At 42.1% G+C, this 55,572-nt stretch overlaps 4 protein-coding genes and 1 long non-coding RNA gene across 7 annotated transcripts; 2 read left to right on the top strand and 3 right to left on the bottom strand.

Moving 5' to 3' along the window:
* Positions 1 to 1,392: 1,392 nt before the first annotated feature.
* rgs7bpb (regulator of G protein signaling 7 binding protein b) lies at positions 1,393 to 4,758 on the bottom strand. Its single transcript, XM_076284526.1, has 6 exons — positions 4,609 to 4,758; positions 3,622 to 3,788; positions 3,322 to 3,452; positions 2,729 to 2,873; positions 2,514 to 2,584; positions 1,393 to 2,017 (listed from the first exon to the last, which is right to left on the bottom strand). The coding sequence occupies exons 1-6, from the start codon at positions 4,756 to 4,758 to the stop codon at positions 1,926 to 1,928; spliced, it is 756 nt and encodes a 251-aa protein (XP_076140641.1). The 3' UTR covers positions 1,393 to 1,925.
* An 833-nt stretch (positions 4,759 to 5,591) lies between these two features.
* rnf180b (ring finger protein 180b) lies at positions 5,592 to 11,917 on the bottom strand. 2 transcript variants are annotated; one of them, XM_076284523.1, is made up of 7 exons: positions 11,864 to 11,917; positions 11,184 to 11,302; positions 10,599 to 10,688; positions 9,475 to 10,446; positions 7,001 to 7,211; positions 6,439 to 6,564; positions 5,592 to 6,214 (listed from the first exon to the last, which is right to left on the bottom strand). In XM_076284523.1, the coding sequence occupies exons 1-7, from the start codon at positions 11,883 to 11,885 to the stop codon at positions 6,021 to 6,023; spliced, it is 1,734 nt and encodes a 577-aa protein (XP_076140638.1). In that variant the 5' UTR covers positions 11,886 to 11,917; the 3' UTR covers positions 5,592 to 6,020. The 2 variants fall into 2 exon arrangements, with proteins under 2 accessions (XP_076140638.1, XP_076140639.1); XM_076284524.1 differs by lacking the exon at positions 11,864 to 11,917 and adding an exon at positions 11,603 to 11,848.
* A 902-nt stretch (positions 11,918 to 12,819) lies between these two features.
* htr1ab (5-hydroxytryptamine (serotonin) receptor 1A b) lies at positions 12,820 to 14,254 on the top strand. Its single transcript, XM_076283292.1, has one exon. The coding sequence runs from the start codon at positions 12,894 to 12,896 to the stop codon at positions 14,115 to 14,117; it is 1,224 nt and encodes a 407-aa protein (XP_076139407.1). The 5' UTR covers positions 12,820 to 12,893; the 3' UTR covers positions 14,118 to 14,254.
* Positions 14,255 to 21,654: 7,400 nt separating this feature from the next.
* On the bottom strand, positions 21,655 to 24,414 carry LOC143122509 (uncharacterized). 2 transcript variants are annotated; one of them, XM_076283291.1, is made up of 2 exons: positions 24,353 to 24,414; positions 21,655 to 23,843 (listed from the first exon to the last, which is right to left on the bottom strand). In XM_076283291.1, the coding sequence occupies exon 2, from the start codon at positions 23,729 to 23,731 to the stop codon at positions 22,742 to 22,744; it is 990 nt and encodes a 329-aa protein (XP_076139406.1). In that variant the 5' UTR covers positions 23,732 to 23,843; positions 24,353 to 24,414; the 3' UTR covers positions 21,655 to 22,741. The 2 variants fall into 2 exon arrangements, with proteins under 2 accessions (XP_076139406.1, XP_076139405.1); XM_076283290.1 differs by having other exon boundaries at positions 21,655 to 23,966; positions 24,353 to 24,407.
* A 10,180-nt stretch (positions 24,415 to 34,594) lies between these two features.
* Positions 34,595 to 40,807, top strand: LOC143123256 (uncharacterized). The gene is made up of 2 exons (XR_012986812.1): positions 34,595 to 34,642; positions 34,726 to 40,807. It is a non-coding gene; the product is annotated as an uncharacterized LOC143123256 (long non-coding RNA).
* Positions 40,808 to 55,572: the final 14,765 nt, after the last annotated feature.

The raw sequence follows: 55,572 nt of genomic DNA, 5'->3' as shown, positions 1-55,572 counted from the left end.
AACGGGACTGAAGGGATTTTGTGACTTGCACACAATGCTTTGCTGATGCTAACACTTTGACCCTTTTCCCAAAAGTCCCCTCCTTGAGTTTTGTTTTACCAGAAATATTAAAGCTGCAGGATGCCCGAAGTAGCCAGCAAGAGCCAAGGAGGAGAGATAATAAGTAAGCTACTCTAGACCATGCAACATAATTTCAGATATTGTTAAATAAAAAAAGTTTATTTATTTTAAAAAATGGCTTATACATTATGCCAACACCACAGATAGACAACTGAGCACATCTGACGCTACAAGCAACATCCATGCTGTACACGTTCAGCCTGTACTGTATACAGTAAGAAGTCCTTAGACTGACCAAGAGGAGACATACTGTAATATAAGAGGAAAATAACGAAGACATAGCATTCTTTTACTTACATAAAATTATTTTTATATATGTATATTTGAATATATACACAGATTTCTGTACTGTGCTCACAATGGATTGGTGATGGCTTTCATACAGAGCATTACAAAGCCCTTGAATGAAAAAAGATAAATTATATGAATACAGATTCCCTTTCTTATGGAAGACTAAAGAAGAAAATGCATTGCACAGTGACCAAAATAATCAGTTAAAAAACAAAGTTTCTCTGCTGCTATTAGTCTGGTGCTTGACCCTTTGAATTTACCTGACTAATAACACGGCAAGGACATGGTCTATAACACACTGCACATCCATCATGTACACAATGATGGTAAACAAATCAAAATATATCATGAAATTCATTGGTTATGGTCATTCCATTCAATGTCTTTGTACAGACAGTATGTGTCAAACTCTGATATGTGGTCAGCCTTCAATAAACGACTACAATGCAGGTTTGAGTTGGCAGTAACTATATGAGGGGAGAGACAGGGGGGTGGATGAGTATTGTTAGTCATCTTAGTTTACATTGTAGACTAATGGCAGGTTGGACGAGGAAGGGAGATGGATGGACAGAAGAGAATGTTCTATCAGTGACCACCAGTTTGGACAGATTAGACAGAGGTTAGATAGAGAGACAGACTAGGAATCGAGACAAGAGGACAGTGAGGGTAAGGGACAACTCAAAGAGGTATCACAGGTAAATTAGGACCACCTCAAAAGACAATTAGGTTAACCTCAGAAATAGAGGTTGGTGACACAATGATTTTAGACGGATTAGCTCGGCTACACACTCAAGATTGGTTAGGGACGTTTCAGAAATTACTAGACAGAGATTAGATATAGATTAGTGATGGAGTTGGGACTGGTTAGACAGACTAGGACTACCTTTACAGATAGGAGTAAAAAGAGATAATTGGTGGAGATAAAGGGTGAAACACAGGTTTGACAAGGCTCTGGTGGGAGATGCAGATCTGATGCACACAGTAAATCTGCGATGGTCTTTTGGAGAGAACCCTTAATCTCTTAAATCTTGTCAAACTGGTTTTTCTCCTGAGACTGATAAAACGTAGGCTATTTAGACTTTTCAGCTTTCTCAAATCTGATACAATGACAAAAGAGCCGTCATCTACATGGCAGTTTCTGCTCAATGTTATTCCCTAATTTCAGAAAATGGTCTGAGCACCTCATAAAAAAGGCCTGTTATTTGGGGGACAGGGCATTTTTGATATATTTTTATATTGGTGAAGACAAACCAATTCTTCTTTGTCTGAACTGCTTTTGGCTCTGAGTCACAGAGAGATTGCAAATGGGCTAGAAACTAACTAGAGATGTTCTAAAGGAAGGTTAGAACCGTGTTAGAGACTCATCAGGTAGGCAGGGTAGACATAAATACCAGAGACAAATGAAATAGTTGTTTGTCATAGGATAGAGATGGAGACAGATCAGTGATGGGTTACATCTAGATTATAGAAGTGTTGTGTGTGGGGGGCTGTTGAGGGTGGGGTGGAGCTGGCGCTCATCCGGACACAAGACAGCAGAGCCCAGAGAAGCGCCTCTTCCTCTGCCTCACGAGTGGGAACGGGGTGAGATTCAGCAGACTACTGTCATCTGTGGGAGAAAGAGAGGGGGAGAGGGAAAGGCAGAGGGAGAGAGAGAGAGAGAGGGAGGGAGAGAGACAGAAAGAGTGAGAGAGACAGAGATGGTGACAGAGAAGGTGAGAGAAAGCGGGAGAGAAACAGACAGAGAGGGTGACAGAGAGGGTGAGAAAGAGTGAGAGAGAAACAGAGAGGGTGAGAGAGGGGGGGGGTGGAGTTCAGCGCTGGTCAAATCACTTTAATGCTGCACTGGAGTGCCCAACCCCGGTCCTGCTATCGGTAGTCTACCACCCCGCAGGTGTCCACTATTGGTTGCAACCTTGACCTTGCACTGACTCTGATCACTGATATCACTGTAGGCCTTGGGCAGTGCCATCAGCTATGCTAGATTAAGGTCATGGCTGGCTAAACTATATAGGAGGGACGATAAGGGGCACACACACACATGCATGCCTGCGCGCACGCACGCACGCACACACACACACACACACACACACACATTAACACACCTTGATTTTTCAATGGCAAAGGCATGGTGTCCCTGAGTTTGCTGAGAAGATTCCTCATCTCTCTTATGTCCCTGTGAAGGCAATGGAAAAAAGGGAGGGCTGATGAGCTCTCCTATATGCTTTTAACACCAACACACAAGGCAGGGTGCAGGTAACTTGCCGCATGAATCAATGAGTATCACTGTATGTGACAAACAGATGGCAAACAGGTGTACCTTTCAATGTTCTCGATGTCTGTGCACACCATCCATGCGTCATGTGGGAAATCGACCGGGGAAGAAGAGCGGTCTTCCAGGATGGGAACGTCGGAGCTCTCATCCATCTTGCAGTCCACATTTGGTTCTGGACAAGGCTCATTCCCTGGAACACAAGTACTCCTTATTAGCTTGGTTGCTATGACTGGTACCCTAAAGATTAGATGTGGGGAAAATGTCTTGTTTTTGATTGGTTTTATTGATTAATTCAGATTCCCTACAGTGTAAAAAATGAAAACCGTTTAAAAGTAACAATAATAATAGCAATAAAGGTGTAATGGTTAGATTATATTAGGCTTCAAATAATTAATATAGCACATATTACAGCAATTAGCTTTTCTAGTGTCATATTTATGTCAGACTTTTGAACCTCAGTTCCCAGTAGACTATGGAAGCTTAATATCATCTAAATACCCAATGCGCAAGAGTTGATGCAGTGTCACTGTTTTGCAGAAGGCAGACCAAGATATTCTTAGCGAATCAGTCTTGTGGAAGCGTGTTTGTGGAGCACCGGTGTGGAGCTCTAGAGCCCCCTGGTGGTCGTGTGGCGGCACCTTTGCGGTGGATCTGCAGGACCCCCAGAAGACACATGGATTTGAGCATCTCCGTGATGTACATCTCCAGGCAGCACTGCAGCTGGATGAAGAGCCGGCAGATCTCCGGCTGTATCTCCCCATCCTCTGGGCTGTGATGGTGGACATAGGACACAAATACTGTAGGCTATCAAATAACACACATATGCTATTTTCGTCTGGGGTAAAATGAGAACTTTGTGAGGATATGATCAAACGTGCAAACACACACACACACACATACACTTCCACAGACACACACACACACTAACAGACGCTCACCCTGAAATGACAGTGAGGTTTTGGTATGCCGTGCGGGCCACGTTGCATCCTTTGACGCGAGTCTTTTGCATCTGGGAGCGCAGAGACGGACAGTCTGCCGAGATCTCACCGATTGAGATGACCTGCTCACGATACAGCGCCACGAGAGTGTTGAACTCCTGCACAGTCTGGAAAATAAGGGACAAGTCTCATTCATGCGCGCTTCTCTAATCAACCTCTGCTCTGAATGAAGATGCGCATGACAGGGGGAGAGTGCGAGATGAAAAGAGAGGTGACCTGTTTTTCATGGCTCACGCTCTCACTGCACGGAGATGAAGTGGTTGAGGTAGATGCTGAGGTAAAGGGTTTGTTAATAAATAGCCTGTGGGGAAAATACAACTTGCCGTACGATTCACTTCATCCTTTGTTACTGACGGTGCAACGACAAAGACAAACTATTGAACCATGCTTTACTGTTTACTGACTATTCCAGGCAAAACGGAGCTTATTATTTGCCAGTGCTTTCCAATACCACCAATAATTGATAATCACAGTCTTTTCAAACAGGCTGTGAGAAATAAAATAACCTCAGTGACATCGTTTGCCCGTGTATATAAGATAATAGTTTTCAGCCAAAAAGATCAAAAATGTAAAAAACAAAAACACTGGGAATGAGCAGAAATGGCCCTAGTTGCGCTAGAATCTAGGACCATTTATGCGCCAGTGAGATTGAAAGACAACGGGATCTCTCACGCATTATGGAGGAAAGGATCCGATATGAAGGGCAAACACTCATTCTCACATTATAGTATCAATTCAAAATCCAAACAACCCCATAAGCCTTTGTTTGTTTGGCTAGCTTACCGCCCCATGCACACAGACAGATGGAGAGAAAATGGCCATTGTTTGAGATGTCAGTCAGACAGGTGTATTTTTAGTGGCACCTACAGTGTAACAGTTTCAGACGAACCATGTCACTATGCAGTGGTAGGACGCTCCATCACTTACCATCCTGCAGTCGTCCACGGCTCGCTGTGCTTTGCGAGTGCTCTCGGTACTCTCTCGCCTCTCCGGGTCTCTCGGAGAAGCCTTCCCGATCTGAAAAATGTTTGCGGCGGTTCTGGGGCGGCTTTTTCGCCCGTTCGGTGCAGAACACATGCATACGCATCCACGATGAAAACCCACCCAGACAGGGGAGAAAAAAAATCACGCACTGTATTCGTTCTGCGCCAAAGCTGTTATTTCTTTCCCATCAAAGGCAGACGGAACCATGCGCTTTGCTCTTGGACGGGTCGGCTGACGCTCAGTTTGGAGGAGACGGCGAGGTGGGCTGGCGGCTCGGTCTCTGCATCTCCTCCTCAATGGAGGCGAGTCACCTTCACCTCTGAAGAAGGCCAAGTGCTGCTCAGCAGTCCGCCGAGGCGCAATCAGTGGCCGCCAGATGCTGCTAAACGCTCTTCACATTAATGATCCTTCTTGTGCAGACCTAACAAAGAATTAAAGCATTTGCATGTTTGTATAAACAAACACTTAACGAAAAAGTAACATATTTTAAAGGCAAACGGTTCATTTTTGTCATCTGTACGAATTAATTAGCGCACACTGATCGAACCAAAGTCCTCGGAGACCAGAGCGCAGCAACCTTGACAGGCACAGTAGAGATTTCATTTATACTGCAGAGCGAGCAACAGCACCCTCACTGGATAACAAAACGTACACAAACATTGTCATGATAATTTTCAGGGAAACAGCAGCGAGTCAGCGACTATAAACAGTGCTTCCATGGACACTAGTTTTTTGGATTGCATAAAGCAATGAGATAGATTAGATCTGTGTCTTACAGCAGCAGTTGAAGTGAAACATTTTCATTAAACCCACAATTACCCCAACACACTTTCATGGGCTATACTGTAAATAGACATCATCAGAGGCTCATAACAAGTTATATGTTTTTTTTATATATAAATTTAATAAGACATTTTACAGACAAAACCAAACATACCCATAACATACAATGTCAGGTCCATTTACTTGGCATTAAGACAATATAAAGGGATTGGGAAGTAAGGCAACATCAATTACACCTAAACACCTAAACAAACTGACTGATTTCAGTTGCACATGATTGCACTTCCTGGCCCGCTCTTGTTTTAACAGTCACCACCTTTTTCTCATATTACACTCAAAAACAAACACCTGACACACACGTTCAAACAAAAATAATGCACTACAATAAATCATTCATTTAAAAAAAAATCCAATCCACAATTAAAGAAAGAAAAAAAGGGATGTCCATGATGATCAAGTCCATGGTTTACATCCTACTTCACTTCTGTGTGCAGTTGACTGAGGTTGGTCAGTCGTTTAAAGGTCCATCGAAATGAAAAGGACAGTCCTGATGCCTACTGCAGATCATCCCATTAGAAGAAGAAGCAGTAGCCCACAAAACAGAGGATGAGGAAGGCCAGGATCCAGTGGATCGAGTAGACGTAGATGATGACCAGGTCAATGTCAAACGGCCAGGCTCTCATGTCTACCAGGTCCAGGGCGTCCAAGCCAAAGGGACGATGAGGGAACTGCCACCGGCCAGCCCGGGCACCTTCTCTCTGGAACCCTGAGAAGGTTGGAGGACTTGGTCAATAAGAAAGCCTGATTGTGTGATTAAGATGCAGAAAAATAAACACACGCTTACCATAAACTAAACTAAAACAACTAATACTTTGTTTCGTTGTTTTGTTTTCTTATTGCTCTTCTAAGCAATTTGCAGTTAAATGACCTTCACCAACCATGAATATTCTTTTGGAATGACTACAATACATCTGATTAAATTGTACAAACCCCAGAAGATGCGAAAGCGTTTGGGACAGTGAGGGAGCGGCCATTTGGCGTAGTTTGCTTTCTGGAAAGTCTGTTTCCTGGAGAGGTACTCCTTAGGGAAGAATGTCTTAGCAGTCTGGTTGAGCTCTGAAAACACAAATAAATAAAATATGAAGAGGAGGCTGTTTCAAATCTATTAGGAAGCAAGGCAGTGCCCCTAAGCACTGAGAGCCAATCATTTGCCATAGCCTGCATGTTAAAAGAATAATGGCAACCCGTGCTTAAGTGTTCTTTTAAAATGCATTTCTAAAATTGTAGGACATTTATTGAAATCTGAATTCAAGCAAGTCAGACATCAAAGTATGTAGGTGCTGATGATTCCATTGACTCCTCACAAGTGTATATAGGCTAAACATGTTAGTCTATTTAGCAGGGCACATAATTAATTTCAATTGAGAGTACAAACAAATCATGCACAGTACAGCACTATAACAAGAACCCAACCGACTATCAACAATCAGCTTATCCTGGTATGTTTTTTAAGTATCACACATGACCTATTGCGCTCGTGAGAGTTGCGGACCTTTCTGGAAGAGCACGTGGGAGATGACCGTGCGGCAGAGAGGGCAGGGTGTGCTGCCTGGCCGGTTCTTGGCCAATGTGCGCAGGCAGGGCTCACAGAAGACGTGGCCACAGGGCTGGCACATGTACGGGCTGAAGTAGACGTCCAGACACACGGCGCAGGTGTGGCCTTCGCGCTCCTCCTCATCCTCGCTGCCCGGAGGTGAGAGTCCCTGCACCGTCACAAAGAAAAGATAAGTGATGCATTCGCCAAAGCACCTGCTTACCAATACTACCACTGAGTCCCCAGAATATATTTTACCAGAGTGGTAAACTTGTAAACAAGGTTGTAAACAAATATACAAACAAGAGGCACATACACACTAAAGAAACAATCAACAAACTGTCAAAACAGGAAACTGTCAAAACATTAGCTCCTTCTGGAGTTAATGCACTAGGTCAAGACATGTATATAAATCCTGTTAAGGCATATAAAAGTGTCATCTGTGCATATCTGTATCTTTGAATGCCATTTTAGAGATCAACACTACTATTCTCTTATGTTGTTCGCTTTTCTTAACCAACCCAACAATGTCATGATTCAGCCAATAAATGCTCCGACCTTCATGACACATACAACTTTGGTAGCCCAACTTGTCATTCTTATCAGCCACTCTACTTCTGGCAGGGATGCAGGCATCCATTTATGAGCTCGTACTTGTGCCCTAAAGGCTTTTGAAAGTTAATTTAAAAAATGCAAAGCTGTGCCGTCGGAGGCAAAATGAGAAGTGAATCACAGCAGAACGTTGTAACAATGTAAAATACTTTGTGCGTAAAATACTAGCGTGCTCCGCAGTGTTTGTCCCACTGTGGATTGTGGGTACAAGAGCTCCTCCAATCAGCTCCAGCACACCCAGGCTAAGTGTTGGCTGAGGCAACTCACCCCCCTTGAGAGCACAGACAGGGCTGGCTGTCCAAAAATCTGCCAACAGTAATCACTAGAGGTACTTTCTGCTAATGGCTTCACATTTCCCAGCACACAAACACCCGAGTGTTTTGATTCTCTCTGCCCTCTGAGGTGAAGCTCAAAGGCTGTTTTTTAACAAAAGCAGAACTTTTTTCCATGAAATAGATGGGAAATATAAAGGGCTAAATTAACAACCTACATTTCCTGAATGAATGAACTAGAAACTTTTTATTAGGCATATTCCCAAATTTCTCAGTGGTATTTTGTGTTTAGTAGTCTATACGCTCCAAGTTTCTACACTGTTAAAAAAACCAAATATACTTTTATGATCTTTTATGACCACACTTTGATGATACACCTGCAATTTACTGAACATTAAAAGCAATTGACCACAAGCACCTGTTCTGTGTATATAGGTAGACAGAACTACTAACAGAACATTTAATTTGTGACATATTCGCTATAGAATATTAGCAAGTAAATGGAGTAAATAATACTAATAACATATGACACATTTTACAGCTGCTCTTTAAGAGAGCAAAAGGGCTTATCGCCTGGTAGTCATTTCCTGGGACTGAAGCCGCTGTGAGTAGCAGCCGAGTGGACCCACCTTAGTCAGATTCCTGGGCAGAGGCTTCCCCCAGCAGCACTCATCGTTGGGGCCCTCCATCTGAGATCCTGCCCTGCAAGCCATGACCCCCATGTCGCTCCGTCGCAACCTCTACTCTCTCTCTCTTTCTCTCTCTCTATCTCTCTTTCTCTATTTCTCTCCCTCTCTATCTCTGTGTGAGCTCAAACACACTGATCAATAATCAACAACCTCCACTGTGCCAAAGTGGGTCCTGGTCCAAATTGACGGTAGTGAGTCAGCCACGCTGGCGTCTCTGCTCCTGAGAAGCACTGCAGGTGCTGGGGAGGTGAGAGAGTGTGCCAGTATGTAGGCCAAGGGGAGTTCTTGTTGGGGGCAACGTTCACATGTCTAGTAACTCTCAGGTTTATCTGTCTGGTTTGGAAAGCTATCCAAAATCAGACATCCCAGTCTCTGTGAGACTAAAGTGTTTTCTTTGTTGACTGATAAAACCGATTGACGTGCCTATCTCTGCTCTGTATTGGAACATTGGGGTCAATTCATTGTGTGCACTTAGTACATTGTCAGGTCAGCAGATAGGCCAAGTATAGGCCAAGTATATACATGCTTTCAACCCCTCACAGACATGGAAACGATGCTGAATATTTCAACTGACTGTCTTGTACACTGCAGGACGACCATATAACTACCATAAACAACCATCATCTGTTGTTGTTTCCTAAAACTAATCTTAGAATTCACATGTAGTCCGACATGGGACTCCAATCCGAATTGCAGCACTTCTTAAACAGAACTGTGGTGCCTAAACCACTAGTCCCTACCTTTCCTTTTTTTTCTTTATCTCTGTGAAAACCACTCACAACAAGGCCTTCAGACAGAGTAGCCAGATCAAGCACTGTTTGTCTCACTTATCGTAAGCCGTTTTGATTCCTGGTCTTACCGGTTGGTTCTCCTCCAGCTGACTGCGGAGCCAGCGTTCTCTCCTCCTCTGCTTGCGCCGCTGGCTCTTCAGCCGGTTCTTCTCCCTCTTGCTGAGCTGACACTCGGCGGTGCCTGTGGGCCTGGGTGGCTGTGGGTGGGTCGCATCCTCTCCAGGGGCCACTGCCCACTCGTCCTCGTCCCCTTCCCCCTCGTCGTCCGTCCTGTCGGAGGGGACTCTGCTTCTCGGTATGGGCGTCTGGTGCGGTGCCTCGTGGAACAGCACCTCTGGCAGTGTGGCGTCTCCTTCAAGCTGATCCCAATGCTGCTGATGCTGATGCTGCTGCAGTTGCTGACCTGAGTTGAGAGGGGTGGGGAGCTCTGAGGGCCCGTGGTGTTCAGCTTGCCCCGTGGCCATCTCTGCGGCCTCTAATGTAGGGGACAGAGGATGGCTTAATCCTACCAGTTGAGCAGGAGTCTCTTGTCGGGAGGTCAGCCTCACCTCCCCCACCGTCTCCACCTCGGCCAGGTCCAGGAGGCGCTTCAGAGAGGACTCCCCAAAACAGGACAGGCCAGATATTCCACAGAAGCCAGACAGTGGCTGGGACGAGGCGCTGGGCAGGGCAGCTTGGCCGGCCGTCCACTCGGCCTCAGCTCCGAGGCGGTGGGGGGGCGTGATGGGGGTGGAGGTCCCAATCAGCCTGAGGATGGCTGGGCAGGATGACTGCGGCTCGCGGAGGCAGCCCTCTGCACTCCCCCTCACTAACCACTCGCCCTCTGGGTCCCTCAGCTCCTCTGTCCTGCCTGCCCTCTCTTGCGCTCTTAAGGGTCGGAGGGGGTAGACGGGACACTTGCTTTCGTGGTCAACGCGGCTCTTGCTGACGTGCACGACGTCCTCGTGGCCGCACGGGCACCTGGAGCAGTTGACAAAGTTAAAGCCCCCGAGACGAGCGCCACAGAAGGGGCAGTTCAGCTTACCGACCGTCCAACGGGCCTGCACCGGAGACAGAGGGTATTAATGACCACCAGTGGTTCAGCGTTAGAGAGAAACAGTCTCAAAATCTCTCAAAGACTTTCTGAAAGACATTGTACAGTGTTAATACTTGAAAATTTAATAAATGGAATCAAATGAGAAAAATTACACACCTGATGAACAGCTGACTGGATCCAGTCTGGCAGGGTGTCCACATTCACGTGCCAAACGCTGCACGTGGACAACTCAGCTGAATCCCCTATCTAAAAAGGATATGCAAGGCAGTCAGTTCTTATCTATCCAGAGTTCAAAATCAGTTCACTGTTATCTCTGTCAAACACGTCTTACTTCTGACAACCCACAGGCTGACCTGAATCTGACCCTTTTCCTGCTACTCTATAACTCTAATGGCATCATTGACACCATATTCCACATTGTAGCTGGTTGGGTGGTACAACTGAATTATTGTAGATGGTTGGGTGGTAGAACAGAATTATGTAAACCAGTTATAAATAAAGAAATTCAACCATCATAAATATGTTCCAAAATCGACATCAGATGGGAAAATGCACATTAGTTTACGGTTTATTTGGTGATAAGGGGCATTACAGTCATCACTCCCAGTCAATTTCCACGACATGAATGTCAACTAAATCAAATGAATCTGCTCTGCTATTGTGGAAGATGTCAATGTGAAGTCCACAATATAAACTCAGTGACTCTTTTGCCTCTTGAATCCATGCAAGCCCTCTACTCACCGACAGTAACGAGGGTGACTCCATAAGACATTTTCGGCATTTCCTGCAGCGAAGAACGGTCAGAGCAGACGAGTACTCTGGAGAATCCCACGACCCGTCCATGAGAGGCACGTCCAACGCTGTAAGTACACATGATGACGCGTTGGTATTCTTACTAGTAACAGCAGGCCAACATGTATCCTTACGTAAAGTCAGTTGGCCAACCAGATTTACTTACTTTGTGATTTGCAAACAAAACTGGTTTTAGTACATTACCCACTGTAATGATCTGACACTTCAGGTAACTTTGCCTTTATTTGTACAAGAAATTCCCCACTGGGAACTAAAATTCAACCAATACTTTTTTTTAACCAACAGTTTATCAAAACGAATAATTTCTAGCTTATTTCTATTACGAGTAAGTTATGTAAGTTACCTACTTTATTAGTCAGCTGGTTACCTTCAAGTGTAGGCTAGTTGGTGTTAGACAGTAAAGGGTCTGGGTTTGGGTCTGGTCTGGTCTGAGCTACATAACATTTCACAGCTGTAGCATGCTAGCTAGCAAATTGTCTTCTAACAGTTACCTGGCGACTCCGGTTTGTTGGAAATATGATTGTTAAGACGCATAATAGCAACATTGAAATGTTAAAATATGTAACTGTTTCGAGAATCTCACAAAAGTCTCAGGAAAGATTAAAAACCTGATTTGAAGGCTCTGCTCATCCTGTTTGTTTGGGTTCTCTTGAACACGCGACTGAGTGAGTGGACTTATGACGTCAACATACTACGGAAAGCGAGAAGGACGAGACGAAGTCAAACACAAGTTGGGGCAGAATTAGGCTAGCACATCTCAACCATTTATTTCATAAAACACAGTTTGTTGTGTAAATCAGAAGCAGTCTCGTGATATAGTTGGACTGAAACAAAACAGTTTAATTTAAGATTGGCTGGTGTTGGAAGAAGGATTAGAGGCTAGCTTGAAATTGCAAAGCAAATTATTAGGCTACGTGAAAACTGTGGTGCTGTTTATAATACTGATTTGGATACTGTTACTTTACAATCATTCACGTAGGCCTATTTGCTACTCGCGAAAGCAAACAGGACGCGACTGTTTGGGTAGCCTATACACACCCTACACCAGATGGCAGCAATACACCTTTTTAAACAGGGCGGGCGGGGGTAGCGCACATGATGAGATGAAAGGTGTGTAGCCTACGCTGCTACATCACCAACCAGACAATCCTCAATACATGTAGCCTACAATCTCACATACACACCCTAACACACATGTAGCTTAACTATAAAGTTTGTAGCCAATCAAATATCAGATTATTAAAGCTACTGATGTCCATTGATGAAGTCATTACTTTGCCTATCAGATGGATTGACTAAATGTTTCAGTCAAAAAATAGGCTAATCTCAGACACATATCACTCCGGTTTAAATTGTAAGCGGAGAGCGGAGACATATGTCGTTCAATCTTTAACATAAAATCGCACGGATTTATATGCTGGGGATGAGCAGAGCAGAGTCCGTTCCGCCCTTCCAGGTAACTGACGTTTCACCACAGCTGGTATAAATGCACCCTCCTCATCATCAGCCCTCAGAGACTGTCATGCCTCCATGAATATCTATACATTCACCCATTCCTCCTGCCCCAAGACTGCGCTCCGGCAGACAGATGGAGTTGCCAAGTGTCCGTTATGCCAAACACTAAGGCTTTCCCCCGACATGGATGACAGAAACAATACATCTATGCTGTTTCCGTACAACGGAACGGATGGACACGACGAGAACTCAACGGCTAGTGTCGAACTGACACTCAGCTACCAGATTACCACATCATTCCTCCTTGGCGCGCTCATCCTTTGCGCCATCTTTGGGAACGCGTGTGTGGTGGCGGCTATTGCGCTTGAAAGATCTCTCCAAAACGTCGCGAACTATCTCATCGGCTCCTTGGCCATCACAGATCTGATGGTGTCTGTACTGGTTCTTCCTATGGCGGCACTTTATCAAGTGTTAGACAAGTGGAAGCTGGGGCAGGTAACTTGCGACATTTTTGTTTCTTTAGATGTTCTGTGTTGCACCTCATCAATATTGCACCTGTGCGCAATAGCTCTGGATAGATATTGGGCAATAACTGATCCTATAGACTATATGAAGAAAAGAACATTAAGGCGCGCTGCGATTTTAATCAGTGTTACATGGCTGATAGGATTCTGCATATCAATCCCACCCATGCTTATCATGAAGTCTCAGACAGAAGCTGAGGAGCAGGTGTGCGTGATCAATGAAGATCCCTGGTATACCATCTACTCCACTTCTTGCGCTTTCTATATCCCGCTTATTTTAATGCTAGTCTTGTACGGAAGGATATTCAAAGCGGCCAGGTTTCGTATTCGAAGAACGGTCCGGAAAACTGAGAAGAAGAAAGTAAAATGTTTGACTGTGTCACCGGCACTTTTTCACAAGAAGCCCAAGGGAGAGCTGGGCAAAAACTGGAAGAGCACTGTGGAGCCCAAGCCGACCTCGTGCGTAAATGGCGCAGTGAAGCACGCCGAAGACGGCGAGTCTTTGGAGATCATTGAGGTGCACAGTAGTTCCAAAAACAACCTTCCTCTCCCCGACACACCCCAGTCGGTCCCGCTGTTTGAGAACAGGCACGAAAAGAATACCGAGGCAAAGAGGAAAATAGCACTGGCACGGGAACGCAAAACTGTGAAGACGCTCGGTATTATCATGGGTACGTTTATCTTCTGTTGGTTGCCCTTTTTCATTAAAGCGCTGGTGGTACCCTTCTGCCCAGGATGTAATATGCCCGCCTGGCTCCGCGACGTGATCAACTGGCTCGGGTATTCAAACTCTCTGCTAAACCCTATCATATACGCTTATTTCAACAAAGACTTTCAAAGTGCTTTTAGGAAAATAATAAAATGTCATTATTGCAGACCATGAAATATTTTTTTATCCAATAGATAAAAAAAATCATAATGCTCAGTTGATCAGCATTTGTTTACAGCATATGTTGACAATGTTTCCAGGTTTTAATGCAGTGATTAAAAGCATAGCGTGATAATATGTGTCTTAATATAATTACAGATACACATATACAATTGTATTATTATTATTATTATTATTATTATTATTATTATTATTATTATTATTATTATGCTATGGCAATATATACTGTACATGATGAGATCACAAAATGTATTTCTCATCCTCTTCATACATCAAACTTCATGGTGTTCAAATAAAGGATAAAGCAACTCTGCTTCACTTTGTGACTTTACTTGGTCCTCTCTGACATGATTTGTAACATAAGATATAGTACCTCCATGTCAATATGGAAAAGAAATCCATTGTTCTATATAAAAAATATGTAATGTTTTAGAATCCATTGTAGTATTAAGAAGCCCCATCACAATTGATATTAAACACAGACTTCATAGCCTTAGTTTTGAAGCGATTGTAAGACAACGTATCACACACAGTAAACACACACACACACACACACACACACACACACACACACACACACACACACACACCATAGATACTGTTTTTATTATTATTATTATTTCTTCTGCAAGACCGCTCTGCAAAAACTGTTTAAAAAATGTTTCACAGCTTGCATTTTAAGATTTTTTAAAAAGCAGATTGAAACCAGGACATTTCACCTCATGTACAATTCTCTGAGTGTCTTCTAGAGTGACTGCAGCTCCAAAGTGGCCTTTCAACTATGACTGGGTGTGACATGGTCGACTGATAATGTACAGCACATCACAACCCATCCACATCTCATTCTCCAGGGACTTTCCCATGTACAGTAACAAGAATAGTGTCAGAAAAATTGCAATGACAAAAGTGAGAGACTTCCAGAAAAATACACAATTTCCTAGTGCAGTCCGTCATCTGACTCCAGTGTATTATCTCAGTGTTGCATGATCTGTAGGCCGTGCAAGGTCAGAATGCAAATGCAATGCAAAGTGTCCTACTGGCCAACAATCCCACCTTTTTTGTGGAATTCCAGATAATAGTCAACAACATGGCCAATGAACTTCCTCTTGGATCATCACACCCAGCCAATTGGATATCATCATATAATCATAAAAATCTGTGGCAGTTCAATCAGCCAATATGCTGATCAAAAGACAAATGAAGACTTTATTAGAAGACTTCTTAAAGCGTACAAAGTGAGAGACTTTTTCTCCCTTCATTTCCTTATGGAAAATCATCTCAGTGACTATACTCGAGCCACTTCACATTCCAAGATCAGCCGCATCAGCATTTAGCCTGTACAATTTGGCCTGAAATCCTTTACATGAGTATAGTTTGCCCTGAGTGTGGCAACCTGATTAAATATATATAAAGCAGATGTTCACATTGTAAGAGGAGACCCTGCAATTAATTAAACACTTTTCAGTTCATGGGGGGAAAATGTAAATTCACACTAACAAAACAACACAACTGCAACAACAGAGCTACAGCTGCCATTTACAAAACATGTCAGTTGTAAGCTGAGGGGAGGGGGAATCTAAAAACAAAAGCACTTCTAGTCTCAGTGCACAAGAGGCTGTAATTGCTTTTTTAATCACATAAACCAAATTGCTAACAAGATTACAATTCATTTGCCATTAACTGAACTGAAAGGCGATTTTTCCACTGTTAAAGTCAACCTAATACATGCAGTACACCGCCCATGGATTGAGAACATGCATGGGTCTATTCTGACAGGATTTCTTTGTGACATATTTGGTTGTTTGCCCTCTGTTGCAGCGTGTCATGCAAGTCCATCGGCCACTCAGTCATGTCATTCAGGATCCACGTGACGCCAGGCAGACAGGGATGGTGGTCTCCATAGCGACACCCAGGGGGCCTTAAACTCTGGGTTATAGGGGCAATTATCTGATCAAAGGCCTGCAACAATACTGAGCATCCACTCACATTGGAGACCCACAGATGGCCAGGCGTTACGGCAATGGGATCCACAGCTATTTTTACTATTTGGTATTCCACTAGGCACAGCCCAAGAAACATCAGCTCATGTCTGACCCTCCCCAAAAACATAACATAAACAACCATGTCACCTTTTTATTTTGCAATCAAAACAGTTGTTTTTTTTTTCATTGTCAAGGTCCCTGATTTTACTCCTTTATTTTACACGTATTATTTCATTTATCAAAGTTGTTTGTATCTACAGAATACAGCACCACGCTCCCTGGGCTTCTCATTTATTTTTTCTGACATGCTGCATGGCTTATGAGAATGATGAGGAAAACAAGAAAATCGACAAAAAGGAGAGATTCTACTTCACATACAGAAATATGCATGCCTGAGATGCCCACAGGACATTTTGTCCAGGGACATTCACAGATAAACTTGGAAAATCTGAATTGAATTTAAGCGATGGAAGACAAATATGATTGGTTGCACACAACAATCATGAGAGCTAATTGTTATAGCATGCTATAGTTGTAAAATGTTATTATTCAGAGTGCAGAAGTATATTTAATTTATTATATATTATTAAAGTTTAATTAGAGCTGAAAAGAAAATGTTCTCTTTCCACTCACTATTGAGAGATATACTGTATCAGTGTGCACTGGTCAAGTCAGACACAGCTGTGAGGCGTCATCTGTCCACTTGCATTGTTTCAAGCTTCAAACGAGGAGAGCATGAACTTGCAGTGCACCGGTCCCTTTGGACGTAGTACACTTTCCATCAAAGGGCAGCAGGTGCTCCAGTCCCACTGCACTGTTGAGACATCTCTCAATTTCACTGTCAGAACTGGGAATATGACATCAAACAATGAACCAAAGACAATGCCTATGTGTTCTCAGCACCCACCTTGAAAGGACCTTTACCATTATCAGTGTCCATCTTCAGTAGCCTACTAGAGGAAGGTGGATAATTATATTATTTATCTCCATGTTATTTTAGCATGTACAATATAGCTTGTGTGTTGATGCTGTTCATAGGTTGAACCAGTGATATTTTCTATATTATATTCCACTAAAGAAAGGAAAACAGGAAGGAAGAGAGCATTATTGGTTTCAAATGTCTTCTCCTGCTTGAGTAGGCTGATGGTCTTTCTGTTAGGCCTTGTGTAACTACTCTTACCTAGAATGCCCTCTCTCTGCCCTTCTTCCCTCACCAGTGAAGATGCATGGGGTATTCTTAGGTGTCTCAGCTCAGAGGCTCAGATGAAGACCCCAAGGCTGAGAGAGAGAGAGAGAGAGAGAGAGAGAGAGAGAGAGAGAGAGAGAGAGAGAGAGAGAAAAGGAAGGAAGGAATAAAACATTATGTGTGCATGAGAGAAAGAGAGAGAGATAGAAAGAAGAACAGTGAAGAACAGAAGGAGTAGAAACAGTAACACTGCTGAGGAGAATGAGGGACATAAAGCTCATTGCAGGTTGTGGAGAGCCGCAGCTAACACTCTCCCCTCCCACCTCAAACCCCTCCTCATCAGTGTTGACACACACCCGTCAAAGGCTGGCTGAGATGAAGAGCTTGCGTGATTGCCTACCGCACCTGGGTGGGGCGATAAGGCAGGCCCCGGCGTCTCGTCCCTGGCATCCGTGTCACACTGAGTTAAGAGCGGGCACGTCTGAGGAGCTGGGCAGACCATAAAAACCCAGCCTCAGGACAGCTTCTCCATCTACAGTGACACCTCCCGATCACCGACTCTCTACAACCTAAAGAAGAGTGGGAGGGAGTTTTACAGTGAGCACACAAGCACATTTGAATGCTCTCCACCACGCCATGGGTTGCCATGGTTATCGTATTTCGAGTTGGGTAGGTTTTTTGGCTGGAAAAAGACAGGCTTGAACAGATCAGTCTGCATTAGTATCCCATGCCTCGCAAGCCCTGGACACACATCTTGTTACGGAGAGGCTTGGATGATGGAGATGGTACTTGTGAGTGAGCCTCCATCAGAGACCAATTGCCAGACTCATGCTTGCTTATCACAGCACTGTATTCTCACTGGAGTTTGCTCTGGATAAAAGGAAGTAAAACTGCCAGGGACTATGCTAATAAGGGTTTTTATTATTTGTATGCACAAATGGCCTTTTCTTAAAAAGTAAAAAATGAAAAAAATATGCACACCAGCTACGAGATGAGCGGTGTCTTTGTATTTTTTCTGTTAAAATATTTAGTGAAATGACTCACCGAATTCAAATGTTGAAAGGATATCCTCTCGTAGACCAACTTTTACTTTTACTTAGGTTGTGTGTTGACATTCATCAATGGCAAGATATGTATTAAAGCACTCACAAGACATGGGACTTACACACTAAACTGAATAAAATGATGGGGTCCATTAATGAGGAAGTTAAGTTGTGGATCCAATGTTGGCTTTATCCCCTAGCAATATATTGCCTTTGGTGGACAGAACCAGAAGCATAGTAATGCTTTAATTTCTTTCACTTTTGGGTGAAGGGGGTGATAGGATGACAGGAATGCTGAGAGGTGACCAAGATTAGGACCTAATAGTTGTTGCTATAGTTTATTGCTCCATTTTAAATAACTGTCAGTAATAATAAGATACCCATGTTTTCTTGGTTTGGTTGCAGAAAATCAACTGTGGGTTTGAGGTTTGATAAATCCAGCCTAATCCATGGATACAAATGTGTGTCTTGACATTTGAAGGAAAGATTCATTAAGTTAGGAGAAAATACCACAGTCGCTCCCAGCAGACGAGGCATTATTCGCCTGAACAGATTTTGCAGCAAGCTGTGCGCAGGTTGGATGGATTTTGGGCTTGTCATCATGCCACTGCTTAGCTGAATGTTGAGCTTGCTGATTCATGCGTAAATATTTATGTTAGTCATAAGACACGTCTAAAGCCAGGCTTTGAAAAAGGGGGAGGTCTATTCTGCCCCCACATCTCATCCACACAGTGCTAGGCTATAGATCAGCTTTCAGGATGCCAAAATGGGATGGATATAAGAGGGCCATATAACAAGACAACAGAAGCGATAGCATGAAAATGAAAAAAAATCACACATTCTAGGATTCATCCATTTCACGGACGGTATATGGATTTACTCTAAACCACTAGCAACAGTGTATGCCTATTTATGCTAGTGGCATTCCAGTAAGCTTAGGATACTTGGGGGGGGGGGGGGTGCAGGGGGGATCGTTTCTTCCCCTTCTTTGTGTGACAAATCCTGTCATCATGTCAGAGGAAATGAAAGACTCCCCGTGGTTTCGAGGTACCAATTTAAAAGCCTCTGTTCCGTGGCCATGAAAGAGAAAAGTTCAAAAACCTGATCCATATAAAACAGAGCTGCGCCCACATACTCCCCAGCAGAGGTCTTTTATTCTCGGCAGTGGCTCCAGTAGCTGCGTGCTCCAGCTCACCTGCATACATAGTCGGAGTGGAAACCCAATCGACTTCAATAACAGCACTCAGGCCCAACAACAAACAAAACTGAAACACAGGGGCGTGTGGTTAGGCTTGTTTCGGTATTTAAAGGTGCGTTCAGCGATTGTGCAGTAAGTCGCGTTTGTTTATGTTTATATTGAAAATTATTAGCAGATGCTTTTGTCCAAAACAATGTATGTTATAAATTAACCAAGGACTAAGTGAAACACACCAGGGAGGTATGGTTACCCTTTCCCTCAGTAGTCCCAGAGAAACTCCACACAGTGTTTTCGTTTTTTTGTTTGGGGGACAGGTTGCCACCACTTTCTTTGTTTCCAGTTTTCAGAGCCTCAACTTCTTACAAAGGCCGTTTTTTTTTTTACAGTGTAGTCTAATGGGCAGTAAGTGGATCGTGAGGAGGTCATTACTGAATGTGACAAACAATTATGGACTTGAAATCTCCTACAATTGCTGACTGCACCTTTAAATGGTGGCGTTTAAGTTAGAAAAAAAAAAGAATTGAACAATAAAAAATTGTGAACAATATACATTTCTAATGAAATAATTTGCCATTTCAGTATGTCCAAAAGTAGAAAAAACAGGAAAGAGAGACAGAGAGAAAGAGAAAGAGAGACAGAGAGAAAGGAGAAAGAGAAAGAGAGACAGAGAGAAAGGAGAAAGAGAAAGAGAGACAGAGAGAAAGGAGAAAGGAGGTAAAGCAGGTAATCTGCAGACAGACTGACACAGAGGCGGGCAGACAGTGAGACACAAAGAGACAGATTATCCGGGTAAAGAAAACAGCATAAATCACATACAGGCTTACATTGGTACAGTTCTACACACCATGGTTTCAACTTAATCGTGTCTCAACTTCATTGTGTTAACAGTCGGTTGTTCCACTGAATTGTTAAGGACAACAGTCTCTAGAGAACAGACAGACAGACAGACAGACAGCTCAGAAAGAGGTAGACATAAAACAGTTGTTCCTCCGCGCTTCTGTAAATAACTATCTGGTGTGTCAATGGGAGAGGCCTAACTGTAGCGAGAGAGAGAGGTTTACCGGAGCAACACAGATGTTTAAACTTCAGATTTTATTTTAATGTGCTAACATAAGGGACTAACGTTTCAACGTTCAACTTTTTTTCATTTTTCAATAGTCCCTTATGTTGGCACATTAAAATAAAATCTGAAGTTTAAACATCTGTGTTGCTCCGGTAAACTCCTCTCTCGGGTAGACATAAACCATTTGTTCAGTGAGTCAGACAGAACACACAGAAAACATTAATTTCAGACATATTACTCGTTATAACTTGTGACATGGAATAGCAGAAGGCAATAAGAGCACACTTGTGGTTTCACAGACAGAGGCTAGTATGGCATTTGATGGTGACATTTGGCTACGGCACTTTTCGGGAGGTTTGGGTAAGGGAGCTAAGATGAGAGGAAGAGCAATGATTACTTTTATAAATAGAGGAGGATGTGTGTACCCAGGGCATGCAATGTGATATTTCAGCTTGACACTTCTAAAGAAAAATAACAATAATCTATCTTGACAAACAAAATCGATGCGCACACACACACACACACACACACACACACACACACACACACACACACACACACACACACTATCCAATCTATCTGCCTGTCTTGTCTGTCAGTGTGGTCTCTTTCTCAGAGTAACCACAGATTTCTCAGATTTGGTATTCAGGAAGTGACTCTGTATTGTCAGCATGGTTGTGTTTTTCCTCACAAAATGTGTTGCTGCCTGCACATGTGCCAGTTGTGGGGTGACAGTGACAGTGTGGGAAGAGAGGAGCCTCAGGCCTGAGGGTGAGGTCACCTGCATCGCCCCAGATAGCAGCTCTAAACTGGATGACTTAGAGAGACAGAGAGAGACAGACATATTCATCCCTGAATGTCTTTTAGATGAACACTTCTGGTCCATGGTGATTAAGTATAAGAGCATTAAGTTTCATGGACCTCGTTTATAACATAGTCTAATTTATGCCTCTGAAAGTGTGAACAGGATAGATACTATTATAAAGAGAGTCAACATTTCTCTCAGTAATGAGCGATATAAAATACATCATAACAAAGAAAGGAGGTTTAGAGGTCGTCACATTTACTATGTCCCTTCTCACAACAAGTGGAGCTATCCTGAGGGGCTATAAAAAAACAGAGTCTACATCCACCACTATGAAATACACAGTTGTTGGTAGCAGAGGTGAATAGAAGTTAGGCAGACATGCTCTAATTTCAGCACTAAGATACACCAAAAGGAAAACAAAGTGATGGCCATCTTCCACAGGAAAGGCCCACCCTTCAGGAGGATGTGTTGGAGTACACTGCTATTGTAAGTGGTGTGTGATATGGCCCCCAAAGTGAGTCACATTCATGGGAAGACACAATACAACCAAACCACAGAGGGTTTTATTGTCGATCCGAAATAGCTCATTCTTGCATTTCCTCTGTATTATTCACAAGCGTGCAAGTTAATGTTTTTATAAAGACACTTCTACGGTTGAGCCTCTGGCAATACAGTCGACACTTAAATTACTAACCAACTTCATCATGAAGATGTGTTTTCTCTCATGAAGTGAGAGAGACCATGATGTTGTAATGACATTAATTTAACACTGCTTGTAAGTAAGTGAATATAATTTAAAATGCCCAGGAGGCAAAAAACATTATACATTATTCAAACACTATTTAATGTATACATGTCTCAAATACAAAATGGAGATACAGTTCTTAACCTCTACTCCAACAGGCCAATTTTGTTTCCGCTAAAAATTAGAAAGTAGAAAATGAAATGTACATTGTTTGGCATCGTCTGAACACATGGATGTGTTCTAAATGTATGTACACATGAATTCTATAATCATCCTTGTTGACAATAAAAAGAAGTACTGGGGAGACATGTGTCTTATCTCAAATGTAAGTTGAAACATAAGTTATTTTGGTGGTAAACTGATATTAGAGTATATCAACTAAGATTTCATTTCAATGACACAAAATTAATTGTTGCCATAACTTATTTTGTAAAACAGGGTAGTTGTGCTGAATACCTATTGTGTCAGTACATTGTAGGATTTATTTAGAGCGTCCAGGGCCACTTCAAATGCTGTCCTTAAATATGTTCCTCTTGCTTTCTGTCATTCACATGATCATAGAGGATTGACATAGGACAGTGAAAGGTGCCCAATCACACAGCGGAATGCTCAAACAGGATCACCTGAGTCTGGCTATGACTGGAAGTCCTGGAGAGTCTCATCGACCCCACCCGCGAGTACACGTCCACGTCTGAGCACGCCCCCCAGGACAGGTGAGGGCTGGGCGGAGTGGTGTGGACGAACGGGAGGGGCTGAGCCGACAGTGGCCGCGGGGGGGACGGAGTTTCGTTCGGTCGGTGGAGAGGTCGAGGTAGGGACGGGTAAGGTATGGTGGGGACGGACCAGGCCCGCAGCACGGGTGAATCCGGCGGTGGTGGTGGCAGAGACTTGGTGGTAAGGTGGCGTGGGATGGGAGATGGCCGTGGTCGGGGTCGTACGGTGGGGGGAGGATCGGGTGGAGAAAGACCTGAGCTAGTGCAGGGGAGACACGGAGGATGAGGAGGAGGAGGAGGATGATGATGATGATGATGATGATGAGGAGGAGGAGGGGGCTCCAAGTATGGAGGAGGTGGCCAGTGCTGAGGTGGGGTAGACAGAGGTTGGGGAGGGGGTGGACCCAGCGGTGGCTTCAAGGAGTCTGTGGCAGGTGGTGCCGCCACATCTGGCCCAGGTGTGACGACCGTCGTCATGGCCACCGGGAATGCCTCAGGCAGGCCGGGCTCCTTTAGGTTGTACTGTGCGGAGCGGAAGAAGCCCCAGTACTCTAGCGCGTTCCCCGCCCGGGCCACCTTCAGCTTGTGGCGCAGCAGGAGTGCCCAGTAGAGCAGCGCCAGGATGACCACGGCAGCCAGCGTCATGAGGAGCACGGCCACCCCCACCTCCAGCGTCCAGCAGCGGGCCGGCAGGACAGAGGCCACACAGGGGGCCTGCGGAGATGGACCCAGAGGAGGGGAGAGCTGGCCCTGGCCTTGGCTCTGGCCCTGCGGTAAGCCCTCGTGCTCCACGATGTGACTGGTCAGCAGGTACACTCGCTGGGAGACGATCTGCAGAGCTCCAAAGGCCGTCACTTCTTCTGGCTGCATGATGGTTGAGAGCTGCAACACCTGGATGGCAACCTTTCTGTCCCAATGTCAGCAGGGTCTGCTTTTCCCAGGCACTAAGATGAAGAGGCTTTTTGACATGGTTGCTGGTAAGCTTCAAGAGATCCAAGAAGAAAGAAGTGGATATCAGCAATCAACAACTCCCACAACTGCCTCAGGGGAAAATTGGATCAATGCACCGAGTTCTTTAGCATTCCACTTGAGTTAAGGCAACCTGCTGGGAAATACAGGGAAGATTTTTTGAAAAATCCCCCTTTGATCGTACACAATGTGGCTGGGAGTTTGACACAACAAAAAACAGGGGTAGAGCGGTTGTCTTGGATTCTTAAAAAAATAGAATCAGAAGTTGAACTGATGAATGAATTCCATTAAAGCAAATTACAAAAGTTAATATACTATCTGAAATCTTTTTCATTTTATTTTATCCTATGTACTGAATCCATGAAGATGTTTATACTGAAAAAAACTGAAGGCAACTGTGAACTGCAGAAAAGTAGCCTGAATATTTGTGTTTGTACATATATATAAATATATTTAAATACAGTCTTTTCTTGTATGCATAAACTGACAAAGTAATATTTTGTACAGACATTGGATACTCACTTTATTTCCAGATTGATATACATCCAGAGTGGGTGTGAAGACTGTCAAGTGAGACAGTGACATTTCAAGGAAGAAACTGAGAATTCCCGTTGTGGTCGTAGGAAACCTGTGGGGAGAACAGGAAACAACTTCACTTCCTTGCTCACAACACTAGTCCGCGATTGGTCAGCCCAGGCCGTCACCATGGATACAGGAAACTGGCGAAGGACATTAGTCAGAGTTGGAGTGGACACAGGGTTTGAGTCAGGGGGGGAGAGCTGGTGGTTCAGATCCATACAAACAAGCCCAGGCTGTAATTTGAGCGATTTGCATGACAGTGCCCGTTGCCCAACACTGAAACAAATTCATATTTACCAGGGAAGTTGTTATGACACAGTCACAATGGTGAGGATGATTGCGAGGCCTCTTTGATGTACAGATCCACTGAGGTGGGGGTATCGTTTGGGGACTAAATAGAAATCTGCCATGAATACGGGGCTGTTGAGTGGAAAGTGAGAGGTCTGTGTGGTGTGTGGTGAAATTTGATATGTAGCATGTGCTGTATAACTCAATTAAACTCAAGGCCGTGTCTTTTGTAACGCCTTGGCTCTACAACAAAAATATGTGCCTCCAAAGCCGACCGACCACAATCAAAAGCATGTCACATTGTGTGCCTTCTTTCCCAGGAAATACGGAGCAGAGGAAATACGGAGCAGAGCAATAAGGCCCTCCGCCCCCTCCATACACACATACAGTGCACACATACACAGTACTCTGGTATTCAGAGGATCAATAAAAGTCCATCTCCGAAAGGTCTACCCTGGCCTACACCTTTTCCACTTATCTGTCTAATAACGTTCCATTCGCACTAGGTAAGATGGCGAAACGGCAGAAAAAGAGGTTTTGAAATGGAGCCATATTAAAAAGATGGCTTATCGCGCCCGGCTGAGATGCTGAAGCGCAGCTGACTCATTCATGTGCACATCTCTGTTGTTCTCACCCACAACAATGAGCAGATACAAAACAATTTGCTTATAAAATTCAAGCAGCCTAGAAATATCCTACAGACATTAAAGAGCAAAAAAACTAATGTTTAGTCCTTGTGACTCGTGGCATATAAACACTATTGCAACAGATAATCCTTAAACTGTGCCTACTGGAAATGGGTCAAAATATCTCACAGTGACTGACTTGATTAGATACTTGAATCAATCAAATTAAATCCATCGGTCAAACAATGAATCATGTGTCTGTCTATCTATGACATCTATCATCTCTTTTCTTCTGAAAACTGATTAGAGTGCAGATAGAGTCTCAGTGGAATGCTGCTTTTGCTTCCGATGTGGGGTGATGGGGAACTTCATGGTTGAGCAGAGGTTACCTACAGTACACCTTATCACAATCAGTGTTCTGAGTAATGCTAAAGTATTCCAACTAAAATTAACACACACACACACACACACACACATAAACAAACATCTAAACAAAAATTGTTCACTCACTCAATTTACTCAATCACTCACACAAACAATTTACAGATGAATGAAAAGTGGTATCTGTATAGACCAGAGCCGGACAGTAACGGAGTACATTTACTTGAGTACAGTACTTGAGTACAATTTTGAGGGATCTGTACTTTACTCGAGTATCATTTTTGGGGAGTCATGACTTTACTCAAGTACATTTGAGAGGCAAATATTGTACTCTTTACTCCACTACATTTCTATCCATAACCGTGAGTACCTGTTACTACTTCTAAAAAAAAAGGAAAAAAGAAAAATCTCAGAAACCCTCAATTTGTTGTTTCCCTCTCAAACGTGATTGGATTGTGCAGGCGCCACTGATTGGGACAGCCTATCAGCAATCACCTTCAGCTTTCCGCCAAAGTCAACTCCATGGTCAGATTTAGATAAGAGACGAAACCATGGACGAAACAATGGATGAAGACGCAGCAGGTCCATCCCGGGAATGTGCCAACCTGTGGCCCCACCTCACCAGACTATTTCAATTTTCTGAACAAGTTAATGATAGTTTTCGCTTCAAGTGTTTCAATTACAAAATAGTATTTTGTATTTGAAATACGTATTTTAAATACATGTATTAGAAATACTGCCCATCCCTGACAACATGGTAAAAAGATGAAAATGACTTGATTTTTCATAACTCTATGTAGGATGTTTCTGTACATAAATGTAAGCACTGTGGCAGTAGCCTAGTAATGCAATATTTAGAAAATGTAGGTTACTCTTGTACTCTTGATACTCAAGTACTTTTAAAAACAAGTACTTCAGTACTTTTACTTAAGTAGACATCTGACTGTTGTACTTTTACTTGTACTTGAGTAAAATTTAGCAAAGGTTATCTGTACTTTTACTCAAGTAATGAAGCTGTGTACTCTGTCCCCCTCTGGTATAGACATATAGAGGGTGAGCAAATTACAGAGCAAAACAGAACCCGTGTAGGAGATCTATACAAAGCTGGAAATTGCCCAGCTTTCTTAGTGAAGAGAGCTGAGTCACTCCGTTCTGGCTGAAAGGAGCTTGCTCTTGGTTGGACGCTAAGCCAGGAAAAAAACGTATTCAGGCCTTGTACTTTTTGGAACATTTTATGTTTTTGTGTTTGTGTTCTGTATGGGTGAAATAAAATACATAAAATATTTTTCTGCAAGAGGCTTTGTGTGTGTCAGAGAGAGAAAGAGAGAGAGAGAGAGAAAGAGAAAGAGAAAGAGAGAGAAGATTTCAGATATACAAAGAAGAGTAAACTTACTTGTGCTGTAGGTAGGGCGGTTTCTCACAGTGGTCAATCAACAACCAAACATCCACAAACGAGTTACTAGGAGTGCTGCTTGGGTGTTGAGATGTGTATTCCTCTGTTGCTCTTCAGCTTGGAGATCCAAAATGTTTCCAACATAAACAGTAATTCTGAGGCACAACAACCAAACATATTTAACATCACCAAACATGACCCAGGATACAACAACAATGCACAGTTGGCTGGTGGCAGTCGAAAACGCAGTGCCTGTTGTACCCTGGGTCCATGACGACCCTTCTTCACAGGGCCACATGCACTGCCAGTAGCCTGAATGCCCAACCAAAGGATCAAATGTAACCTGGGTTGTGTTGAACCTGTGCAGTTCAGCCCTGAACATGCCCAGACTCGGACCCGCGAACAGCAGCACCTCCGATCGGGAGTCGAGTGTGCTGACAATTGAGCTAAAAGCCCAGGCTGCTAGCTTTCGTGTCAGCACTGCTTTTGAGGCGTCTGGGAGTGAGGTTTACTAATGTTCCACACACACAGCTATGCTAGCTGTGTCCGTTACACTAAGCAACAAAAACATCACCAACAGAGCAGTCTTTCTGAGCATCTCAATGGGGTTATCAAGCAGGCAACTTCCTTAATCTTGTTTAATTAGGCCCATGACACCTCCAGAAGGCTAAACAGTAGTGTCTGTCTCAGACCCATCCCCTCCACACTCATGATGAGTTGTCTAACAACAAATTCTTCTGTCATTCCTTTTTATTGATGAGGCCGTTTATGATCCTATTGGCAACATAAACAGACAAACCCTTGATGCGGGCACCCAAAATGCAACAAATTCTTTAGTCAAATCCTCTTTGCTGCTGTGGCCGTTTATGAACTGATCAGCAACATAACAAAACAAAACCCAAGGCCTGATGTGGGCATCAACAAATATCAACAAATACCAACAAATTCTTCATGAATCCTCTTTGTTGCTGTGGCTGTTTATGATCTGATCAGCAACACAACTGGCAAAAAACACTAGCCCATTATGCGACTACCACTCCTGAAACACAGGGACAAGATTTAAAAATCTTCAAGTCAATTCAGGTTATAGCATGACCTCAAGGTGGGTACCTTGTGAGAACCTCAGCTATAGCCATTGGATTGCCTTCTCAGTAGCCTCAGATAACATTGAGCTTATGTGAACTGCATATCAGCAACTGTTATTATTAATTAATTGTTAATTATGTTTTACAAATATTTTAGAAAAAGTAAATTTTTAATTAAATTATTTATTGTAAGTTATAAATATTCTTATTTACAGTTAGGAACACAATTATTAATACAGTATGCCTGGCAAATATTGATTTAATGTTGATTTTCTTTTTAACATTATGTTTGTTCTGACTGATAATGACACTGCCACATGCTAAAAGGTTGTATGTAGTAAAAACATGGAATCAAAAAAGGTTTTGAAAAAAAAATATGAAAAATGGCGATTCATACCCTTTTTAGATAATCAATGGAAACATTTTGATTTGCCATTACAGCTCTCAAAATGGTTCTTATAATACCTATCTCCATGTCTCCACAATAATTGTAGACCACATCTTTATAGCAGCAATCTGGGTTTTGAGGCAGGAACGATCCTTTGCCATTTGAAAATGCTTCTTTTTCTGATTTCATGTTTCTACGACATTGTCTTACAACCTTTTGTCATGTGGCAGTGTAATTCTGTGTACATCTTTTTTATGCTATGTAATACATGGAGAAACGTAGACTAATTATACTTCAAACCAGATCAGAAATTATATGTAGCTAAACATGACATGTATGTATGTATGGGGATCATAGGTGGTAAAGCAAAGAAATAACATGGATTTTAAAGCTTTGTCAATAGTGCTTCATTTGAAAAAAAAAATGTTTTTGCATGATCTCTGTTTCTTTGACGCTTGAGGAGTGTGGCAATTACCTTAAGTGGAGACTTGAAACTGGAAGACTGGCCTCCAGCTGCTTATTAACTGACACAAGACCTTTTTGTATCTCTTCGACTTTCACCATTGCTCTCTTATTTTCGGTGTCCACTTTTCTCTTTCCATCTCACTCTGCTGTTCTTGTTTCGTCTTTCTTTTGTTTACATTTACATTTAGGCTATTCAGTTAGCAGACACTTTTATCCAAAGCGACTTATTCTCTGTCTCCTTTCTCTTGCTTTCTCTCAATTCTGCTCTCTCTCTCTCTCTCTCTCTCTCTCTCTCTCATTTCTGTCTGTCTGTCTGTCTCGCGCTTTCAATAGATTGCCTGTCTCTATCTTTGTCATATCTCTGTCTTTGTTTTCTGATTTATCAAGACCCACAGAACACTCCAGTCTAGTACCAGTCTCAAGATCTGACCTGACAAGGCTATAATATTCAGCACACACACACACACACACACACACACACACACACACACACACACACACAATCACATTTGTGTTGTGTGTTGTGTCACAATCAACCCCACCCCAAATCACCAAAACATGTGCACACACAGACATCACACACACACTTGCCTGATGTCACATTCCTTTCATCTCCCCTTCACCAGTGTGATACAATAATTGAAGAATCAGACTGGTCTCAAAAGCTACCATACCCCTTGTTATAACCTATACAGATGAAGTATGCATAGGGCCCTACTGCTATGCCATGGCACAGAGAAACTGATAACAAAAGGGAGCCAAAACAAATAAGCTTTAATATCCTGGAAGGAAATGTCCTGTGTTTTAATGCATTATTAATGACTTGCTAACTATTTGAGGAGCAATCGATTAGATATTCTTCTGTGGGTCACTGACTTGGAGCCTGAGGCAGGTTTGAGATTTGCGCATTTTGAAATGTGATTTTCCTAAACTTTTTCCATATAATAGCTTTCTCTCCGTCACTGACAAAATAAATATTTTTTCTGCTGATGCGAGTAGTTAGATATCCTCAGTTCGAAAATAAATCACAGACAAAGTCATTAAACAAAAATATAATATAAAGGTTATTGTGCTCTCAAAAAAAACAACTCACATGATTAAATAAAAGGCACAAAAGTGATTTCGCTGCACATCTGTAATATTATGGCTCAAGATCACCGCTCTGAGATCACGCGGAGGAGCTGAGAAGATCCTTTTAAAACTTTCCTTCCCATAGGAGTAAAATACATTTTGCTATGCGGTAATTGAAGTTAGCTGTCAGAGATTAATGTTCTGTCTGAGAGTCACTGCAGGGCTTGTTATTGGGGACCTCCTCTCTGGCACGGTGGAACTTTCAAATTCTGTACTCATACTCACTCATCAGGCTGGCGCACAGCACCTGACAGCAGGTGACATGACTGTGAAATCATCCCGCCTATGTGGACGTGTTAGTGTGTGCATGTGTGTGTGTCTCTGTGTGTGTGTCTCTGTGTGTGTGTGTGTGTGTGTGTATGTGTGTGTGTGTGTGTGTGTGTGTGTATATATATATATGTGTATGTGGGCATGTTTGTGTGTGTGTGTGTGTATGTGTGTGTGTGTGTGTATGTCTCTCTCTCTCTCTGTGTGTATGTGTGTGTGTGTGTGTGTGTGTCTGTGTGTGCGTGTGTGTGTGTGTGAGAGTGAGAGAGTATGTGTGTGTGAGTGTGCGTGTGTGTATGAAAGAGAGAGAGGGGAAAGGAAAATGAACAGAAGAGACAGAGAGAGATAGAGAAGGGAGGAGAAATAGGGCCAAAAATCTCTAAACCACAATACAAATGTCAGCCCTCAACTCACAGCTCATTCTCTGGCTTGTAAGCACTGTAATTATTCTCTCTGATTAGTTCCTTCTGTTCCTCTCCGCTGTCTTTCACGTATTTGCTAAAGTTCAAAATTCTAAATTACAATAATGTCCAATGACATTAATTATGCTGTAGCTGACATCACCTGTCAAAAGTAATTAGTTTATAATTATTGAATGTATAATTCAGAGATAATTCAGATATGGATGAAGTTTACAGAGTTGGTACTTGTTCTTGTCTGCACAACCACCGCAAAGGGAATTAACACAAGCTAATCAAAACTCATGGAAATATTCACATCCATCAGTGAAAAGGGACTGAACCAAAGAACCAAACTAATCAGGCATTTCACATACAGAGTCACTGACAAAGAGAACCCTCAGCCCACACTCACAGCAATGCGTTCGTGTACACATGGGAGCGTGGGCTGATCCAATTAGATTCTTCCATACACTTGCACTGCCACATGTTTATTCAGTACATTGTACCCTTCATTTGCCTGATGAGAATGTGTGAGAAGTGTGCGCACGCCGACGGTATGTGTTTGTCCCGACACAAGCATATGGTGTGGTGAGAATGTGTTGGAGACTCTGAAAGTGAGATGGGTGACAGACTGTGGCTCCCCTATCAGGTTCCATCACAGTTCTCTGTACAATGTCAATTAAGCAGCGACACATTTGGAACACGTTTTTTTTTTTGGGGGGGGGCAGGTTTTTTCTGTCCTCTGCTCTCCCCCATCTGAGTTTTTTGGGCGGAGAGAGGGTGGCGGAGGGTTTCTCTGTAGTCCTGCTCTCGAAAGCTTGCGGGCCCCTGGTAGTCAGCTGTCAGATCATCTGCTTTCATGGAGTCTGACAGCGCAAGGTCATCCGACGATCACCCTTGGCCAGGGCTCACCCGAGGCCTGCTGCTGTCTAGAGCCATCTCCTCGCACAGACATTGACTGCTCACTGGAAAAGGATGAGCCTTGCCACACCACACACACGCACACACACACACACACACACACACACACACACACACACACACACACACACACACACACACACACACACACCACCAGCACATATGACATACACGCACCACGCCACAACAAAGGCATGCACACACACAAATGCACACACACACACATGTACAAACATAGACAACTCCCCTCCACTTCTATGAACCCGTTCTAACCAAACTGGCTGAGGGCACATGACTGGATAACAGAGATATGGAGACCCAGGAACTGTCTCTTCATCCTACGTAACTTCCCCATCCCATTTGGTCAAGAGAAACCTTAACTGGAACCCTGAACAAAAGATGCATTCAGTATGAAAGCAATAGCACACACTCCTGCAACTGCTGCATGAAATTGGATGCTCAGGCCGTCAGAGCATGACGATGCACAAATCATGCAGCCTTGGCATAACAGTACTCACGCACACTCAAATACATCACTACACACTCTAATAACTTTGCCACAAAAATGCAAATTCTCTCTATATCTACCTATCTATCTATTTATCTCCCTCACAAATACATTGTTACACACTAATAATCTTGCTACAAAAACACAGAAAGAGAGTGATAGCGAGAGAGAGAGGCTCAAAATACGTAATTCTGTAGAGCTTATTTAAACAAAAATGCAGTCTGGCATTCACATGAATACAAAATTCACAGAATCATTCAATCAGATTTACCTTCATGTATTTTGCAGCTCAAATTGTCTATGTATGTGTACGTACTCACTTTTGCTGACCCACTATGCATAGCTCACAAAAATTCCATCTCAAACCTGTTTACACAATATTGGGTTCAACAGTTCAAAGTCTATTATTATGCACTTGCACAGCAGGGTCATATACGTTTTGTCAATTTTTTCAGCAATTTTCTGTGGATGATTCCCAGGACCCTGGGACTTTCAGTGCATATGAAACTTGGTGAGCATGGTAGGTCCACTAGCCTGATAAGCAAAAGAAGCTTTTGGTACCCAGGGTCCACTCAACCTCCCCAACTGACATTTTTCACTATCTCAAGACATGCATGTGCCAATATGTAAAGGTACCAAAGCTTACACAATTTGAATGTTGCTGAATCCCCACCACAGTCTTTGCATTCACACAGAACTTTGGGCAGCATGACACAATGCAGGCATGGCGGAGCAGCGTCGCATGTCTTGGAGCAGAGATGGGAGGATGTTTATTTGTGAGTGGCATAATGGGTTGTTAAACTTGTCATGGCATATCAGTGCATTAACAAGGGTTCCACAAACTGGCTAGCCTTTCTTTTGTCTCAGGACAGGATGTTTTTTTCTGTGCCAGATAGGCTAGTGAAATATATGTAAAACTGTATTGTTGTTCTCTCTCTCCCACACACACTTACACATGCACATGCACACGTATACATGCACACACACACACACACACACACACACACACACACACACACAAAAACACACACGCACATGCACACGTACACAGAAACACAGACACATTGACAGTGCCAACAAATTTGTACAGAGACACACACAAATACACACAGACAAACATTCTACAAGCACACACACAAACATTTTATCAGTATCCTTTTTCTCTTGTTGCAGACTTGTCTTCTGGAAGCAGTGGACACAACTTTGTAAGGACACAAAAAAAAAATCACACAGTCACGCAGACACACACACAGACACACAGGCATGTACACACTTGCTGGACTTGGGAGGCATGATGTACAGTTTACAAGGAGGTGCAGGAGTAGGGCATGAAAAGAACATTGCTTCATTTTCTGTGTGTGGCAGGTAGCAACTAGCCTGGCTGAACCCAGACGGACCTGTTAGCCAATTCAAATTTCCTAACAGGTCCATCTGGGTTCACCCAGGCTAGGGAGCAACACCATGCAGCACCATGTAACGCTATGTTGTGCATCTAGCTCATATTAATACATCAAATCCCCCATGAGGAGCAATGAAATTCTACTGCAGTAATGACTGCCATTAAAGAACATTATATTATTAATATTATGCAAAGATTGGGATTTGGGACATGAACAGCTTCACCAAAATATGTTACAGTAATAAGTTTCAACATTTGCATCAAACGAAGGCAAAATACAAAACAATATCCCTGTCTTAGAATGCAGATACTTGACTTCAAACTATCAAACTTCAACTCTGACAATAAAGAGTTTGTGCTCTATCAGTAGGAATTAAGACACACATACACACAAACACACACAGACACAGACACACACACACACACACACACACACACACACACACACACACACAGTTAAGTTGTTGGCTGACTATGACACTACAGTATAAAGCACACAGGTTAAGTTTTTGGCAGTGTTCCAGTGATTTGCTGTTTTGCACTCTGTCTTTTAATCATTCTGTTATGTCTTTTAATTATTACTTTTTAAACACTTTTAAACTATTGCCCTTTTATGATTTGATATTACCTTGTGTGTTTATGTTAACTATTCTTTGAATATTGCACTCCTATGCTTTTATTTGTTATTACTGTTTGCTTTTGTTTATGTAGAGCACATTGAATGACCTCTGTGTATGTGTAGCAGGTGGCTTTATGGCAGAGCACCTTGTTGTTCTATTGCCCCCCCGCCTTTCTCTTTTGTTTCATAGCGTACTACCTGTGACGTCATTAGCGGCAGGTAGTACTACCTGTGATGTCATTAGCGGCAGGAACAGGCACCTGTATAGGCACCTGGGGTCCTTAGCCAGGTAACTATCCCTGCTGCTAGCTCAGTAGAATGTGTGTGTGGTGGCGTTTTTGGGTGCTGTTCCTGTGTTAAGGTATGTCGGCAAATCTTTTCCTTTGTTGGGGTAGCTTATGAGGGAAATTGCAACGGCACTAAATAGGCTTTGTTTGTGAGCAGTGAGACCTTCTTGAGCGCTTTCCCGTGCCGGCATGTTATCCAAACATTTCATTGAGTGATGCGCCCCAGTCCTTGTGGACGAAGGTATGCTAGCATTGCATTCCACAGTACATGTTTTAAATGTGTGTGTGTTCTGATTTTAATGCCCAGTCTCTCTATTATTAACCAGCGTCTTGCTGGATAGTGTGGCTGCTGAACGGGGGTGTTAGGATACGTATCCTATGATTATGGTCGCTTAACATCGCTACAGGTATGGGGTAAACTGTAGAGACCATGCTCTGTTTGTTTATTTATAATAATGCAGTGAGACGTTGCTCGCTTAGCAACTGGGGGGAGGCTTACGGGTAATTATCTTATTTGGGGCCTGAGTATCTTTCAAGGGGAATTGGGTGTTCTATGGTGGTCAAGTAATATGGCCAACGGCCCTGTATTTTAAATTAATGTTGCCTTGGGCTACACATATGCACTTAAATGTATTTGAATGTTTGTTTTCTTTGTTTGTGTTGTTGCGTAGGCCCACATGCTACGCCACAGGCTGGAGGGGGTTATTTTTTCCTTTTCATTATTTGTTTTGTCCTTGTAGCTTGTTTATCTCCCCTTACCTTAGCTCGCCCCGTACTGGCCAACCCAGGTAGCCGAGTTAGCTTATGCAGAAGCAGCCGGTCTCCTTCTGTTTGAAGTCACCCGAGTGTTATGGTGTGAGAGTGTGAGCTCAATAGCGACTTTAGACCTTACCCGAATTGCCTTGGATGTAAGATTGCAGTGTATTAGTAGTTGGAACTCTTATTGTGTGCTGCCTTAAAGGTTTTGTTCCCATTTCACGTGTGTAGAGACTGGCCTGTTAGTGTGGCCTCTCTCGGTGGCTCGGCTGGCGGTACACTAGGGCGTAATAGGTTAGTCTCCCCCCCATGTGTTTACTGATGACTAACCCTGTGCAAGGAAATAGTAAAAGCTCTTTAATAAAATTCTATTTTTGTATTTTCATAAAACACGTGTATGTGTGGATCCTTTGGACAGAGTTCTCCTTGCTCTAGAGTATCAAGTCAAGGGGTGGCATAGTCAATCACTAGAGGGCGCTACATATGAAATAAATAAATAAACTTGACCTAGGAAGAAAACTAGTCTTCCCCCAGGTTGTGCAAACACCGCTGAGGCCGGACGTGGTCTTATGGTCTGAGAAGGCAAGGAAGATCATCTTGATTGAACTGACGGTCCCGTGGGAAGACGGGTGCGAGGAGGCCTATCAGCGGAAAGCCACCAAGTATCAGGACCTCGTTGAACAGTGCAGGGCCAAAGGGTGGCAGACCTGGCTATTCCCGGTTGAGGTCAGGTGTAGGGGTTTCCTGGCGCAGTCTGTGTGGAAGACACTCACAGCTCTGGGTATAGCAGGAAGGGAGAGGAAGCCAGCTGTCCGTAGGTTGGGTGAGGCAGCAGAAAGAGTGTCTTGCTGGCTCTGGAGTAGAAGGGAGGAGTTGAGCTGGGGGGCAGGAGGAGATGGGCAGTGACTGGCCACCACTGCCGACCCGCCAACTGGAGGGTGTTGTGGTTCAGGGTCGAAACACCCCATGAAAGTTGGACACCACCTGACGACATCTTCTCCTGGCTGAAAGCCACAGTCACGCACTACAGTCAGTGACTGAGTTAGACAGCATCAGCATAGATGTATCCAATAGACTTGACTTGAAATTAGAAAGATCACAGATGAAATTTGGTTGAAATCCTTTTGCTTTAAGTCACTGTGCATGACCCAAAAGTAACTGACATAGTAATGCACAGGAATTACTGTACTTTCCCTTCCCTATGTACACAGAATGAATGAATGAATGAAAGAAAAGGAAATGCTTGTATGAGTGCATGTGCAAATATTTCTACATAGCTAGCCACAGTGTGTGTTGTGATTGTGTCTACAATTAGATGCCTGCCTCCTGTGATTGGTGTCCCATGAGGAGACTGGCGTGGCGACCTCAATGACGGCTCCTTCCCCACCCTCTCAGCTCCTGCTCATGCATATTCATCTCATAAGCCAGAAAGGCCAAACTCTCCACACGCTCGCTCTCAGATAAGAGAATGATCAAAAAAAGATATCAGAGTGAAAGCATTTCAGAGACAAAGAGAGAATAGAGAGACAGAAAATCGTATCCTTACGTGGTCACTTCAGATGCTCTTTTCTTCCCAATCGCTAAGAATACAGGGCAAAAATGGTGTGAGAAGATTTCATCTGATGTGATAGTACATCTTCTTGGACAGGCACCCTATTGAGGATGTCAGAAATGGAGCCCACACTATCTCATCATTGAACTACGTACGTATGATTTGAGTCAGATTCTCTATTATTACAGCTGTCTCAAGTAATCCGCTCCCTGACTTATGACCTCTTGTTCCTTCAGTCTTTTAAGTGAAAATGGACAGGTCATGTATATTGTAAATGATGGGGTCATTTAGTGAGATAGGTTTATTAGTAAGCTGGTGAAGCGACATTCATGAAACTCTTATTTCCGGAGTGAGGTTTTATTGCATGACATATCTGAATCAATAACTTTTTGTCGCATATGAGCTCTTTCCAATATTACCAACTGCCGTAACCTGAGGGCAAGGAATACGGATGCTGAGGCCAGTCTCATCAGAATCCTGTCGTGTCACAGGTATTTAGAGCCTCGCTAACTGAAAGCAATGCTTATAAATCCATTTAATGAACTCCTTAAAGCCAAGTGTAATTGCACATTTTTTTTTATTTTGTTCACATTTTATAGAGAAAAATTACTTTGAGCCACCATATCTTTTAGGGAACTTTCCGCACACATAGGGTGCCAGTGATAAAGTATCCTTGAGATAGAACGAAATTATTTGCTGAGTCTTTAACAATGCAAGATCAATAAGTCTTTGAACATGTGTCAAAAGCCACAACTGAAGTCACAGATCAATCAGAATATGTCAGGGGAATAAAGCTAGCTTTCAGAAAAGAAAGTATTCGAACTTTTGCTCTGTTGCTATTTTTTTTACTGTATGTAGGCACAAAGTTTCAAACTTTTTTTCTTTGTCTCTACCATATTTTCATCAAGATATCTTTGAAATAGTTACTAGGTTCCATGAGATATTTACTTGCCTAGCCAGCATCATTGACTTATTAGTGTTCAGATTAGAAGAACACCCAACCTCTTATCAGCATTATATAAGGTGTTGTATTGCCGCATTAAAAACGTTTGATCTTAGAGGATTTTGTACAATCCTTCACTGTGGTAGAAGCCAGAAGGAGGATACGTGTTTACATCTGTAGAGCTCAGAAAACAGTTGATGGTTGACACATATGACACACTCTCTCTCTCTCTCTCTCTCTCTCTCTCTCTCACTCACTCATACAATTCTGTATTTCTCCACAACAGATTACTGTCTGGCGGTGTGCTCCAATACAATACTAATCTTTATTCCTTGAAAGGAGACTAGCGCATGAGATGCCTTTGGAGAGCAGAGAACAAAGAAAAGAAACCAACCAACAGAGAATCAACAAGATGCTGTATGAGGGAGTGCAAGGAGAGGGACTCTTACAGGCAAAGACCTGTGAATTTTAAAGAGGCATCTCTTGCCTCATTCATCACCCACTTTTTGTTTATGACAAACACCTTAAGTCTAAAGACATTAAAGCTTATGTCTTTATATACAGGGAGAAAAGCAGTAGGAAAGAGTGAAAGTACACACCTCTCCAAGCTCACTCTGAGTGAATCGATGTAAAGGATTGAGACTTGGGCATGCTGGGATGGGTAAGCTGATAAGATTTCGATTTGGGTGCAAGAGAGCCCGGACAAGCCCCCAACTGTTACATCATCTGAAGGCTTTTACAATGGGGTTAGTGTGTACAATTCTAAACCCTGTCCCTCCCTTTATGATATGACAAGTGTGTAAGTGGGATAAACCATGTGTGAATGCAGATATACCACCCAGCATGACGTATCCTCAGAGAGTGACCTCCTATGTAGTGCTAAGAGAATAGTCATGTAATGGAATAAAGAACCCAGCAGTTTAATCATTGAAATGAACTGAAACTCATAAATTCCACACTCAACAAAACTTGTATCAACCTATTGAAGGGTCGTCAGGACTCTGTTATTAATGGTTATTGATTTGTTAGCTGCATGGTGATGTGGCACCTCTAAGTACCGTAAATGATTCTTGGATGTCTTGGATGTTGGATTTGTTTCATTTCGATTTTTCAAAGTGATTTTTCTCTGATCCTTAACTAGCATTTGCTTTTAGCACGAGGGATTGGCCTAATTGCACACCAGGAATTTGCCTAATTGCACACAAGGCTGGTCTACACATTTTCTCACAAGATATGCCAAACTCCCACATAATCGTTTTTAAACCACAAACTCCTCCGACACAAGAGACCCACTCCTTCAGCACTACTGCCCAGCGGTTCAGCTGAGAGGCTTCTGAGCCTTTTGAAATGTCATCTTCCAACCTGTCAGGCAGAACCCTGCTGGCTACTGCCCAGGAACGCTCCATATTTGCACAGTAGTCAGCTGCTTATAATCACCCAGACCTGAGTGTGAGAAAAAGACAAAATATTAATTTAAAACAAAGAAACAAAAAAAGTGACAAAGCAAACAAGCACACAGTAGACATCTATGGGAATTACATGAATATTTTACAATTTAGGATTATACATAGACATGCATTCAACATTTTGTTTTAAGATTATTTGTCCTTGTTGTAAATTAAAATGTTAACGTTCTTATGGCAATATTGGGACGTGAAATTCTCCCATTTTGTTGGAAATGCTACTTGCACATTCCCCTTAATCAGTTCCTCACTTCACAATTCTTTGTTTGCATCTGAATTTTCTTCATATAGTCTTTTTGTGCACGCATATCTCTGCCCCCCTTTCACTCTCAAAGTAAAGCTTTCAGCCAATATCACCCACAAACAAAACAGGATAAAATTGATAACAATGAGAAACTGGAGGGTTGCATGGTCATTCAGCCCAAGATGACCCATTACCAGGATGTGCCTGTGTGTGGGATGCAAGCACACAGCTAAATCATCACCAATGTTAGACTGGACACTAACAGACAGACAGCAGGGTGGGTGACAAACAAACTGGTTCACAACAGAGGCCTGGCTTTGATTCATTTGTGGGAAAGCAACAGATTGCATATGACGAGAGGGTGTTGGCCATGCATTTCTTTGCTCTGTTGGTCATGGGAGATTGAATTTTGCCACTCATTGGAAGGGGATGGTACACGCATTAACAATGTTTGATGAGGAACCGCCTAGGAAGCCAGGGACCCATGTGACCCATAACCATAAAAGTCAGTGCATTATTCATTTGAGGGTATACACAAATAGCAGACTATTGCCACAACCACAGAAAATCTCAAGTGAAAAGGCCTCACTTAACTGAAAAGGCCTCACTTAACGGCTGATGGGCATTTTGCTGTGGCATGAGAAGACCACAAACACTTACCCTGGGATGGTAAGAACTGACATGTGTACCATGGTTGACAATGTGTTCACACTGGGCTAACACGACTGCCTTCCAGATAGACTATGTCAGAGTATGTAAAATATATATGCCATTTTATGGTGACATGACTGCCTTTGACACAGACTATGTAATGGCATGTAGACGTTTAACCACTAATATGTTTAAGATTAGGATTTAGAGACTTTAGATGCAAGTTGGTGTTTTTAATCATGCCTGCCTTCATCTATGTATGCAGTTGTACCCCATCTGTACACTCAAAAGTGAGAAATGCAAGTGATGAGAAAAGAACATTCAAGAGTCAAGGGTGCCTAAGGAACAAACTTGACAGGAGAACTGAAACTGCTCCTCACCTGTCTTATCATGGATTAAAATACCAATATGAAGATGTGTACATGATGTACGGGAAACAGGGTATCTGATCAGACTTACAACCACTGTCTGGTTTCAGTAGAAACAATGAGTTAGGTGTCAGCTTTGTAACCTATAGCACTCAGGGTTTGAAGACATTGTTTGGCAGAATTATCTTTCAGTTGCATCGGATCAACTCGTTTTTTGTTGTATGCTGCTTTGACAAATCAATAAAACAATTACTGAAACTCAGCTTGAACATTGTGTTTAGATTACTTTTTCCTTTTTTTTCCCTTTACTGGATTGAGCTACCTCTTTCGGTAACAACAATGTCCACCAACATGGCAATCAAGTGTAGTTTTTTCATCTTGTTATCTTCATGACTAAATTTGAACAAGGGAAATAGCCTATACAACAAACACATAACCAGTGAATTGGGTGGTAGGAGCAAGCTTCACTCAGTTTCTAATTGATTTTTGAGAGTGCTTGGCCAAACGTATAAGTAATACCAAAGAAGAAAAGGCCGCACTTAAGTATAAGTATATATACTCTTTTGATCCCATGAGGGAAATTTGGTCTCTGCATTTATCCCAATCCGTGAATTAGTGAAACACACTCAGCACACAGTGAACACAAAGTGAGGGGAAGCACACACTAATCCCGGCGCAGTGAGCTGCCTGCAACAACAGCGGCGCTCGGGGAGCAGTGAGGGGTTAGGTGCCTTGCTCAAGGGCACTTCAGCCATGCCTACTGGTCGGGGTTCGAACCGGCAACCCTCCGGTTACAAGTCCGAAACGCTAACCAGTAGGCCACGGCTGCCTCACTTTGCATACAATGCGGCCTTTTCTTCTTTGGTAAACACATAACCAGTGCCATGTAGCCATTGTTAATTGTCTGATCAGCTGTACTACTTGCACAGTGCCTAGTGTAAAATCCTGTTGGCTGAAGATCCTTGGAGAATATGGCTAAGAGCTACCATGAGTGAGTTACCCAACACTGACATCATGCAAATCCCCCATCACAGCCTCCTCTGTCTGGTGTCACCGTGTCTGTTGGTGTGCGGTAGGGGAGACAGAGAGATGATGCAGATCTAACCGCTGAGGCGTGATATCTTTCACACTGAGCTGCACAAGCGCCAACACCGCAGGGAAAGTCTCGGTGATGCGATGTGCTGGCAGAGTGCCTTGGCACCTTACGTATTTTATGCCTCCCGTCTCTCAGGCAGATGCAAATGGACTCAACGGTGATGGCTTTAAAAGGTCAGCCTTGTGGATCATGATAAGTGTATCACCGCGGGAGGTTGTGATATTTATCTCTGTAATTGTTTATGATGGACCACCAGAGTCTTGCCATCTCAGCATAACCTCAACCTCCATCACGCCAACATGCACTAGTGTGAGCCTGACAAGCAGGAAGAGAGTGAGAAAAGGAGCTTCAGCTGCAAGGACAATTAAAGGAGTCTATAGAGCCATCTAGTGCTTAAACAGCCGGGGTGGTTTATGTAAGCATTCCTGCCCTAACATAAGCCTACCATGAGGTCAGTATATTACTCAACCTTGCAGGTGACTCAATATGCAGGTAAACGTCTCACAGGGTTTAAAACAGAAATGTTTGAGAAAGTTTGATGTAAATTAAAATATATTATACATGTCTTTGTCTTGCCTTTCAGGTTCAGACTTAGGTACATTCAACAACTCCCCTCTAAACCACAAACAAACACACACACGCCTATAGCAGGGCTTTAGTTTCAAAACAAAAGAATATGACAGGAATACACTAATGAAGGATGAAAACAGTTTTGGACTGAAAGGTCACAAATCAATTTCTCTGGTAAACACTGAGGCATTTTGAACTGAAAAAAGGATGTTGAGATCTTGTATCCGATCTGATTATGATTTACTTACTGTCTGTGGCTAGAATCTGATAAGAATCAAATTCCTTGTGTACGTTTCTGAGAAATCGTTGGTGAAATGGGTCAGATACAAAATTGAGTTTGGAGTACAGGCTAGCTTTGGAATCATATTCAGGACTCATGCAGCTCAGGAGAAGGATAATGAGCTCCTGATAGTTAATGAACAGAGCGTCTTTAGCAAAGCGTTTGATAATATTCTAATGAAACGCCATTTCATGTCAACTCAGCTGTCTCAGCTAACATGTGAGTAAATGTGGGCTAATATGGGCTAATAGTCACCATTAGCCCAAGACAGACAATGTGGTGAATTACTGTCCAGTGCCCTCTGATTTCATTCAAACTTTGGTGACCTCAGTAATTGCTTTGAAATGCCATCCCAGACTGAAGAATTAGTTCTTGATTAGAGTTTTGTACAAAGAGGATGACAGAATATTAGCATTTTTTCACTGATCATATTTGAAATTCCCAATAAGATGCTAAATAGCTTGTCCTCAGGTTGACAGATGACTTGTACTACTCACGCATATAATAAGGATAAGACAAACAAAACCTAGTCAAATACAGAATATAAATATTCACCTTTACAAAATTGTGTGTTTGTTTGTGCAGGAGATTGCAATTACCTCAGTAACATGAATGCACTCTTGGATAGGCATACATGTATAATAATGTTATTGGAAGAACATCTCCCTCAATAACTGGAATTAGAATGCTGCAATGCCAGTCATGTCTGTCAATATGACAATCCTGTTTAGCCATCTCTCTTTGCTCTCCAACTGACTGTTCTTTTTAAGCAGGTGTTATTGCATTCAGGTGTGGGGGGTTCCTCCTCGAAGCAGGAAGAAAGGAGGCCTCCCAAGTCTGGTTTCTTTTTCTCTATTTTTTCACGATGCTTGCACCTAGTAGGGTTCCCACAGGACATCACATTTCTGGAATATCATGGAATTCCCAGTCTATTCCAGACATGGAAAGTCAGGGAAATGTTGTATCATTTTTGGGGCAAATTCAGGTAATATCAGGGAATTCAGTTAAAAATCTACTTGCCAAAATACATTACCGATAATACAAATATATTTCCAGGAAGCATTGGTGTATTAGCTTTTTCCATTACTGACAGTTTGAGTCGTTTTTTCAATGCCCATTTATTCATTTTCTGCTCAAAGATTATAGAACGCTATATGGCTGCTCTGAAATCATTGGTCTATGAAGAAATTTCAATGTACCATTCATTATAGGCCTCAGTAGCTCATGGAAATTCAGATTTTTGTCAGGGAAAAGTAATGGAATTTTACATTTGACTAAGAGTGGGAACCGTGTTTACAACCACGGTTACTGAATTGTGCTCTTAGTTTCAAACTTAATTATACTGACCTTTTCCAAAGTATATTTTTCATTCTATGATTAATTTACTTATTATTAATTGCAAATTATGTGTAACCTCATGGTCATGTTGAAATGACTGTGGAGTTCTTTTTCTTCCGGGCCACATAAATATAAAAAAGAAAAAACAACACAGAAAATGTGTTAAGTGTTCTCTCCCTCTGTCATACACACACACACACACACACACACACACACACACACACACACACACACACACACCTAGACTATGTTGTGCCCACAAGGTCTGACAGCAGCATCTCTCATTTTTCTATAGAACTGCTATTGCAACTGTATTCCTGTTCACCTGACTATGTAATTGAAAAAGGGTTATCTTGAATGCATTGTCCCTGTTGCAACAATCACTGAAGAATTTACAAGCCAGTCACAGTCTGGTCATGCCTCAGACGCCAGCGCAAGGTTGTCCTTTCACTTCACAGCATAGTGAACACAAGCATTTATCATTCAGTGGCATTTAATTCCTCCGCACTTTATTACAATATAATAAGCCCTCTCTCCAGTTTGTTCTCTCACTCTGTTTTGCATTCCTTGAAAGTTTTATGTAAACTAAAATATATTACACCTGTATGTCTTTGTCTTGCCTTTCACGTTAGCAGACTTAGGTGCATTCAACAACTCCCCTCTAAGCCGCAAACAAACACACATACACACACATACATGGACACACACCGCACGCACACACCTCTCCATGACAACTCTCCCTACAACCATGGCCATGTTTCCCATCATACTTTTAAAAAGCAAACACCAGCCTGTGGCAGTGAGTGGGGACAGAGAGGAGTGTGTGGGGCATCTTGTGTTGCACTTGCACAGCACTTAAAGTGTCTTTGACTACCATCAAGGCACAAGTGGGAGTCCGAGCGGCAGAATAAATGTATTCTGCCTCGGCCTGTGGTCTTATTTCTGGTGGTCAGAGAGCAGCGGACGGCTGATACCTGCTATTAGGGGCCAAACTGCGGGCGGCTGCAATCAGGAAATGTGGAGCATGGCCATGGAGAGGCCTGTCATTATGGGCCTCTGAAAGGCTCTTGTAATGCGGTCCTGGACTGATTGATGCGGGCTTTGTTGGCTGGTGAGTCAAATTATGGCAGGACGCTTTCTCTGTATTAAACCCACATCCACTGGAGCTTTTAAAGCACACAGAAGCTTCTCCCAGCATTCTGTTTTGCCTTTTAGTTTTGACAATTAAGAATATCATTATCTGTGAAACGAAATGCTGAATAAAGTAAACTGTTTTCAGCCCGATTTGACATTTCAGACAGAAAACTCTCCGAATACGTTTATGAGCTTTTAGCATGTGATTACAAGGGAGCATGTTTGGTCTTGACAGACTAGATCTGCCTAAGCTCCTGCTGCCAACCTTGTTGCAATATTGTGCTAAAGTGCTGCTGTTATTCCTGCTTATATACAGAACACAATGAAATAAAAAGAAGGCCATCATAAAGCCATGCGTGCAAGACCATCCCTCCAAGTCTAAACAAATCTACAGGTGAAGCTAGGGAGATCTGCTTAGACATGGAGGGAAGGTCTTAAAAGCCTTTATTGCACATAAATGCAGCATGCATCTATCTGCATTATCATACGGTATTTAAACCAGTGGCAATGGGGATGTGGGAAGCTGGCTCAAATGCCAGAAACCAATCAACAGCATTACTCAGAGAATCCTGTTTGGCTTAAACATATGCTGGGAGGGTGGGTGATTGCAGTCCAATTTTGAGCACAGGATTTAAAATTAGTTTTTGGATGGATTCACCCACTAAACTAGTATAATGGGTATGTGTGAGTATGGCTCATCTGCTCAGTGAGATGGTTTACTAGAGCACACACAGACGCCCTGTGGTGAGGGTTGCCCTCTGGAGATCTCATCTGCTTCCCCTGCACACACTCTGGGCTCCTTATCTATATGGAAGTGCAGCAGGCTGACAGGTGGCCAAGATATGTGGGAACACTATAGCATATACAGCATACTGTGTACTGGTACGTAGGTATTTTCTGTATGTATCATGCACAGCCAATAGATATATGATTAATTTCTAGTTTTGAGGTCTAGCTGCATCTGGTATTTTTTTTTTTCAGTTACATTATTTATATATGGAGCCCCCAAAAGGACACGGTGGGAATCTATTTTTATTGAGGTGGGAATTTATTTTTTTGAGCTCCTGTTGTGTTCAGTTTTGCATTCCCTCGCAAAATGTCCATTACATTGCGAAGGTACGCAAAAGTTCCTCAAAAAATATATTCCCACCTCATATTAAAATTTCACACCATGACCCTTCAGGGGCTCTGTAAATTCCCACCATGACCCCTCCGGGACTCTGTACCTATACAATCAGGAAAATAGTCAAATAATTAAAAATTATTTTTCCTTTATCTGTCCAATATGAGTTTATAATGTATAGACTTGAAGGGTAAATGATAGCTGTCAGTCTCTATGGGATTAATGTCACTTTGGGAAAAGCCATCATACTTTTCATCATTCAAAAGTGTACAGTTCAGTCATCTGGTGATCTAGCACCCAAACTTTTTCTCTTCTCTTCCTAAAAATTGCCATTTTTCTATGACACAAGGCTTTAAACAAAAATAATAGACCCTCTGCACAGTCGTGTGAGGAATATTCATGAATCATTTCCAAATACCACAATGTAAATTCAAGAAATTTCCAGGAATATTTTATTTATGTCCTTAGTGTCGCCCTGCCAACTGATAGCCGCTGCTGTCTGCTGTTTGTGAAATGAGCTGTTATTAAAATATTTTAATCAAAAAGCCGCTGCAGTGCCAGGCCTTGGGCCGGACATGGGAGTCGCTCTTGCATTTCAAATGGACCTCTGAGCTCTGAGCCCGGGTGTCATCTGGACTGCATTTTAATCTCCTCTGCCACCAGAGGAGCCCAGTGACTGAACATCCGAAACCCGGAGGGTGAAAGCAAATATCTTAAAAGGGTTCATGTTGAAAATTTGATACCAAAGGTTCATTCCTTCATTTTGTACTGCTTCTCACCTTCTGGACAATGAGTATTAAACATAAACTACTTTCCGTCTGGAGAACAGGGAGACTTTGAGGATGAAATTAAGATTTGCTTTGTTGAAGAGGGGGTAAAGTAAATTGACACGCCATAACAAAAAAGCCTGGCATAGAAGAGAAAGTGGTGACTATGGACCCTTTCAACAAGGTAAACAAAAACTGCTTGAACATTCTATTTGGGCCCCAATCAAGATAACATATGGAATGTTAAAAAGGAAGTCTTGTAGGGCCAACTATGATGCTGATAATGAAAATTCCATGAAAGGGTCTATAGGGAAGTGTAAATGTTCTCAATATCTGTCACAGTTTTACACTGCATGTATTGGAGGGAAAGTGTGTGAAGGAGGGTAATGGGTATTGATCAATTTCCTGTGTAGCCTTTCAGTTTGTCTGTCAGTTTCCTGTACCTGTGATTAGTACTCCAAGGACAACAGCTGTCAAACCGAAGTTCTCTCGAATTTCCACACTAGGCTTGAAATGTCAATAAACATACTTTCTCTAAGAACTCTTGTGGCAGAATGTTGGAGAGTCACTCATCATATTATTGGTATGCATTTATTTGAGTCATTCAATAATTATTTCATCATCCAGGTCATGTCACATCTCAAACCACCACAGAAAATAATACCAATATGACCACAAATTGCTAATTTGGAAGTGCATTGCCGATTATTAATGTACCGTTTTTACAAATAATCAGGGGTGTAGTGGTAAAATAGAAAAAAAGAGGTAAACTATGAATTCTGTGATAACGGTAAAAAAGGCATTCAGAACATGTTTGATGATTATTGATTATTGTCCAATGTTTATAACAACATCAGTGGTATTTAATTGTATTGATTAGTGCTACATACTGTGAATGTGGATAATACAGTGTCATTTTTGAATGTTAAAAGTTGCAATTGGTGAATAAACTCTTTTGAGAGGTAGATAAACTCTAATAAGTGGTGGATAAACTCTGTTTCTGAAATTCCAGAGGTGGGTAAACTGCGTTTACTTGCCTTTAGCCTCCAGTACATCCCTGATAGTTATACATCTGACCTTAAATGGACTTTAAATAGGGTACCCTGAGTATTCTTCAAAGCCCTAGCTAAACATAAATGAAACATTAGAAATTAATATAAAATGGAGCATGATACAAATGTCTTTCATGTCGTGATTCATATGGGTCTAAGAGTGGAATGCTAAATGTCGTCCATAAAAGTCTTCCATTTTCCATGACTGCATATTTATTTCCGGAGTAGGTAATGTATTTAGTGTTTGAGTAGTGTCAAAAATTAGCACCCAAAACCTGCACAGCAGCTTTTGATGCCTACGTTGAGTTTGAGTTCAGTAATGAAAATAAATAAATAAATGAATCATCTTTGATGTCAGAAATAAGTCAGGTCCTTTCATCTGCAGAAGGTAGCATGAACGCTGTAACCCTTCTCCCTCTTCTTTTACTCACAGATCACATGTATAAGCTTTCAAATCCAGACAAACTTTCCTTTTTCGACTTCAGGAATACACTTGGTCTGACCCTTTTAACGCCATACTCCTGAGATGAAACAGTGATGCTGTACATCTGAACCTCCTACACCTCTGCAAACAGGCAATCCTGAAGCCTCCACACGCTACAAAGGCGGGGAGATCATGTTATGTTCTAAGGCATCCATGCAATATACAAATCAGACATAAGCAATCACTTTGTGAAGTGATGATACACACTTCACATCAACACAATTTCTCAGAACTATTGCTCCACTTCTGTCAAAACAGTATATAGATGCCTCGGGTGTGGTTTCATGTGGTTTGACAGAATGGAGTTGAGGTTTACAGTGGTGGAAATACAAGATGAAGATCATGCCTGGAGCATGGAGCATGGAGCTGGAGAGACCAAGCACAGGAAGAAGAGCCTGAAGTGGGAGGGAGGAGGACGCCGCCGCACCTTATCACTGCGCCTTAAAGTGCAATCATCTCTTGCCGTAATCACAACCTGATTAGCTCTTGGTGGCACTCAGAGGCACATCGAAGAGGACAAACTCTTGATTGTTCCCCCGTCGTGGGGCAAAAGAACCCTACGATTACACTCACCCACCCCCCACCCCACCCCCCATTCATTTACACAGCAGACAGCCCTCCCGTCTGCACAGTGACACAAACAGAAGTTAGGCAGAGGACAACACAGAGGGTGATGAGAAGGACGAGACTAACAACGACGATGATCTCATATTTCTGTCACGCCCCAGGGTGATGCAGGTGTTGCTTGAGAGGGTTCAATGTGCATTGCTGAAGGGTGAAATTGCTACTTGTCATTCTGATTAAGAACTGAAGAGAGATGACAATCAGCTTGCAAAGCACCTGAAACCGATGTATTGGCTTTTGTATTCAGAAAGTTGTGTCGAAAATGTAATTTGTCCTTATAGGAGTAACTCTCTCTACATTATCTCCTCCACACAATGAGATTTCTTGGCTGATTTTGACCGTAAAGGAGACTCATAGACTTGACTAAATAACAATATTTAAGTCACCTCACGTCACTTACTGCCACAACATAGAAGTGCAGTTTCCCATCAAATCCATGACATCTATGACACCTTATGGCATTCTTAGCAACTGCTACAGAAATAAATTATGTTTCAGTGTTATCATGAAAAGATGATCATATAAAACCTGAGGAAGAAAAAGTCGCAGATCTAAAAGCAAGCAAAACATAACCATGAGAATACATAACCATTAGGTTCTTGAAGTGATACATACTCTTTACTTCAGCTGCACATTGTGTGTCAACGGAGGCTCCCTGACTGCAGCTCCTCAGTAGCGGCAAGTGTTACAGCTCTCACAGATCCCTGTGGAGGATCTTGGCAGTGGCTGTCAGTTTGACAGCATGGTCCGAGTGGAGAATGGCGGGGGCTGCTGCCAGTCAGTCAGTCAGTCATCTATCAGTGCACTTATCAGCTGTTACATGAGGTCAAGGACGTTGCCTGTGAGCTGAAGATACAACATGTCCTGTCAAGCTCTGGTTGCAATGGGCTTTTGTGTTCAGTTCAGTTCCATTTTATTACCAGTATTAAGTATGTGAAAGTTTGGATTTGTTGTTTGTCACAGAATAGCAAAGTTAAAATTGAGTAAACTTTGATACAAAATAAGTCAAATAGATTTACTGCATAGCGGTACATAATATGACCGCCGCACGGTGCTGCATGTACTGTACAACCCTAAAAACAGAAAAAGTTGGGACGTTGTGTAAAATGTAAATAAAAACATAATGTCATAATATAGAAGTCTTGTAAACCCATATTTAGCAGCAAAAAGGACATAGACAACATATCAAATGTTGAAAATGAAAATTTGGACTATTTCATGGAAAGTATATGTTCATATCGAATGGCAAACTTTGATTGGTCTAACCACAGGACCTTTTTCCATGTTACCTCAGTCCATTTTAAACAAGGTCAGGCCCACATAAGAGGGTGGTATTTTCTGTATCATGTCTCAATACAATTTTAGCTGTTACAGTTTTGGCTGTAGTTTTGGAATTGAGTATCAAACTGGCAGGGTTGGGTTAGATTACTTTGAAATGTAATCCATTACTGACTACAAATTACGTGGCAATTTTTGTAATCAGTAACGTAATCAGTTGGATTACCAAAACATGTAACGTAATCTGATTACTTTAGGATTACTTAATATGCCCATCAAGTAAAAGACACCGCCACAGAACTGATGAAAGAATTCTCATTCTATTTTTCTCCACTCTTCTCCAAACATGCACAACTCAGCTTAACCTTTATAAGGGCACACCTGGACAAAGAATTAGCTTTCGCTGGATTTTTGTGACCCAGGGACATGGCCTGAGATTGGCAAAAAAAAGGGAAGCATTAAACCCAAATGACACCATGTCCATTTCAATTGTGGGGGTGAGAAAATTATTATTTTGGGATGTTTTTCAACCAGGGGGACCTGGTGACTTTCTCAAAGTAAACAGTAACACTAAAACAAGAGGCTACATTAAGATTAGGAGAAAAAGATCAGGCAGTGTGCTGAGAGACCTGCCCCAATAGTATGTAAGTTAGTAAGTAAGTCGATCTTTTGATCCTGTGAGGGACATTTGGTCTCTGCATTTATCCCAATCCGTGAATTAATGAAGTCGAACCGGCAAGCCCAAAGGCCAAAGCCCTAACCAGTAGGCCATGGCTGCCCCAAAAGGCAGCATTTGAACATTAAACCACACAATGATCCAAAACATACAGCCAGACAAGGCAAGAAATGGTTAACAGAGAACAATATCAACATTTTAGAGCGGACCTCAATCCGTCAAAAAAGTGAGCACAAGGCCAAAGTGATGGAAAATAATCGTTCCTGCCTCAAACCCCAGATTGCTGCTAAAAAGGTGCAGTCTACAATCATTGTGGTGACATGAAGAGGCTTGGTGGGTATTATATGAACCATTTTGAGAGCTGTGGTGGTAAATAAAGATGTTTCCAGTGATTGTTTAAAAAGGGTATGAATAATTTTGAACACGCAATTTTTCATAAAGAATGTTAAAAAAGATAAAAACACTTTTTATTTGATTCCATGTTTTTAACACATTGTCTTACAACCTTTTGGCATGTGCAAGGGTCATTTTTAATCAAGAACAAACATATTGGTAAAGAGAAAATCAATATTTGCCAGGGGTATGAATCATTTTGTTCTTAACTATATCTTTAAAAAGTCTAAAAAGTGAACATCCGAATGAACTGCTTGTCAAATTAAAAGATAGCTAGGCTATCATAAAAAAGTTGCATTGTTTGCATGATAAAATGTAATCAGGTAATCCCCAACAATTTAACTGTAATCTGATTACACCATTTTTTTTATTGTAATCTGGGCTGATTATAGTTACTTGATTTCTGTAATCTGATTACGTAATCCAGATTACATATAATCCGTTACTACCCAACCCTGCAAACTGGGCACATAGACAATGGTTATCAGAGATTGTCCTGAGCTAATACAATGACAGGTCTGGAAACAGGTCTGGTGTCATCTGAGGTCCAAAAGACCACAGCCATCCAATTTGTTTTTCAGCTATTTCCCTTGTTTGCAAAGAGTTCTCTGGATTCTCTGAATGTTTTAATAATATTATGTCCTGTAGATGATGAACTACCTATTAACGTCACAATTTTTTGTTAAGAAGCATTAAAATGACATTGTTTCATCATTCGTGCACACAGGTTTACACAGAGTGATAAATACCCCTACATCTTTACTTCTAAGAGTCCCTGCCTCTCTTGGATGCTCTTTTTCATACCCTATCGTGTTGCCAGTTACCCTAATTAGTTGTGAAACATTCTTCCTTTTGTTTATCTTTATCATTACTCAACTTTTCCAGCATTTTCTTACCCCCGTCCCAACTTTTTTTGAAACATGTTGCTGGTATCAAATTCAAAATTAACATATATTTTCCATGAAATATAGTCAAATTTCTCATTTTTAACATTTGACATATTGTCTGTGTCAGCTTTTTGCGACTAAATATGAGTTTTTAAGAGATTTGCAGATTATTACATTCTGTTTTTATTCACATTTTACACAACATCCCAACTTTTTCTGTTTTGGGGTGAAAATAAATCTAATAAATAAATTAGATGAAAATAAATCATGCTTCTCAACTTCTCTCCACCCCCTACTCCTGCAAATTCTTGAAAACAGCAAGTCTTACTTGCTTTGCTCTTATTTGCTCAATGATTGTTGAAACTCACATTTTTGCTTATGTATACAAGAAAATTCTACAAAATGATTGATGATGTATTTTGTATGATACTATATATATTTGTTATAAAGCCACACTCATATTCTCTACAAGGTCAAACTTCGGCCCAAATGTATATCTGTATACAGTATATCTGCAGTGCATTTGAACTTGCATATACTGCTTTATGGTTTTTCTAGATTTTTACTATAGTGTGTAAGTGAGTGAGTGAGTGAGTGTGTGTGTGTGTGTGTGTGTGGGGGTGTGTGTGTGTGTGCATGTGTGTATGTGTGCATTAATGTGTATTAAATGTTCATACCACAAGATATTGGCACAAAATTGTTTTAGCTGCTGGATTCTGATTCTGAGATCTGACAAATGTGACCAAGTGTAACCATACCAAAAGCTTCTTCCTTATCAGTCTACATGCCCAAGTTTAATGTGCCCCGGGACTTCTTGTTTCTGTGAAACAAGAAACTTCTTGTTTCTGTGGCCCGGGAATCGCTGAAAAAATTGGTGAAAAATACAAAAAAGGACAACATATGACCACGCTATATTGTATACCGGTATTGTAGCCTATATAGTAATTTCATGTGTGAAGAGATTTCACACATGCTTCATCATTTTAGAGTTAACATTGACACTGCACAAGCATATTAAAGCACTACTGTGCTTGTCGTGGGCATGCTGCTCTGAGAAATTGCTTCCATTCAATGTGGCGCAGCTGGTCAGTTGAAATCCTATTAGTGCTGTTTCCCATTTACCTGCCATTATAAACCCCTGAATCGGAGGTGAAAATAGTGCTGTGCTTTGTCAAGAGTAACCCAACATCCAGTAGCCACAACAGAGGACAGATTTTTAACAGACCCCAGCATCGTAATGCTGGAATTACTGGAGTAGACAGCGTGCTATTTATAACTGAATATTAGCACATCGTCAGCCTAGTCTTCTAAAATCTCAGAACGTCCAAGTCACTTCCATCAACACATCATCTGCAGCCATTGCACTGCCTAATTTTGATCTCAAGTCATATCAAATGAGTGTGAGACCATTTATCTATCTGGGACCTGTCAGTTATCTGCTGTTTGCTAGCTGGAACAATTTTCATATTCGAGCCCAATCAATATAAATGCAAATGGATTGCTCATGTTTATAAATAGACCATGCGGGTGCTACTAGAGGTGTGGAAAGGTCAGTGACTAAGTTGGAAAGAACTAAACTGAGAACCAAGAAACCAGGTGAGGAGATTAAGATTTCTAGTTCTGAACAGCATCTTATGTACCACAACTGTACTCATGAAAGACAGACAAATCTCCCCAAACTTTAACTTGAGTAACCCTAGTGGTTTAAAATGAGCTCAAACAGATGCATCATAGTGATAATACATTCAATAATATACTAGTTTTACAATAATACATACATTTTATTTATGGAGCACTTTAGATGCTTGCTTGAAGTTGATTTATGTGCAAGTTAAAACAATTAAAAAAAACAATCAAAAATATAAACAAAACAATCAAAAACATAACATTAAACAGTTCTGAAAAGATACACTACACAATACAATAAAAAAGCAGTTCTGAAACTATAGGTTTTTAGAGATGATTGCAATGGAGAAGGCACAGTCACCCTAAGTTTGGTGTTTGGCTCAGAGTGGTATGGATAGGAGTTTGGCATTAGAGGAATGGAGGCTTTGAGATGGAGTTATATTGATAGAGCAGGTCAGTAAGGCAGGAGGGGCCCTGGCTATGGAGGGAGAAGAATCCTCAACTGAATCCGTTGTGCTACAGGCAGCCAGTGGAGTGTTTGGAGGACAGAGGTGGTGAGGTCAAAAGAAGCGAGTGAGCAGGTGCACAGCAGAGTTCTGGATGTACTGGAGTTTATTTAGGACTTTGGATGGTGTAACATAGAGGACCCTATTGCAGTGGTCCAGACGGGATGTGATGAAAGCCTGGATCAAAGTTTCATCAGCAGAGCAGACAAGTGAAGGACAGAGCCATGCTTTCCAGATGAAAAAATGTAGGCTATCAGATCGTTTGATTGATGTGGTGTTCAAATCGAAAGTGCTATCGAAAGTGACTCTAAGGTTCTGGATATGTTGAGGAGATTGAGGAGGCAGAGTTGACTTGCCAGTAGGTGTTCGAAGTATGCAGGTTGTTTTAATGTTATCCCTGTAACACAATAGCAACTCTGCCTTTCCGCCCGATGAGGTGGATCAATGAGGGTGACCAGGAGGAGTGGTCTGATTTAGGGAGAGATAATCCAGGGGGTTATGCCAGGGTTAGGGGGACACAGAAGACATCAAGATTTCTGTCAGTAGTCTGGCTAACACCAAACCAATTCTCAACTGAAACGGCTGAATTAAACGGAACTTAAATTTGTGCATTCAAATTCCTAGGTGAAGTGTAACATTTTACCTATACTGTCCACTGCCTGGCTGTACAAATATGTTCAGGTGACTTTTAGATACTCTTGACAATGTATATGTTTTACACTTTTGTATCCTGGGAGTGTGTCTGGGTTTTGTGTGGAGGTAGTGTGTATCTTATTTCCATTTTTACTTCTACTTTTCCTGTGTGTTCTCCCATTTCTTCTTCTCTGATCTTGGCTGTCCCTTTTTATTTCATCCTTTTCTCACAGGTTACCCTGAGCAGTGGCTATCTTTGCTCGAAATGTCATGCCTTGATGGCTGTGAAGCATCTTGAGACCATTTTCATTGTTTCTGACACTGAGCTGCATCGAGTGATCTAGCAACTTTCAAGATACCTTCTAGATAGATAGATACTTTATTGATCCCTAGGGGAAATTCAATTCAATTCTGCTCTCATATGGAAAAGTTCACCTGTGTGAAGTCTGGTTCACATTGTATGCTGCCGCCAGGTTGCTCTTGGTTGAGGTAATGTCCTAAAGATTTGTGTTGTGGCTCAGTGCAAAAGACACTGTGATACTTTACACTATGATTTACAG

Source organism: Alosa pseudoharengus, unplaced genomic scaffold (assembly GCF_046254945.1).
Source record: "Alosa pseudoharengus isolate Yale_2024_CS ecotype anadromous, Long Island Sound unplaced genomic scaffold, YU_APseudo_1.1 YU_APseudo_1.1_scf_14, whole genome shotgun sequence".
Taxonomy (NCBI): Eukaryota; Metazoa; Chordata; class Actinopteri; order Clupeiformes; family Clupeidae; genus Alosa; species Alosa pseudoharengus.
This window is presented reverse-complemented; position numbering and strand designations above follow the sequence as displayed.

Bases quoted from the DNA above. Each gene is read 5' to 3' on its own strand.
- rgs7bpb (XM_076284526.1), bottom strand. From the start codon at position 4,758: ATGTGTTCTGCACCGAACGGGCGAAAAAGCCGCCCCAGAACCGCCGCA. The intron at 2,585-2,728 runs GTACACCTGTTT...TTGCCTTCACAG, and splicing joins GACATCGAGAACATTGAAAG to GGACATAAGAGAGATGAGGA. The intron at 2,018-2,513 runs GTGTGTTAATGT...TTTCTCCCACAG, and splicing joins TTTGCCATTGAAAAATCAAG to ATGACAGTAGTCTGCTGAAT.
- rnf180b (XM_076284523.1), bottom strand. From the start codon at position 11,885: ATGAGCAGAGCCTTCAAATCAG. The intron at 10,447-10,598 runs GTGTGTAATTTT...TCTCCGGTGCAG, and splicing joins TCCAGTCAGCTGTTCATCAG to GCCCGTTGGACGGTCGGTAA. The intron at 6,215-6,438 runs GTTTGTACAATT...CAACCTTCTCAG, and splicing joins ACGCTTTCGCATCTTCTGGG to GGTTCCAGAGAGAAGGTGCC.
- htr1ab (XM_076283292.1), top strand. From the start codon at position 12,894: ATGGATGACAGAAACAATACATCTATGCTGTTTCCGTACAACGGAACG.
- LOC143122509 (XM_076283291.1), bottom strand. From the start codon at position 23,731: ATGCAGCCAGAAGAAGTGACGGCCTTTGGAGCTCTGCAGATCGTCTCC.